At 67.1% G+C, this 65,334-nt stretch overlaps 7 protein-coding genes across 11 annotated transcripts in view; 3 read left to right on the top strand and 4 right to left on the bottom strand.

Annotated features, from left to right (window-relative positions):
• Nucleotides 1–2,342, bottom strand: part of SGCA (sarcoglycan alpha) — a 6,397-nt gene extending 4,055 nt beyond the window's left edge. For both annotated transcript variants that reach the window (XM_071451055.1, XM_071451054.1), the window contains exons 1-3: nt 961–2,342; nt 300–449; nt 1–27 (exon numbers count right to left, since the gene is read on the bottom strand). The exon at nt 1–27 is cut by the window's left edge and continues 113 nt beyond it. In XM_071451055.1, coding sequence (XP_071307156.1) covers nt 1–27; nt 300–449; nt 961–1,000 — 217 coding nt within the window. In that variant the 5' untranslated portion in view covers nt 1,001–2,342. The remainder of the gene's footprint in view (nt 28–299; nt 450–960) is intronic.
• Nucleotides 2,343–2,719: 377 nt separating this feature from the next.
• PPP1R9B (protein phosphatase 1 regulatory subunit 9B) lies at nt 2,720–11,600 on the top strand. Of its 2 annotated transcripts, XM_071451050.1 has the most exons (10): nt 2,724–4,190; nt 6,769–6,901; nt 6,981–7,101; nt 7,183–7,287; nt 7,729–7,864; nt 7,958–8,110; nt 8,192–8,245; nt 8,686–8,915; nt 9,760–9,856; nt 11,464–11,600. In XM_071451050.1, exons 1-10 carry the CDS (start codon nt 2,919–2,921, stop codon nt 11,515–11,517), a joined length of 2,355 nt encoding a protein of 784 aa, XP_071307151.1. In that variant the 5' UTR covers nt 2,724–2,918; the 3' UTR covers nt 11,518–11,600. The 2 variants fall into 2 exon arrangements, with proteins under 2 accessions (XP_071307150.1, XP_071307151.1); XM_071451049.1 differs by having other exon boundaries at nt 2,720–4,190; nt 7,729–8,110.
• A 1,587-nt stretch (nt 11,601–13,187) lies between these two features.
• Nucleotides 13,188–19,501, top strand: SAMD14 (sterile alpha motif domain containing 14). Of its 2 annotated transcripts, none has more exons than XM_071451051.1 (10): nt 13,188–13,594; nt 14,385–14,436; nt 15,963–16,120; nt 16,571–16,829; nt 16,901–16,988; nt 17,291–17,365; nt 17,450–17,600; nt 18,058–18,165; nt 18,255–18,410; nt 19,035–19,501. In XM_071451051.1, the coding sequence occupies exons 2-10, from the start codon at nt 14,397–14,399 to the stop codon at nt 19,188–19,190; spliced, it is 1,191 nt and encodes a 396-aa protein (XP_071307152.1). In that variant the 5' UTR covers nt 13,188–13,594; nt 14,385–14,396; the 3' UTR covers nt 19,191–19,501. The 2 variants fall into 2 exon arrangements, with proteins under 2 accessions (XP_071307152.1, XP_071307154.1); XM_071451053.1 differs by having other exon boundaries at nt 13,190–13,594; nt 15,984–16,120.
• A 150-nt stretch (nt 19,502–19,651) lies between these two features.
• Nucleotides 19,652–26,047, bottom strand: PDK2 (pyruvate dehydrogenase kinase 2). Its single transcript, XM_071450538.1, has 11 exons — nt 25,865–26,047; nt 24,732–24,873; nt 23,818–23,889; nt 23,418–23,602; nt 22,788–22,877; nt 22,442–22,519; nt 21,805–21,881; nt 21,627–21,725; nt 21,133–21,240; nt 20,367–20,480; nt 19,652–20,294 (listed from the first exon to the last, which is right to left on the bottom strand). Exons 1-11 carry the CDS (start codon nt 25,980–25,982, stop codon nt 20,154–20,156), a joined length of 1,224 nt encoding a protein of 407 aa, XP_071306639.1. The 5' UTR covers nt 25,983–26,047; the 3' UTR covers nt 19,652–20,153.
• Nucleotides 26,048–26,890: 843 nt separating this feature from the next.
• ITGA3 (integrin subunit alpha 3) lies at nt 26,891–43,080 on the bottom strand. 2 transcript variants are annotated; one of them, XM_071450537.1, is made up of 26 exons: nt 42,914–43,080; nt 37,307–37,428; nt 37,135–37,217; nt 35,997–36,246; nt 35,567–35,650; nt 34,739–34,946; nt 33,950–34,143; nt 33,567–33,655; nt 33,281–33,417; nt 33,102–33,188; nt 32,963–33,030; nt 32,743–32,879; nt 32,316–32,462; nt 32,136–32,233; nt 31,863–32,028; nt 31,719–31,787; nt 31,545–31,624; nt 31,378–31,455; nt 31,052–31,154; nt 30,565–30,735; nt 29,864–29,977; nt 29,647–29,760; nt 29,240–29,338; nt 29,019–29,144; nt 28,308–28,464; nt 27,963–28,087 (listed from the first exon to the last, which is right to left on the bottom strand). In XM_071450537.1, the coding sequence occupies exons 1-25, from the start codon at nt 43,078–43,080 to the stop codon at nt 28,354–28,356; spliced, it is 3,102 nt and encodes a 1,033-aa protein (XP_071306638.1). In that variant the 3' UTR covers nt 27,963–28,087; nt 28,308–28,353. The 2 variants fall into 2 exon arrangements, with proteins under 2 accessions (XP_071306637.1, XP_071306638.1); XM_071450536.1 differs by lacking the exon at nt 28,308–28,464 and having other exon boundaries at nt 26,891–28,087.
• Nucleotides 43,081–46,604: 3,524 nt separating this feature from the next.
• DLX3 (distal-less homeobox 3) lies at nt 46,605–51,794 on the top strand. Its single transcript, XM_071450539.1, has 3 exons — nt 46,605–46,923; nt 47,962–48,152; nt 50,484–51,794. Exons 1-3 carry the CDS (start codon nt 46,605–46,607, stop codon nt 50,805–50,807), a joined length of 834 nt encoding a protein of 277 aa, XP_071306640.1. The 3' UTR covers nt 50,808–51,794.
• Nucleotides 51,795–55,972: 4,178 nt separating this feature from the next.
• On the bottom strand, nt 55,973–58,340 carry DLX4 (distal-less homeobox 4). Its single transcript, XM_071450853.1, is given in 4 exon segments — nt 55,973–56,230; nt 56,935–57,128; nt 58,078–58,241; nt 58,243–58,340. Coding segments are annotated over 4 exon segments (714 nt in total).
• Nucleotides 58,341–65,334: the final 6,994 nt, after the last annotated feature.

Raw genomic sequence — 65,334 nt, 5'->3', positions numbered from 1 at the left:
ACAGGTGGGCACGGAAGGTCACTGGGGCTGTGGGGACACGGGCAGTGGGTATGGGCACTGCCAGCTGTGCCCCCTGCCCCACCCAGCTGCTCCCCACAAAGGGATCGTCCCTGGGGGTGCTGCTCCCATTTCTGAGCTGTGACCCCAAACAGACACCCCAAGGCACTGGGGTGGTGCTGGGGGAGCCCCAAACGGGATGGACGGACAGACAGACAGCCCAGCTGGGGTGATCCTGGACAGGACCATTGGCCAGTGCCCCACCCCTTTTACCATCCCCAGCCCCCCAGCATGGCCCTCACCATCATCATCCTCGCTGCCACTGAAGGCCTCCAGGAAGGGCTCCCTCTCCAGCTCGTGCACAAAGATGACTCCGGTCTCGGCAGGGACGTGGAGGTCGGGGAGGACGTGGTGGTCGGGGACAGTGGCCAGGGACACCCCCAGGGCCAGGGCTGCAGCCACACGTGGGGCTGGAGCCAAGGCTGGGACCATGGTCCCTCCCTGCCTCAGTTTCCCCAGTGCCCACAGACCCCTGGGGCTCTCAGAGGGGTGGGAACGTGTCCCTGCAATGCCAGGTGTCCCTGCAATGCCAGGTGTGCCCAGGGCACAGCAGGAGGATGTTTGGGGAGGGGATGGGGACAGGGACAGGATGGGGTCAGGGCTGGGACAGGGCAGGGGACAGAATGGGGACAAGGACAGGATGGGGACAAGGACAGGATGGGCCCAGCGCCTTCCCCAGCCCTGGCTGTCACACAGAGGTCCCACTCATTGTCCCCTGCCGTGTCCCACACCCCGCTGGCACCGGGACATGGTGGCTTTTTTTAGCTCTGGCACGTCCCAGCCCCGTCCCCCCCTGTCCTCCCCCTTGCACCCCCCGTGTCCCCCCCAACTTTGGGGTTCCCCGTCCCCTCGGTCCCCCCGGCCCGGCCGTGTCCCCCAGAGGGTGACAGGGCTGTCACTCGCCTGCCAGCGCCCAGAGCCGGAGCAGCTCGGGGCCCTCCATGTTCCCGCACCGGGAGCGGGGCCAGCGCTGATTGACGGAGCCAGCGGGGCCGGGGGGGCCCTCGGGGGGGTCCCACAGGGGACACCCCTCCAGTGCCACCTCCTGTCACCGAGGCAGGCGCTCCAGGGCTGCCCGGCGGCTCCCGTGTGCCCCGGAGGGGCCCCGAGGTGTCCCAGGGCGGGCTTGTCCCGGTGCCACCACTCGGGGGTGGCAGGGCGGCAGCGGGGGGGACACTTGGGGACACCTGGGGACAGGCGAGACCCCCCCGGCATGGCCACAAGCGAGACAGGAACACGTGTGTGCGCTGAGTGGGGACGGTGACACGAGCGGAGGGCGCTGGGACAGCGGGGGTGGCAGTGACGGGGACATGGGGGTGACAGTGACAGGGACATGGGGGTGGCAGTGACAGGAACCTGGGGGTGGCAGTGACGGGGACCTGGGGCGGGGGGCGATGGCAGGGGGGGACAGGGGGGTCGTGGGGGGGAGCTCCCCCGTGTCGCGTCACGCACAAAGGGCTGGAGGTGCCCTGGTGACACAGGAGGGGACAGTCCCACATCTGCAGGGTCCTGCTGCCAGTGTCCCTCCCTCACTGGGGACCAGGGGTGTCCCCTGTGCCCCCCTCCGCCTGCAGCAGGGACCCCCCCCAACATGGCCATGGGGGCCGGGTCTGCCCCCCTCGCCCTCAGGAACGCAATGGGAAGAGAATAAAAAAGGCAAATAATCCCCCCAAAATGTCCCCCGGCCGTGCAGAAAGGGGGGGCGGCACTGTCCCCACCGCTCCGGGCCCTTGTCACAGTGTCCCCTCCTGTCGCCACTGCCAGGGGATGCGCTGCACACCCGGGGGGGTTCAGGGGGACATCAGGGTCCTTTGGGGACACCGGGGCCGGGGGGAGCTTTGGGCGTGGGGGGGGCCGGGGAGGGGGAGCAGGGGACATGTGGGGGTGACAGGGGACACAGGGGCACGGGGACAGAGCCGGAGGGGACACAGGGACAGGATGGGGGACGGGGGTACAAACTGGGGGGACACGGGGATAACGGGGGGGGGGGGTGTGGGTACAAACCTGGGGGGGGGGGGATATGGGGACATGGGGACAAACCCGGGGGGGTGATGTGGGGACAGGATGGGGGGACACAGGGGCAGAGCCGGGGGGCGGCTCCAAATCTGGGGGGTGCAGGGACGAGACTGAGGGGACACGGGGACAGAGCTGCGGGAGAGATGGGGACAGAACTGAGGCGGGCGAGGGGGGGGACGACGCAAGGGGGCAGAGCTGGGGGAACACACGGGGACAGATCTGGGGAGGGGGACACGGGGACAGAACCGGAGGGGAACACGCGGGGACGGAACCGGGGCGGGCGGGGGGACACGCGGGGACAGGAGCGGGTGGGGACACGCGGGGACAGAGCCGGGGGGTGGCAGCACGGCAGATCCGGCGGGGGGGGCCCCAGGCTGCACAGCGCGGTGCCGGGGGGGCCCCGCCGCAGGGAGGGGACCCCGGAGCGGGCGCGGGGAGCGGAGCGCAGCGTCCCCATGGCCGGGCTGCGGCGGCGGCGGCGGCGCTGAGGCCGAAGCGCGGCTGAGGAAGAGGAAGAGCGAGCGCTGCTCAGACCCAGAGGGCTCTGCGGGCAGCGGGGCGGGCAGAGCGCGGCGGCGGCGGCGGCGGCGGCGGCGGCTCCATCACCGGCGCGCAGAAAAGGGGAAGAGGAGGAGGAGGAGGAGCGGGGAGGAAGGAAGGAAGGCAGGAAGGAAGAAGCGGCGCGGCGGAGGGGCCCGCGGGATGGCCATGGCCTGACCGGGCCGGGGCAGCGCTGCCCCCCGGCACAGCCCCCCCGGCACAGCCCCCCGCCCATGGCGCGGTAGCGGGCGCGGGGCCCGGGGGCAGCGGCGGCGGTGGCGGCGAGCGATGCGGGCGCCGGGACCATGCTGAGGACCGAGGCCGGCGGGGCCGGGGGGGCCCCCTCGGCCGGGGGCGCGGCGGGGGCCGGGGGGCTGCGCAGCGCGTCCCCGCACCGGAACGCCTACGAGGCCAGCATCCAGGCCCTGGCGCCCACAAAGGAGGCCGACGGCGAGGACGGCAAGAAGAGCCGCGGGAAGAAGTATGGCTCCAACGTGCATCGGATCAAGAACATGTTCCTGCAGATGGGGACGGCGCCCGGCCCCGAGGGCGCCTGCGACCTGGCCAAGGCCAAGGAGAAGCCGGTGCGCCTGTCCCTGCCCCGCGCCGGCAGCCTGGGCGATGGTGTGGACCAGGGCAGCCTCCTCAAGCTGGGCACCAGCGTCTCGGAGCGCGTCAGCCGCTTCGACTCCAAGCCCGACAAACCCTTCTCCAAGCTGCAGGAGACCCGCAAGATCTTCGAGAGGAGCCCGCAGGAGAAGGCCACCAGCACCAAGCTGCTGCTGCGCAAGGAGCGCGCCGGCTTCCAGGACCGCAAGCTGGACGTGGTGGTGAGGTTCAACGGCAGCACCGAGTCCTTGGACAAGCTGGACGCCGACGCCGTGTCGCCCACCGTGAGCCAGCTCAGCGCCGTCTTCGAGAAGGCCGACCTGAGGAACAACCTGCACAAGGCGCAGGGCCGGGCGGCCGCGCCGCTGGGCGCCAAGGCGGTGGCCAAGAGGCCCAGGGTGTTCACGCCTGGCACGCGCGGCGATGGCACCGGCGACGGGCACAGCACCCCGGCCCGCGCCCGGCCGCCCGAGGAGGAGAAGGCAGCGGCGAAGAGCGGGCGGCCGGCGGAGAAGGAGGCGGCCGCGCCAAGGGTGCAGGAGGTGTGCAAGATCAAGCCCGTGGAGGTGGAGGAGAGCGGAGAGGGCGAGGAGGAGGAGGAGGAGGCGGTGGCGGGTGAAGCGGTGCCCGCGCCCCAGCCGGCCAAAGGGGATGAAGGCCCAGCGGCGCCCCGGGCGGACGGGGCCTCGGGGGCGGCCGCGGGCAACGAGGGCGTCAAGGGCGAGCGGGCGGAGGAGGGCGATGGCTCCGAGGAGGCCAAGAAGGAGGACTTCTCCGAGGCCGACCTGGTGGACATAAGTGCCTACAGCGGGCTCGGGGAGGACTCGGGGGGCAGCGGGCTGGAGGAGGAGGAGGAGGCCGAAGGGCTGTACGAGCCCGAGTCGGGCTGCGTGGAGATCCCGGGGCTGTCCGAGGAAGAGGAGCCCGTGCCCAACCGCAAGATCCAGTTCAGCACGGCCCCCATCCAGGTGAGCCTGGCTGGGCAGGGAGGGAGGGCAGCCAGGGTGAGGGGTGCCAGGGTGAGTGGTGCCAGGGTGATGGATACCCCAGGGTGAGGGGTATCCCAGGGTGAGGGGTACCAGGGTGATGGGTACCCCAAGGTGAGGGGTACCAGGGTGATGGATACCCCAAGGTGAGGGGTACACCAGGGTGATGGGCAGCCCAGACTGGGCTGTGTGACCCCCACAAAATCACCCCTTTAGCAGGGATAGAAAAAAGGGCTGGGGGTCTGTGTCTCCATGCTCTGTGCCCCCCATGGGACAGGGCTCCCTGTCCCTGTCCCTGTCCCTGTCCCTGTCCCTGTCCCTGTCCCTGTCCCTGTCCCTGTGCTGGGGGAAGCAGGGCCTGGGCCTGGTTAATTATCTGGTTAATGAAGGGCCATGCCTGGACCCCCAGGCCCAGCGTGACAGGGACAGGTGGCCCTGGGACCCAGCACAGCACCCAGTGCCACCCCCGTGTCATGCCCAGGCTGGGCCCAAACTGCTCCATATTTTGGGTGGGGATGCCTGAAATGCCCCGGAGTGGGGCTGGGGCATCCCTTGGGCTCCTCCCTGCCCGGGGGTCCCTGGGGACAAGGTGGCCATGGGGGGGATGTGCCCCCCCGTGTGCCCAACCCGGTGCCCAGGACGGTTTCGGGAAGTGGAGGCAGAGGAGGAAGGGGAGGAAGGGAGGAAGGGAGGAAGGGAGGAAGGGGAAGTGCCTCGGCAGCGTGGCCGGGTGGGCGGCATCACCCCCCCCTCCCGCTCCCGACAGGGATCCTGCGGGGTTCGGGGGTCCCCAGCCGGGATGGGGAGGGGATAAAGGGGCCGTGCAGCTATTTCGGGGTGTCCCCTCCCTCCCGCCCGGATCCCCCCGGCCGCAGGAGCAGCGGGTGCTTTGTGCCGGAGCCGGGTTATTTTTAGAGCCCGGCCTATATTCTGGCTCTGAGTCAGAGCGGGTGGGTGGCCCCACCTGGGACGGGGACAGGGGACAGGGGACAGCCGCTGCCATGGCCCGGCTGGCTGGGGACAGCGGTGGCCGTGACCCGGGGCGCTGCAGCCTGAGGGTGGCCTTGGTCCCGTGGGATGTGCCAGCCCAGCCCCGGGAAGGTGCCCCGGCTGTGGATGGGGATTTTGGGATGCTCTGCTCACCCCATGGATGGGGATTTTGGGATAGAGGAGGTTTTGGGATGCTCTGCTCACCCCATGGATGTGGTTTTTGGGATAGAGCAGGTTTTGGGATGCTCTGCTCACCCCATGGATGGGGATTTTGGGATGCTCTGCTCACCCCATGGATGGGAATTTGGGATGCTCTGCTCACCCCATGGATGTGGTTTTTGGGATGCTCTGCTCACCCCATGGATGGGGATTTTGGGATGCTCTGCTCACCCCATGGATGCAGTTTTTGGGATGCTCTGTTCAATCCCATGGATGGGGATTTTGGGATGCTCTGCTCACCCCATGGATGTGGTTTTTGGGATGCTCTGCTCACCCCATGGATGGGGATTTTGGGATGCTCTGCTCACCCCATGGATGCAGTTTTTGGGATGCTCTGTTCAATCCCATGGATGGGGATTTTGGGATGCTCTGCTCACCCCATGGATGCGGTTTTTGGGATGTTCTGCTCGCCCCATGGATGGGGATTTTGTGGTGCTCTGCTCACCCCATGGATGGGAATTTGGGATGCTCTGCTCACCCCACAGATTAAGGTTTTGAGGTGCTCTGCTCACCCCATGGATGGGGTTTTTGGGGTGCTCTGCTCACCCCATGGATGGGGTTTTTGGGATGCTCTGCTCACCCCATGGATGGGGATTTTGGGGTGCAAAGCCTCTCAGCTGGGGGGGGGGCACATGTAGGGGTGGGTGGGGTGCACACCCAGGTGTTAGAGCACCCCAAACCCCTGCCTGGGTGATGCTGAGCCCCCCCAAACCCACTGGAGGGAGGGTGGGTGACATTGGGGACCCCCACGCATCCCAGCACTGGAGTCACATTGCAGCCCCTTCCCCACATCCCAAATCTCCCAGGACCCCGGGGGATGGGGGGGACAGGATGGGGGGCACAGCAGAGGACCCCCCCAGGGATTTCCTGTGGCCAGGGGGACATCGTTCTGTGTCCCCTGCCCTGCTCCTCCCTGTCACCCCTGGGTGCCACACCGTGGGTCCTCCCTGTCCGTGGGTGTCACCAGCCTTTGTCCCCTGACACTGGGCCCTAATTCCCTTTGTGGCCAGGCTTTATCCCGTGCTGTGTGATCCCTAATCCCCTCGCACCAAGGGGCTGGGGCCCCTCCAGGGACATCTGCCAGGCCTGGCCAGCCCCTCCCCACAGCCCCCAGGGAGCAGGGCATGGTTCCAGCCTGGGCACAGCAGCCTGGTGCCCATCCCAGCTCAGCCAGGGAGGCTCTGGGGTGTCCAGGCACCGTCCCCTGTCGCCGAGCCACCCTCACTCCCTTTGTCCTTCCCAGCTCCCCCTGTCACCATTTGGGGCCGGGGTTCTCCAGGGGCTCGGTTCAATCCTGGGGGGCACCTGTGGGGCGTTTCCCCCCTGGCTGAGCCCTCCCTCGTGCCCCCAGGTGTTCAGCACTTACTCCAACGAGGATTACGACCGCCGCAATGAGGACGTGGATCCCATGGCGGCCTCGGCCGAGTACGAGCTGGAGAAGAGGGTGGAGAGGCTCGACCTGTTCCCCGTGGAGCTGGAGAAAGGTGGGTGCTGCCCCCAGAGCTGTCTCCAGGGCAGCCTGGAGGTGCCAGCCCGGCAGGACACGGCTCTGTGTGCCCGCAGACTCGGAAGGGCTCGGCATCAGCATCATCGGGATGGGCGCGGGGGCCGACATGGGCCTGGAGAAGTTGGGAATCTTCGTCAAGACGGTGACAGAAGGGGGGGCAGCGCACCGGGACGGCAGGTACGGCTGGGGACAGCGGGGCAGGGCTGCCAGGGCTGCCCTGGGGCTGGGCAGGGGCTGTGAGCCTGCCCTTGTCCCCAGGATCCAGGTGAACGACCTGATCGTGGAGGTGGACGGCACCAGCCTGGTGGGGGTCACGCAGAGCTTCGCCGCCTCCGTGCTCAGGAACACCAAGGGCCGAGTCAGGTACGAGCTGGGCCTTGGGGAGTGGGCAGCCCTGAGACCCCCCCCCCAGGCCCTGCTGAACCCAGGCATCCCTGCCCCACAGCCTGGCCCCACAGCCTGGCCCCATCTGCCCCCAGAGCGCCACCCTGGTGCCCCCCAAAGTGCTCCCAACTCATCCTCACCCCTTGAATGGAGACCTGCAGGGCTGTCCCCTGGCTGTGCCCTGGGTGTCCCCTGGCTGTGCCCCCCCTAGATGTCCCCTGGCTGTGCCTCCCCCAGGTGTCCCCTGGCTGTGCCCTGGGTGTCCCCTGGCTGTGCCCCCCCCGGGTGTCCCCTGGCTGTGCCCTGGGTGTCCCCTGGCTGTGCCCCCCCTAGATGTCCCCTGGCTGTGCCCTGGGTGTCCCCTGGCTGTGCCCCTGGCTGTGTCCCCTGCCTCCCCCCCTGACCCGTGGTGCCCCCCAGGTTCCTGATCGGGCGGGAGAAGCCAGGGGAGCAGAGCGAGGTGGCGCAGCTGATCCAGCAGACGCTGGAGCAGGAGCGGTGGCAGCGCGAGATGATGGAGCAGCGCTACACCCAATACACCGAGGATGACGAGGAGGTGAGGGGACAGCGCTGCCCTGCAGGGACACAGGCTGGGGGTGGCACGGTGGGGACCCTCCAGGTGCCAACCCTGCCCCTGTGCCCCCCACAGACCGGGGAGTACGCCACGGACGAGGAGGAGGAGATGAGCCCCATGTTCCCCAGCGGGGAGATGGCCATCGAGGTGTTCGAGCTGGCCGAGAACGAGGATGCGCTGTCCCCCGTGGAGATGGACCCCGAGAAGCTGGTGCACAAGTTCAAGGAGGTGAGGAGGGGCTGGGAGAGGGCAGGGGGTGCCCACCCAGGGGGCTGTGCCCACCCTGTGCCCACCTTGGCTCTCCCACAGCTCCAGATCAAACACGCCGTGACTGAGGCTGAGATCCAGCAGCTCAAGAGGAAGGTGAGGGGGGGTCCTGCCTGCCCAGGGGTGGGGGGACACCCTGACAGCTGCCCTGGCACCCTGAATGTCCTTCTCCACCTGCCCTGCATGAGCCATTCCACGTCCTGCCATGTCCTGCCATGTCCTGCCTGTCACCTGGCTGTGCCATGCCATGCTGTGCCATGTCCCATCCCCATGGCTCCCATGGCTGTGCCATGTCCCATCCCTGGCTGTGCCATGTCCCATCCCCTGGCTGTGCCACATCCTGCCTGTCACCTGGCTGTGCCATGTCATGCCACACTGTGCCGTGTCCCATCCCCATGGCTGTGCCACGTCCCATCCCCTGGCTATGCCATGTCCCACCCCATTCCCTGGCTGTGCCGTGTCCCACCCCTGGCTGTGCCATGTCCCACCCCACCCCCTGGCTGTGCCACACCCCGTGGTGACACCGCTGTCCCCAGCTGCAGTGCCTGGAGCAGGAGAAGGCGCGCTGGAGGGCCGAGAAGGCCCAGCTGGAGCAGAGCGTGGAGGAGAACAAGGAGCGCATGGAGAAGCTGGAGGGCTACTGGATGGAGGCACAGAACCTGTGCCAGGCCGTGGACGAGCACCTCAAGGAGACCCAGGCCCAGTACCAGACCCTGGAGCGCAAGTACAGCAAGGCCAAGCGGCTCATCAAGGAGTACCAGCAGAAGTGAGGGCAGCTCCCAGAGTCCCCTCGGGAAGGGACCTGTCCCCAGGGTGTCCCACCCCTCCCAGGCACCCCTGTCCCTGGGCACAGACTGTGCCACTGGCCTGAGCCATCCCCTGGCCGTGGGTCCCTCCCTGGCTGTGGGTCCATCCCCTGGCTGTGGGTCCATCCTTGGCCGTGGGTCCATCCTTGACTGTGGGTCCATCCTATGGCCATGGGTCCATCCCTGGCCGTGGGTCCATCCCCTGGCTGTGGGTCCATCCCCTGGCTGTGGGTCCATCCTTGGCTGTGGGTCCATCCCCTGCACACCAGACCCTCCCTGGGCAGCCCCTGTCCCTGTGCCCTTGGTGTGGAGCCCTTGAAGGGTTCTGACCCCTCTGTGGCACCCCCTGTCCCTGGGCACAGCCCGTCCTTTGGGCAGGGACAGATCCCTGAGGTGCCAAACCCTCCCTGGGCACCCTCTGGCTCCAGGCATGGACCTTCCCTGGGCATGGGCTCACCCCTGGGGAACCAACTCCTTCCCCTTGACTCAGACCCATCCCTGGGGTGCCAAATCCTTCTGGACCCCCTTTGTCCATGGGCAAGGACCTTCCCTTGGCACGGATCCATTTGGGCAGGGCCTGGAGCACCCTGGGACAAAGGATGAGCTTTGAGTTCCCTTCTGAGCCCAACCCTTCCAGAATCCCACGATCCATGGGGCACCAGCTCCTTCCTGAGCATCCCTGGGCATGGCCCATCCTCTGGGGGATCCCTGGGCACCCCAACCCAGCAGGGTCCTGCCCTGGCACCCAAACCCCTGGGACGTGCCCTGGCTGGGGACGGGCACCCATGGCGCGGGTCCCCACAGGGAGATCGAGTTCCTGAAGAAGGAGACGGCGCAGCGGCGGGTGCTGGAGGAGTCGGAGCTGGCGCACAAGGAGGAGATGGAGAAGCTGCAGGAGAAGGTGGGCACGGGGCGCCGGGACGCGGGATGTCCCTGACCCCCTGCCTGGCCCTGCCCAGCCCCGCCGTGCCAGCGATGGATCCCGGGATCTGCTCGGGATCGGCCGCCAGATCCCACCGGGCGGCCCCGGAGCTCCGGACTGAGCCACGGATCCCGCACCGGACCGTGGGGGATCTGCTCCCACCGGACCCTGCTGCTCCTGCTGCCGGATCGCCCGGGATCTGCTCGGGATCTGCCTGGGATCTGCTCCCCGAGCCTCCTCCCGGGCCTGGATCCCGCTCTGGATCGCAGCGGATCTGCCCGGCCTCCAGCTCTGGGGCCTGACGTGCCCTGAGGGGCGAGAGGGATCTCCTGGGGCAGTGGATCCCAGCTGTGCATGGGGGATCCACGGGGTCCCGGTGACCAGAACTGAGTGAGGGGAATCCCAAAAGATCCTGGTGACCAGAACCGAGCCTGGAGGATCTGTGGGATCCCAGTGACTGGCACCGAGCGCAGGGGATCCCAAAGGATCCTGGTGACCAGAACCGAGTGCAGGGGATCCCAAAGGATCCCGGTGACCAGAACTGAGTGAGGGGGATCCCAAAGGATCCCAGTGACCAGAACTGAGCCTGGAGGATCTGTGGGATCCCAGTGACCGGCACCAAGCGCAGGGGATCCCAAAGGATCCCAGTGACCAGAACTGAGTGAGGGGGATCCCAAAGGATCCCGGTGACCAACACCGAGTGCGGGGGATCCCAAAGGATCCCAGTGACCGGCACCGAGCCTGGGAGGATCTGTGGGATCCCGGTGACTGGCACCAAGCACAGGGGATCCCAAAGGATCCCGGTGACCGGAACCAAGCCCAGGGGATCTACGGGATCCCGGTGACTGGCGCCGAGCGCGGGGCCCGGCGCTCCCGTTGGGATCCCATGCTGGTCATGCTGGATCCCCCACGGGTCCTGCGGGGCAGAGCGGATCCCAGAGGATCCCAAAGGGTCCCGCCGGGGGGGTCACCGGGGAGGGGCCGGCCCTGCCCGGCCGGGGGGCACCAGGGCACAGCGGGGAGGTCCCCAACACCCAGCAGAGCCCCCCCCCCCACTCAGCCACCTCCATCACCCCTAAAATGTCCCCTGGCATATCACAGAGACTCACCCAGCACCTGCCTGCAGCCCCCTGCCCATCCCAACCCATCCCTGTGCCCCCCATGTGTCCCCAGTCACCCCCACGTGTCTCCAGTCACCCCCACGTGTCCCCCAATCGCCCCAGTGTGTCCCCCAGTCACCTCTGCGTGTCCCCCAGTCACCCCAGCGTGTCCCCCAGTCACCCCAGTGTCCCCCAGTCACCCCAGTGTGTCCCTCAGTCATCCCTGTGTCCCCAGTCTGCCCCCCACGTGTCCCTCATTCTCCCCCTTGTCCCCCACTTCCCATCTCTGTGCCCCATCCCCGTGTTCCCTGTCCCCCCTGTGCCACCCCCCATGTTCTGCCCCCCTTTTCCCCTCTCCCTGTCCCCATGGCTGTGTCCTCCCGCCGTGTCCCCTGTCCCCATGCGTGTCCCCGTGTCCCCCCCACCCCGGTGTGTGGCCCCCCCCGGCCCCCCCCGCTGAGACCTGTCCCCTTTGCTGTTTTTCAGATCTCCGAACTGGAGGCCAAGCTGCAGACTTTGAAAAATTCCAACCCGACCTAAACCACCCTCAAAAACCGCAGCGATCCTGGGGGGGGGGCGGCCCCCTCACCCCCCCCGCCCCACCCCGGCCCTGCCCCCTCCCCTTCCCAGCCCTTCCCCGGGGGGAGGGGGGGGGGGTGAGACCCCGCCAAGGCCTCCTGGTGCCCCCCACCCCCCTCAGGGGGCACAGACGGGGAGGGGTCGGGGGGGACACCCCGCGTTCGTGTCTGTGTCCAGTGTGAGTCTCGTGGTGACGTGATGGACCCGCGGGGGGGGCGCGGCCCCCCCCAGGCCTCCCCCCTCCCCTCGACGTGACCCCCCCCCCCCCCACGCCCCCCCGGACACAGCTGGCACCACCCCAGATGTGAGCCATGCTGGGGGGGACGCTGGGAGCCCCCCCAGACCCAGCTCCTTCTCTTGGGACTCACCGGAGCACGGCCGGGGGGGGGCCTTTACCCCCCCCCCCCCCCACCCACGGACTCACCCCCAGCCCCACATCGAGGTGACCCCGGGACCATCGCCATGGGGGGGGACCCCGAATGTCCCCCCCCCGACCCCCTCAGTGCCACCATCGCCGGGCAGGGGGGACCCCCGAGCCTTTGCCAAGCCCGCAGGGGATGGGGGGGGGCACCAGCCCCACTGCCGCCCCCCCCCCGGGAAGGGGGCGCTGCCTGGCACCCCCCTCTGGGGACACCCCGCTGCCCCCCGACCCCGGGGCTTTCGCCTTCCCCGGGGAGGGGGGGTCCCCTCTGGGGTGGGGGCGATGCTCCCACCCCCTCACCTGTAAATAACCCCCCCCCCCAAAATCACAGCATTTCTCTGGGGCTGGGACACCCCCCAACCTCCGGCCGCCCCCAGCCGGGCCGGGGGGGGGTCCCGCCCTTTGATTTTCATTTCTATTTCGCCCCCCGCCCCCCGCCCCCGAGTCTCCGACAGTAACTGGATGTGGGGGCAACTGGGAGCCAGAGCTGGTTATACTGGGAAGGGGAGGCGGGGGGAGCGCGCGGGGCGGGGGCGGGGCGGGGCTGGGGGGTCCGACTGGATTGGAGCCACTTTGGGGAGGGGGGTGGGGGCTATTTAAAAAGGGGGGGGGGGCGGGAGGGGGCGTGTCCGGGGAGCGCGAGCCCCGGGGGGGGGGCCGGGGTTATTTAATCTCACACGTGTACCTGTGGGTGTATATACTATATATAATGTACCTATGTACCACCGCTCCCGCTCTCCGCGCCCGCCGAGACCCCCGCCCCATAAACGCGACCCCCGCCCCATAAACGCGGGCTCGGCCTCGCCCCCCGCCTCCTCCTGCCGGTGGATGGGGCTGGCGCACCGGGGAGGGTGGAGGGGATGCGGGGAATCATTTGGGGTCACGGCAAGGAGTGGGAAGGGGTTGGGGGGCACTGGGGCGGGTGAGAAGAACTGGGGACATTGAGGGGGGACTGGGAAGGATGGGGGAACTGGGAGTGGTTTGGGGTGGTGGGAAGAACTGGGGGCGTAGAGGGGAGTGGGCAGGGTGGGGGATATTGGGAGGACTGGGAGTGGTTTGGGGTAGGGGGGCAGAGGGGAGTGGGCAGGGCGGGGGACACTGGGAGGGACTGGATGGCCCTAGGGGACACTGGGAAGAACTGGGGGGCACTGGGGGAGATGGGCACGGTGCGGGGGTGCACGGGGAGGATCCCCTGAGCCGGGGGACCCTCGGGGACGATGGGGACCCTGCGGCGGGCGGTGCCAGCGCTGCAGCCGTGCCCGTGTCCTGCCGGTCGCTGTCCCTTCAGCACCGCCGCGTGTCCCTCCGTGCCCGGTGTCGCCGTGCCCTCGGTGCCCCCCGGCGCTGTCCGTTCAGCACCGGGCTCGTGTTCGCTGTCCCTCGGGTCCCGTCCCCCCGCCCCCGGTGTCCGTTCAGCCCCGGGCTCGTTCCGGGCGGGGCAGACCCCGCCCCCGCCGCCCCCGCCGTTTCCGGGTTCCTGTGCCCCCCCCGCGGCCCCCGGCCCGGCGGGGCCGCTCGGCAGCGCCCTCCGCTCCCACCGGCCCCGACACCGGCCCGGCCCCGAGCCCGGCCCGGCGGGAGGCGAGCGGGGCCGAGCAGGATGCCCGAGGAGCGCGGGTGAGTGGGGAGGGGGGGATCGGGCAGGGCGTCACCCCTGGGCAGCGGCCCCGGTACGGCCCCGGTACAGCCTCGGTACAGCCCCAGCCTCCGGTACAGCCCCGGTACAGCCCCAGCCTCCGGTACAGCCCCGGTACAGGCTCGGTACCGTCCCGGTAATGCCCCGGTATAACCCCAGTCCCAGTACAGCCCCGGTACGTTCCCGGTAGCTCCCCTCCCCCGGGACAGCCCCATCGCCTCAGTTCGATATTCCCGGTCCAGACTCATCCCCTCGGTTCGATATTCCCGGTCCAGACTCATTCCCGGTCCGGCATTCCCGGTCCAGCCCCACCCAGGGACACCATTCCCGGTCCAGCCCCCCCCGCCGGTACCGGCCCCTCCCGGGGCTCGTTCCCCGCCCCCCCCGATGCAGCCGAGGCCCGAGGAGCCCCCGCCCCCCCCGAGACTCCCCGAGCACCGGGGGCGGGGGGGTTTAACCCCTTCCCGGCCGCTCTGCAGCGGGGGTCCCCAGCCCCCCGTCCCAAGGGAGGCACAGAGGGGCTGGTCCCTCCCCCGATGTCCCCTCTGTCCCCAGCCCTGTCCCACCGTGTCGGTCTGTCCCTCCCCCTGATGTCCCCTCTGTCCCCAGCCCTGTCCCACCATGTCGGTCTGTCCCTCCCCCTGATGTCCCCTCTGTCCCCAGCCCTGTCCCACCGTGTCGGTCTGTCCCTCCCCCTGATGTCCCCTCTGTCCCCAGCCCTGTCCCACCGTGTCGGTCTGTCCCTCCCCCTGATGTCCCCTCTGTCCCCAGCCCTGTCCCACCATGTCGGTCTCCAAGCTGCAGGACACGGACGAGGTTTTTGGTGAGTTCCTGTGGGGGGGCCTGGGGTGCAGAACCCCCCCTTGGGGTGCAGAGCCACCCGTGGGTCCCCACCCACCCTCAGTGTCCTCCTGTGTCCAAGCTTGGGGACAATGTGTGCTTGGGGACACGGGGATGTGCGTGGGGAAGGGGACATGGGGACACACACGGGGGATGTGAGGGTGACAAGGACATGGGGACACGTCCAGGGCACACAGGAATGGGGGACAGGGGTGTGCAGGGGGTGACAGGGACCTGGGGACACAGAGCCACCCCTCGGGTGGGGTTGGGGTGCAGGGCTCAGAGCAGGGCGGGGATATTGGGGGGAGCCTGGTGGGACTTGGGCAAAGCGTGTCCCCCATGGGTGACGGGGACACTCTGTCCTCAGGGTCACCCACTCCTCTGTCCCCATGCTGGGCCATGTCTTTGAACACTTCTCTCTGTCCCCCTGTCCCCTGTCCCGCCCCCCCGGGGTGCCCCATCCATGTCCCCAATGCTCCCCTCTTCTCGTGCCCCCTCCTGTCTTCCTGGGACTGCCCACCTGCCCTTTGGCTCTCCTGCCCTGCCCCTGTCCCTCTGTCCCCCTCTGTCCCTCTGTCCCCTCTCCGCTGGGCTGGCCTTCCCTGTCTGTCCACCTGCCTCCAATGCTTCCCTGTCCCTTTCTCCCTGCTCATCCCTCCCTCCATCCATCCATGGATCCACGGATCCATCATCCATCCATCCATCCATCATCCATCATCCATCCATCATCCATCCATCCATCCATCATCCATCCATCCATCCATCATCCATCCATCATCCATCCATCATCCATCCATCCATGGATCCATCCATCATCCATCCATCATCCATCCATCCATCCATCCATCCATCCATCATCCATCCATCCATCCATCCATCTATTCCTTCATCCATCCATCCATCCATCATCCATCCATCCATCATCCATCCATCCATCCATCCATCATCCATCCATCATCCATCCATCCATCCATCTATTCCTTCATCCATCCATCCATCCATCCATCCATCCATCCATCCATCCATCTGTCCGTCCATCCATCCATCCATCCATGGATCCATGGATCCATCCATCCATGGATCCATCCATGGATCCATCCATCCATCCATCATCCATCCATCCATCCATCATCCATCCATCCATCATCCATCCCTCCATCCATCATCCATCCCTCCATCCATCCATCATCCATCCATCCATCCATCACCCATCCATCCGTCATCCCTCCATCCATCCATCATCCATCCATCCATCCATCCATCCATCATCCATCATCCATCCATCCATCCATCCATCCATCCATGGGTCCATCCATCTATCCCTTCATCCATCATCCATCCATCCATCCATCCATCCATCCATCCATCCATCCATCCCTCCATCCATCCACGTCCATCCCTCCGTCCGCCCCCACGTTCCCGCTCTCTCCCACCCCGCGCCATCCCGCTGTCCATGTGTCTGTCCTGTCCGTCCGTCTCTCTCTGCCCCGGTGTCTCTGTCACGGGCAGATTTTACCGCTGTGGTTCCAGAGACGCCGCGTTTGGACAGCAGCCTGCACAAGGCCCGCGCCCGGCTCCTGGCCCGCGGCCGCCGCCAGCGGCCCTCGCGCTCCCGCCTGCGCGACAGCGCCAGCTCCACCGAGGGTGACGAGGGGCCCGAGGCCGCGGTGAGACGGGACAGGGGCTGGGGGGCACGGGGATTGGGGACACCAGGGATGGACTCAAGGGACACCAGGCCTGGAGGTCACAGAGATTAGGAACCTCAGGGACAGAGTCAGAGGACACCGGGGCTGGGGGTCACAGGGATTGGGGACTTCAGGGATGGCCCTTGGGGGATGCCAGGGCAGGGGGTGTTACAGGGACTGGGGACACCAGGGATGGACTTGGAGGATGTCAGGACTGGGGGTGTCACAGGGATTGCCTTGGGGATGGCCTTGAGGGACAGCGGGGCTGGGGGTGTCACAGGGGTAGGGGACTCCAGGGACCCCAGGGACAGGCTGGGGGCACCATGCACACCAAGGATGGGTTGGGGGATGCCGTGTTTGGGGGCAGGGAAGGTGGCTGAGGGGGCAGCCCGAGGGGCTGCAGGGCTCTGACCCCTGCCCATGCCCCCGCAGGGCACCGAGGGCGAGGGCAGCCCCCTGGACCCCTCGCCCTTCTCCCGCACCGACGGCTTCTCCTTCGAGCCGGGGGTGGCACGGCCGGGCCTGGGGGACCCCCTGGCCCCCACACCCCCCCTCAGCCGCTACCGGCCCCTCACCAACACCCCGTCCCAGGAAGGGCTCTCGGGGCCCCCCGCGCCCCAGTCCTGCCCCAGCTCCGACAGCTCCCCCGGCTTTGTCCGCCGCCACCCCCGGCCCCGGCAGCACAGCGAAGGTGAGACCCCCCCCAGACCCTGGGGACACCTGGAGGGGACAGAGGGTGACAGCCCAGTGCCACCCCTGCAGATGACAGCCGGGACATGAGCCCCCCCTCGCCCGCCAGCCCGACCGTGGGGCTTGACAAGAAAACGAGGAGGAAATTCTTGGATTTGGGGTGAGAGCTCAGCCTGGGCAGGGGGGAGGGACGGGGAGGGACAGAAGGGACAGGGGGAGGGACAGAGGGCTGGGGGAATGGAAGGGGATGGATGAAAGGATGGAGAAGGGCAATGGAAAGATGGAAAAATAGAAGGAGAGTTGGGGGAAGGTGGAGGGATGGATGGATGGATGATGGATGGATGGATGATGGATGGATGATGGATGGATGGATGGATGGATGGATGGATGGATGGATGGACAGATGGACAGACAGAGGGAGTCCTGCTGCCCCAGCCTTCAGGTCACCACCCCTGTCCCCAGGGTGACCCTGCGCCGGGCGTCCTCTGGGAAGAGCCGCAAGGAGAAGAGCAGCAACCGCCTGTCCATGGGCAGCAGGTGAGGGGCTGCCCTGGGGCAGGGGCACACCTGGGGACACCTGGGGACAGCCTGGGGACAGCCCTGACACTGCTGTGTCCCCAGGGATGTGTCAGAGGGGCCCGGCCGCCCCTCGGGGTCCCCGTTCCTGCCCTTCTCCTGGTTCTCGGACAGCGCCCGGGGCTCGCCCGGCCCCGCGTCCCCCGCGGGCTCCCCCCGGCACGAGGGGCTCAGCCCCCCCAAATCCGCCTCACAGGTGAGCCCCAGACATGGGCACAGGCCTGGGGACCCCATGGGCTCTGAGAGAGGAGGTGACACCAGCTCTGGGGACAGGGCACAAAGCCCCATAGGGTCAGGAAACAACAGGGAGAGGACTCAAAGCCCCACCGGGTCAGGGGGGCTTTGTGGGGGTGTCAGAGCCCTGTAGGGTCAGGACAGGAATTGGGGGGTGTCCAAAACCCTTTAGGATCGGGGTGGCTTTAGGGGAATCAACACTCTGAGGGGGCTGGCAGCCAACTGGGGGGCTGCAGAGGGTCACTGGGGGCTGTGGGGTGGCTCTGGGGGTCACTGGGGTGGCTCGGGGGGTCTCTGGGGGCAGTGAGGTGGCTCTGGGGGCAGTGAGGTGGCTCTGGGGGCAGTCAGGTGGCTCTGGGGGTCTCTGAGGTGGCTCTGGAGGTCGCTGTGTGTCCAGCCCCGTCCCTCCCTCTGCCCAGGACTCGGAGCTGAGCGAGGATTCGCCACCATCCAGCGCCAGCCCCCGCCTGCCCGGCGCCCCCAAGTGCTCGTACCCCTACCACACCCTGTCCCAGTCCTCGGACGAGGTGAGAGCGGCGCGGGGGGCGCGGGGCCGGGGCTGTGTCCCCCCCATCCCGAGGTGGCCCGGGGAGCCCCGGCTGACCCCCGTGCGCAGCTGCTGGAGGAGCCGGCGGGCGCGGCCGCGGGCTGGACGTGCGGCCAGGTGGGGCAGTGGCTGCAGAGCCTGGGCCTGGAGCGCTACGTGCGGGAATTCGCCGAGCGCGGCGTGGACGGGCCCCGCCTGCTGCTCCTCGACGGCGCCAAGCTCAAGGTGCGGGGCCGGGGGGTGTGGGGGTTCCAGGGACCCCCAAAAGATGGAGGGAGAGAGGTTCTGGGTGCTCCGGGGGGGGATTCTGTGGGGCAGGAAGGGCTGGGAGGGTTCGGGGTTGCTCCAATTCCATGGGGTAGGAAGGGTTGGGAGGGTTCGGGGTGCTCCAATTCCCTTGGACAGGAAGGGCTGGAAGGGTTTGGGATGCCCCAATTCCATGGGGCAGGAAGATTTGGGATGGTTCAGGGCACCCCAATTTCATAGGGTAGGAAGGGCTGTGAGGGTTCAGGGCACCCCAATTCCATGGGGCAGGAAGGTCTGGGAGGGTTCGGGGTGCCCCAAAGGGGGGATTCTGTGGGGCAGGAAGGGCTGGGAGGGTTTAGGGCACCCCAAAGTGGGGTTCCATGGGGCAGGAAGGTCTGGGATGGCTCAGGGAACCCCAAACTGGGTTTCCATGGATATCCAAACCCCATTGTCCGAGCTGGCCGCTCCATGGGCTGGGATGCCCGGGTACCCCAAGGGACGATCCCCAGGGAGGGCCGGGCGGTTCTGGGGGACCCCAAGGAGCCGCTGTGCGGGGAGGGTCCCGTCCCGGGGGGTGTCCGTGCCCAGCCCGCGGTGCCGCAGGCGCTGGGCGTGGGCAGCTCCCAGGACCGCGCGGTGCTCAAGCGGCGGCTGAAGGAGCTGAGCCTGGCGGCCGAGCGGGAGCGCAAGGCCCGCGACAAGGCGGACAAGCAGCGCGACAAGCACAAGAAAAAGGACCAGGAGCAGCGGAGGAGCTGAAAACCTGCGGGGGTCCCGCACCCCATGCCCACCCACAGCCCCCCGGGACACGCCCCGGGGACACGGGGCACGGCCAAGGGCACCTGGGACACCCCCAGCCCGTCCTGCCACCCCCACCTGGCACCACTCCCAGCCCCCTCCCCACCCCGCACCCCCGGCACAGGAGGGGACGGGACACGGCCCGACCCCCTCCTCACACACGGGCACCCCCAAATCGGGGGCAGGGAGGGAATCCCGCCCCCACCACAGCCCCAAACGCGGCCCCCCGAGGCCACCCCAGGAAATAAAAGGGTATCAAGGGCCAGTGCAAACTGGAGTGACCAGTGTCACCTGACTGGGGGGCACAGAGCAGCGCCCCAGGCCCCCTGTCCCCAAGTGCCACCCCGGGACTGAAGCCTCAGCCCCCTCCCAAGGCTGGAGGAGGTAAACTGAGGCACCAGGACCCCAAACCACCACAGGGGTTCAGTCAACATTGAATTTATTGACAGTGGGGAGGGGTCTGGGGGGAATTTGGGGAATGGGAGGGGGGCCTTGAACAGGTCACAGCAAGTGGGGGGGCTGGGGACAGCTCAGTAGTGCAATAACAGAGGGGGAGCAGGGACAGGAACGTGGGGAGGGAGGGAGGGAGGGGGGCTCAGGTCCCCCCACCCCATCAGGGCTGTGGGTGCAGGGAAGTGCTGCTGGTCCTACTGGGACAGGACCAGTCCCTTGCTGGGATGGGGGCACCCCTGGGGCGGGTGGGAGCTTTTGGGGGGGGCAACGAGGGAACAACAGGCACTGCTCCAACCCCCCCAGCTCCGTCCCTAAGTGCCACCAAGGCGGGGACACCAGGACACGCCCACGTCCCACACTTCCCGAGAAGAGCCCAAAGAGCCGGGATCCCAATCACCCCCGGGGGGCGCTCGGGGACCCCTCGTGGGTGCGGCTGAGGGGTCCCGGTGGCCGGGGGGAACCCGGGGGGGCTCAGGGCACGCGGTAGGTGGAGGTGTTCTTGGGCTCGGTGCTGGGCACGCACCAGTCCCCGGCCTCCTGGCTGGCCTGGTAGTGCCGCCACGCCGACTTGTTGTACACGGGCAGCCGCTCCACCGAGTCCGTGGACAGCGCCTGGGGGGCACGGGGGGGCTCAGCGAGGGTCCCCAGCCCCTCCCCGGGGTCAATCTGGGGACAGGCACCCACCTTTAGGTAGATGACGGCGTCGGTGCCAAAGCCCTCCATGGAGAAGAGCTGCAGGTCCCCCTGGAAGTACTTGGCGTAGAGGCGGGAGATGGGCAGCCCGTAGCCAAAGCCGGCCTGGGGGGACAGGGAATTGGGGTGGGGGGTCCCCAGGGCTGGGGGAGCACCCCCAGGGCACCCCAGCCTCCCCGGGAAATGCCAGGAGTGTCCCTGGCACTGCCAGCCGGAATGGTGGCACTGCCAAAGGGGTCCAGAATGGCCACAGGGGGACCCTGCCACCCCCATGCCGCCATAAAGGGTCCCCATGCCACCCCAAAGTGTCCCCATGCCATCCCAAAGTGTCCCCATGACACTCCAAAGGATCCCACTGCCACCCCTAAGTGTCCCCATACCACCCCAAAGTGTCCCCATGACACTCCAAAGGATCCTACTGCCACCCTAAAGTGTCCCCATGCCACCCTAAAGGGGGCCCCTGCCACCCTAAAGTGTCCCCATGCTACCCCTAAGGTTCCCCACATCACATCCAAGCCAACTGAAGCGTCCCCACGACACTTCCAAGCCATCCACCAAATGTCCCCATGCCAGCCTAAACGTCCCCAAAAGGTGCCAGGCCAAACCCAAACTCCCAGTGCCACCCCAGCCTACCCCAATCACCCCCAAAACACTCCCAGGCCACTCCAGCCCCCCTCAAACGCCCCCAACCCCCCTGAGCTGCAGCCTCCCCCCCCCTCCCCACGAAGCCCCCAGCCCCTGGGGGGGGGTCACGTACCAGGGGGGCCCCCCCAGAGCCCAGCTGGGGGGTGGGGGCTGTCGAGTACATGTAGCTGAAGAGCCGCTCGATCTTCCTCAGGGGCACCCCCATGCCCCTGTCACTCATCTGGGGACACCACAGCGGGTGACAACCCCGTCCCTGCGCCCCCTCCCCACACCCCGCAGCCCCCAGGGTGGGCTGGGGTCCCTCCCCAGGGTGGACAGGTCCCCAAACCCCTCAGGACAGGGCTGGGGTCCCTCCCCAGGGTGGACAGGTCCCCAAACCCCTCAGGACAGGACTGGGGTCCCTCACCCGGATGGACAGGTCCTCAAACCCCTCAGGACAGGGCTGGGGTCCCTCACTTGCATGGACAGGTCCCCAAACCCCTCAGGACAGGGTTGGGGTCCCTCACCCGGATGGACAGGTCCCCAAACCCCTCAGGACAGGGCTGGGGTCCCTCACTTGCATGGACAGGTCCCCAAACCCTTCAGGACAGGGCTGGGGTCCCTCACCCTGATGGACAGGTCCTCCTGGCCCAGGGCCACCATCACCCTGATGGCTGGCAGCCGGGGGCTGTTCTCGTGGCTCTCCACCGTGGCTCTCATGGCATTCTGGGGACACAGAGCCCCGGGGAGGGGGTCAGGGGGTCCCCCAGAGCCCCCCCCAGACCCCCCCAAAGGGCTGGGCTACCTTGAAGAGCTCGAAGAGCATGTGGTACAGGTGGGACGGGACGTAGACGATGCTCACGGGCTGCTCCGCGTTGCAGGCTGGGCAGGGGGGACACTGGGATTGGTGGGGACAATCCTGACCCCAAAGCTGCCCCAGCACTAAATGGGTCACCCAAGAACCCCCCACCACAGGGACCCCCAAACCTAGAGAAGCCAAGGATGCCCCAACCCTAAAGGAGCTGAGAACCCCCTGGAATTGGGACCCTCAACCCAGAACAAGCCACACAGAAACCCCCTGCCCCAGGGTCCCCAGCCCTAAAGGAGGCACCTGAGAACCCCCAACCCCAAAGGAGGCACCTGAGAACCCCCAACCCCAAAGGAGGCACCTGAGAACCCCTAACCCCAAAGGAGCCACCTGAGAACCCCCAACACCAAAGGAGGCACCTGAGAACCCCCAACCCCAAAGGAGGCACCTGAGAACCCCCAACCCCAAAGGAGGCACCTGAGAACCCCTAACCCCAAAGGAGCCACCTGAGAATCCCCAACACCAAAGGAGCCACCTGAGAACCCCCAACCCTTAAGGAGCCACCCATGATCCCCCTGCCCAGGCCCCCATTGTCCCTTCAGGCCCTGTCACCTCACTGTCACTGTCCCCTCACCGTTGACCTCCTCGATCTCCAGCTCGGGTGAGGCCATGTAGTATTTGTCACACAGCAGCTTGGCCATGTTGTAGGCATCTGGCAAAGATGGGGACAGAGGGCTCAGCACCTCCAGGACCAACAGGGGCAGCCTTTGGGGTCCCCCCACCCCCAAACATTCCCCATTCCCGGGACATTCTTGGGGTCTCCTACAGCGACTGCACAGCTCAGGGGACAGTGTGGCTGAGGTCACCCCAAACCTGTGACATGAGTGGTGCCAGGGGGGGCGTTGAAGCAGCCCCCACCCCCCAAACTGCCCCCAGATGCTGCGGGGTGGGACCCCAGACCCCCCCCAGACCCCACCAACCTCTCACCACGTTGGCCACGTTGCAGTGGGGGTCGATGCTCCCGATGTGTTTGGGGTGCGCGGGGTTGGTGCTGCCATCGAAGAGCAGGGCTGGGGAGGGGACAACGAGCTGGGGACACCCCAGGGACACCCCCAGGGCACCCCGGGGCTGTGGGGGGAAACATTTGACACCAGGGAGATGCCCAAGACAGGATCCCTGGGGTTGGTGGGGACATTTTGGGGACACCCAGTGATGATGGGGACCCTCAGGACAGATCCCTGGGGTTGGTGGGGACCCTGAGGACAGACCCCTGGGGTTGGAAGGACACCTGGGACAGAGCGCTGGGGTTGGTGGGGACCTTCAGGATGGACCCCTGGGGTTGGTGGGGACCCTCAGGACAGGCCCCTGGGGATGGGGGGACACTCTGGGGACACCCAGTGATGATGGGGACCCTCAGGATGGACCCCTGGGGCGGGGAGGACCCTCAGGACAGACCCCTGGGGTTGATAGGGACCCTCAGGACAGACCCCTGGGGTTGGTGGGGACCCTCAGGACAGACCCCTGGGGACACTCTGGGGAGTCCTGGGGACACCCCAGTTTTGGGGACCAGCCAGGACCCCCCCAGGGCGAGCAGGCCCCCAGCCCCTCACTGTGCTGGTTGATGAGCATGCGGATGGAGATGCGGCTCAGGTAGAAGCGGTCCAGGAAGTACTGGATGTTCTGGTTGGACACGGGGTCATCCCCGTACGTCTCCTTGTACTCGATCACCCCCTGTGCCATGGTGGGGACAACGTCGTTGTGCCGGTTCCGGATTGTCACCAGCGCGTTGGTGAACCTGGGGACGGGGACAGGGCCGGCGCTGGGGACACCCGCTCCGGGCACAGCCCCGATCCAGGCCGGGATTCCCCGAGAGCCGGGGGTGCTGGAAAACCCGGAGTGGCTCCAGTGGCACCGGACTGGGGGCGCTTCGGGGTGGCCCTGGGTGACACCAGCGCGGCTCTGGGAGGAGGTGACACCCCGGGAATGGGGACAAGGACACTCCTGACTCACTGTCCCAGCGTGGCTTGGTCCTCGGGGTCCCTGTCGTGGAATTCCATGATGTCCAGCAGGCTCTGCACATACCTGGGGGGACACCCACAGCTGGTACCCCCAAACTGAGAGGACAGCCCAGGTGACACCACACAGGGCCAGGGGCCAGCACCCCTCAGCTGCACCAGGGGTCACTGTCCCACCATACTGCTGGCACCTGGGGACAGCTGGGGACACGGCCCCTTTGAGGGCCCTTTGGGGTTGGGGCTGTGATGGGGGTGGCACGGCCGGACCCCCTGGCACGGCCTGACCCCTTGGCACGGCCAGATCCCGCTGGCAGCGGCCCAGGACACCAGACAAACAACGTGTCACGTGGTGGCCAAGAGAAGTGTCACGCTGCTGGCACTGCCACGAGGACATGGCACTTAAAGGGACACTCAGAGCACCCAGGACAGGGACATCCTGTGGCCCCTTCAGGGACCAGGTGACACTGGTGTCCCCCCCGCTGGCTGGGGACAGCCCGCTGGCACAGGAGTGTCCCTAAAGGACCTGCAGCCCGTGTCACCCAAGGGGTGGCACCAGCTGGGGAGTGCCCTGCCTGTCACCCCTCCCTGTGTGCCCCCCGTGCCAGCAGGGGAGGAGAGCTGGTGACAGCTGTGGGACACAAGGCGAGGTGACAGCAGAACTCCCTGGGCGGTGACAGGAGCCACGGTGGCAACAGGAGCTGTGCAGGGGACCCAGGAGGGTGACAATAAAGGGACTCCAGTGGCAGTGAGACCCCAGGTGAGTGGAGGGACCTGTGGCAGTGGGACCCCAGGTGAGTGGCAGTGGTGGCACCCCCAGCAGCAGGTCCCAGTGCCAGCTGCCCAGGAGCAGGGGTGGCAGTGCCATCAGCCCCGTGGCACTGTCCCCGTGTCCCCAGGGGCCACACTGACCAGCTCTGCACCAGCTGCACGGAGGGCGTGCGCAGCACCCGGTCCGGGAGCAGGTTGATCTCCTTCATGATGTTGGAGAGGCGCACGGGCAGCTCCTGGCGCAGGAAGGCAAATGAGGTCTTCTCACAGGCATTGCTGGAGCCTGGGGACACACAGGGACATGGAGGGACACGGCTGAGCCCCCCAGAGCCACCCCTCTGGCAGCAGGGACAGGGGACAGCAGCAGGTCCTGCTTGGCTGGGGAGGGCGTGAGGGCTGGGGGACGCTGGGGGACAGGGAGGGCTGAGGGGGGGACAGAGCTCAGCCCACTGGGTGGGCCACCCAGAACAGCCCAAACCGGGGCTGGGAGACCCCCGAGAGCAGCTGGGAGGGGAGAAGGAGCTGGGCCAGCAGCAGAACCCAGAGCAGGCCCAGGGGTCCCCAGCCAGGAGCTGTGCAGGGGGGGCACAGCTGACCCCAAAGGCCTGGAGGAGCAGATCCCTGGGGACAAGGGACACTGGGATGGGGCTGGGGGGACCCAGGGTGCAGCCCCCAGCCCCTGTCTGGGGAGCAGGGGACAAGAGAGGGCCAGGCTGGGTGGCAGCCATGGGGGGACATCCCCATCCCTGGGGACATTGGGGGGTCCCAGCTGCCCACCTGGGGGGGGCCAGGCTGGTGCAGGGCCGGGGGTCCCTCACAGGGGGGTGTCAGGATGTGCCCCCAATGAGGGGGTCTGGGGGGCCGAGGGGACACCCCCAAAAGTGGCCTATGAGGAAACCATGTTCCGACCCCACTTATTCAGCCGGGGGGTGCTGTTAAATCCCCTCACCCCAACAACAACGGGGTATCTGGGGGGTCAGGGTTACCCACAGACCCACTGAGGGGGCAGAGCCCCAGATTTACGGGGTGGGGAGGGGAAAAACTTCCTGGGGAGGGGGGGCAGGAATTCCCGAGGGAGATGTGGGAAGGAATTCCCGGGAGGGAGGGCAGGAATTCCCAGGGGAAGGGGGGCAGGAATTCCCGGGAAGGGGTCGGGAATTGCCGGGGGTGTGCGCGGAGCTCCCTCCCCCGAGGACCGCCCCCACACCGGGGGTCCCCGTGCCGGAGCAGGGTGGGGGTCCCGGGGCTGGGCCGGGGGGGTTTCCTTTATTTACCGAAGTCGAGAAACTGCTTCATGGAGAGCGGCGACGGCGAGAACTTGCTGAAGTGCTCGATGTAGGTGGGGACGCCGGCCAGCGCCGCGCGCTTCCCGAGGCACCGCAGCAGCCGCATGGCCCCGCTGTCCCCTCGGTGTCCCCTCGGTGTCCCCTCGGTGCCCCCTCAGGGTCCCCTCAGGGTCCCCTCAGCGCCCCCCGAGCCCCCGGGCCCGGCCGCGGCCCCGCCCCCGCCGCGCCGCGCGCAAACAACACACCCGCCGTCAATCAACCAACCTCGGCCAATCATCGCTCGTTCTACAGCAAACCCCGCCCCTCCCCGTGCCAATCCGGCTTCACCGCTGGGCAAGCCCCGCTGTCAATCACCACGAGCCGCGCCTCTCGCGGAAGTTATGCTGCCCGCCCCTCTGTCAATCACCTTGAGCCACGCCCCTTAGTTGCTTAATGATGCCCGCCCCTCTGTCAATCACCGCGAGTCACGCCCCTCAGTGGAGTTAATGATGCCCGCTCCGCTGTCAATCACCTCGAGCCACTCCCCTCAGTGGAGTTAATGATGCCCGCTCCGCTGTCAATCACCGATAGCCACGCCCCTCAGTGGAGCTAATGCTGCCCGCCCCGCTGTCAATCACCACGAGCCACGCCCCCAGTGGAGTTAATGCTGCCCGCCCCGCTGTCAATCACAGCGCGCCTCGGGGCCAATCAGCGCCCGCTCTTTCAGCCCCGCCCCTCCCGGGCTAACCCCGCCCCTCGTGACGCACAGGCGCTAATTTGCATAACCGGGGTTCCCATCAGCCCCTCGGCGGTCCCAGACCCCTTCCCGGGGTGTTTTGAGCCTTTCACGAAGGTTTCGGGGGGCTCTGAGCCCACCCCAATCCCAGCATTACCCCCCCCATCACCCCCTGCACTCCAGGTACATCATCCCCCATCATCCCCCCCACCATCCTCTTTTGCCCCAAAAGCCCCAAAATCCCAGCCCACCCCCCATCCTCCCGGCAGCCACGGCACGGAGGGGACACGAGGTTACAAATCCCAGAGCGAGCCTTTATTGGGCCCCGGCGAGGAAGGGAGGGGGGGTTTGGGGGCCGGCTGGGGGCTGGGGGTGCGGGACCCCCTCCCCAGCCGCCCCCGGTACCGACCGGACGCCGGGACTCGACACCGAAACACCGAAACACGGAATAATTTAACCCCGCGGGGCGGGACAGCGACCGCCGGGGCGGGGATGGGATGGGGGGGACACGGCCTGAAGCGCTGCACCCCCCTCCCAAAGGCAAAGCTGCGACAACAGCAGGAGGGGTCTGGGGTCGGGAGGGAAGGGAGACCCCCATAGGTTTTGAAGGGGGAGACCCCCATGGGGTTTGGGGTGATGGGGGGGTACAGGAGGCAATGAGCTCCCCCTGTCCCCCCGGGGAAAGCAGAGGGGTCCCGCACCCATTGCTGAGGGGAAGGGGGCGAGCGTGTCCCGGTCTGTAGGGACGTGTCCCCAGGGGCCGGGAGGTGTCCCAGGGAGGCTGGGGACAAAGGAACAGGCACAGGGACAGGGAGGTGGCGAGCGGAGTGTCTGCGAGGCGGGGGGAAGGCACTCGGTGAGGCCAGCAGCACTTCGGGAAGAGCGGGGGAGGGGGGGGCACATTTGGGGGGGTCAGCCCCACAAGCGTGCAAGGCACGAGCGTGCAAGAACCCCCCGGGAGAACCGGGAGAGGCTGCGGGAGCCGCCCGGAAGAACCGGAGCCCCCCGGGAGAACCGGGAGAGGCTGCGGGAACCCCCGGGAGAACCGAGGGGGGCTGTGGGAGGCACCCAGGAGAACAGGGAGAGGCTGCGGGAGCCGCCCGGGAGAACCGGGAGAGGCTGCGGGAGCCACCCGGGAGAACCGGAGCCCCCCGGGAGAACCGGGAGAGGCTGCGGGAGCCCCCCGGGAGAGCCGGGAAGGGCTGCGGGAGCCCCCCGGGAGGGACTGCGGGAGCCAAGGGCAGCGGCGGCCGCGTCCGAGGGTCGGGGCAGGGAGGGATGCGCTTGTGCAAAGTGAGAGCCCCCCTGGCGGGGGCCCGGGCGGGGACAGGGGGTCAGTAGTACTTGTCCGGCTCCTGCCACTTGGTCACCCAGAGCTTCTTGCGGCGGCGGCGGGGCAGGAGCCCCCCGGGCTGGTAGCGCTGCTCCTGCCGGATCCGCACCGCGTGGTACTTGGGCATGATCCGGTAGTAGCGGGTCCGCTGGAAAAAGTCGCACTGCGAGGGGGACACAGAGGGGACAGCGCGTCAGTGAGGGGCTGGAGAGGGACGGCGACAGAGACCCCCGAGGCGGCGAAGAGCAGAGCAAAGGGAGCAGCGATCCTGGAGCCGCTGGGAGCGCCCGCGGAGCCCTGAGGGACCCTGCGGGACAGAGGAAGAGGAGAGGAGGCTGAAGAGGAGGAAGGTGCCGCTGCAGCCCGGCCCCACGGGGCATTACCAGGCGGGGCCCGCGGCGCCCGGGGGGGCACGGGGGGTGCCCCCCGTTAGTAGTCATCCGTGAGCCGCTCGGTTTCCGACGGCTGGATCCTCATCTCCGCCTTCTGCCCCTTGGCCTCGTACATGGCCCGGGTGTTGGCCCGCCGGAAGAACCCGCACTGCAGGGAAGGGGACAGGGTCAGGGGGTCGGGACAGCGGCTGGGGGGGTCCCGGGCATCCCCCCGCTGGTGGGGGGAGCAGGGCAGGGAGATGCCCCACAAGGATGCCCCACAAGGATGATGTGGGGTGGAGGGTCCTGCAGACCCAGCGACCCCTCCTGGGTAAAAGAGGGGGTTCACGAAGCTGGGGGTGCCCCCAGGGGGCTGTGGGGGTCCCCCAGTCCCTGCAGCACAGACTCAGGGAAGGAGGTCCAGCCCTGCTTTGGGTGCACACCCAAAATGTTTTGCACCCCAAACACGTTGGGGATGTCTCTGCTCCTCTTCCTCATCCCTCTCCAGCCAGGAATCTTCCTCCCAGGAGGGCACCACCCACCTGGGGGACACCTGCCACCCTCGGGGGGCACCTTCCAGCCGAGGGGACAATCCGGCTGCGTGTCCCTTGCACCCCTCGCCAGGCAGGGAGGAGGCGGCCACAGGTGACATGAGCCCGTCGGGTCTCAGCACGGCTCCTGCACCCCCTCCGCCCTGGGAAGGGGATTTGGGACCCCCCTCACCTTCCAGAGGAGGAGGATGATGAGCCCCAGCAGCAGCAGCCCGGCTGCCACCGACACCAGCACCAGCCAGAGCGCGATCTCGGCCGGCTGCTCCTCCTGCAGCTCCGAGTCCACGTCCACGGAGAACTGGGAGGGGTGGGAAGGGGCTCGTTGGGGCTGGGGGCTCCAGCCAACCCCAGTCCCGCCCAGTCTGCCCCAGTGAGGGCTCTGGTGAGGCTCACCCGCACCGTGTGGTTCCTCATGGTGATGGTGGGCACCTGCGAGCGCAGGAACAGCGTGGCCGTGCCCGCCACCTTCACCCGGTCAAAGTCACGGAACTCCTGGGGACATGGACAGGGACGGGCATGGGACACACAGAGGACAACATGGGGATGAGGGAGGGGACATGGATGATGAGGACATGGATGATGGGGACACGGGTGATGATGGAGACATGGATGATGGGTGACACGGATGATGATGGAGATACGGATGATGGGTGACACGGATGATGGGTGACACGCAGATGGAGGCGGGACACAGGTGACAGCAGGGACACACAGGGGTGGCTGCCAGCTCCTGGCAGACTCAGAGCCCTGTTTAACACCCCCCAGGGCTCTGAGCCCTGCAGCCCCTCGGTGGCACTGACCTCGATGAAGGTGCTGTTCCAGACGCGGGCGCGGAGGCTGAAGCTGGAGGGGAGCTGCGTGTGCAGCAGGGGACACTCGAACCACACGCAACGCGCCGTGCCCGCCGAGCAGCTCTGGGGACACACAGGGGTCAGGGGGCCCAAAGCACCGCCCCGGTACCGGGAGCAGCGGGGACAGTGAGCCGGGAGCGGGGATGCTCCACCCGACCCCACTCACCAGCACCGCCTCGGAGCGCGGGCGCCGGCCCGTGGCCAAGGTCACCGGGGGCTCCCCCGGCTCGGGGGGCTCCAGCTCCCGCCGCCGCCGGGATGGAGCCTGGTCCTGCAGGAGCTGAGGGGGGAAGAGACCCCTGAGACCATCAGAGCCATGCCGGGGGGCTGCAGGATATCCCAGGGGAGACCCCCACCCTCAGGAGCTGCAGGATATCCCAGGTGAGACCCCCACCCTCAGGAGTTGCAGGATATCCCAGGTGAGACCCCCCACCCTCAGGAGCTTCAGGATATCCCAGGTGAGACCCCCACCCTCAGGAGCTGCAGGGTGTCCCAGGTGAGACCCCCACCCTCAGGAGCTGCAGGATATGCCAGGTGAGACCCCCCACCCTCAGGAGCTTCAGGATATCCCAGGTGAGCCCCACCCCTGGGGGCTGCAGGATATCCCAGATGAGACCCCCACCCTCAGGAGCTGCAGGGTGTCCCAGGTCAGACCCCCACCCTGAGGAGCTGCAGGGTGTCCCAGGTGAGACCCCCACCCTCAGGAGCTGCAGGATATCCCAGGTGAGCCCCACCCCTGGGGGCTGCAGGGTATCCCAGGTCCTGCAGGAGCTGAGGGGGGACACGATCCCATCAGAGCCATGCCGGGGGCCTGAAGGACCCCCGAGGTGGGACAGGGACACGGCCCTGAGGGCAGCGGTGACTCACGGTGAGGTTGAGGGGGTTGATGAGCCCCCCGGGGGGGTGGCACGTGTCATTGCCGTTCACCAGGATCTCGGTGGGGTACAGGAGCCATTTGCCATTGGGGATCTCATAGGGCCACTCAAAGCCCAGCAGGATGGTGCCCAGCGTGCCCAGGGACTCGCCTTTGGTGGTCACCTGCGGGCAGGGTGGGAGCTGGAGCCTGGCGTTCCCAAATCCACTTCTCTCCCGTGTTCCCAAATCCACTTCCCTCCTACATTCCCAAATTCGCTTCCCTCTGACATTCCCAAATTCGCTTCCCTCCAGCGTTCCCAAATCCTCCTTCCTCCGGCATTCCCAAATCTGCCTCCCTCTGGCATTCCCAAATTCGCTTCCCTCCGGCATTCCCAAATCCTCCTTCCTCTGACATTCCAAAATCCACTTTTCTCCCGCGTTCCCAAATCCTCCTTCCTCCGGCATTCCCAAATCCGCTTCTCTCCCATGCCCAGCTCACCTGGAAGTCGAAGGTGAGGGGGCTGCCCACGTCCTGCTCCTGTTTCATGGCCGACTCGCCCACCACGGTCCCGCTGAAGTAGGACTGGATGTGGGACGAGGCTCTGGGAATGGGATAGGGGATGGGAATGGCGTGAGGGGCACAGGGGAACATCCCATTGTCCCCTGTCCCCTCCTGGGACACAGAGGCCACAGCCATACTCAGGTGGGGGCAATGGAGGGGACACAGGGAGGGTGCAGGGGACACAGAGAGGGTGCAGGGGACATAGAGGGTGCAGGGGACACAGGGTGGAGGGGACATAAAGAGGGCGTGCAGGGGACACTCACATGCTCAGCGAGGACTGGATGCTGTAATCCACCAGCAGCTTGGCCAGCACGGGCTGCAGATCCCCCTGGGTGCTCTGCCTGCCGGGGCACCGGGATGGGGCACCGCGATCGGCATCTCCCGGTCCCACCGGGACCGTCCCCGCCCCCGTCCTGCCCCTCCCACTCACGTGGACAGGTCCAGCCACACCTCCACCTCCCGCGTGTCCAGCATGATCCCGATGGCCTCGAAGGTGATGGTCAGCTCTGCCTGCACGGAGGGGGACACGGGGAGCAGCTCAGCCCTGCTGAGCCCCCCAGGAAGGGCCGGGGGGCAGCTGGGGGCGGCTGGGGGCGGCTCTCACCCTCTGGTTCCTCTTGAAGGGGTTTCCCAGCTCGCACAGCACCGTGTCCCCAAAGGTGCAGGCTCCGCTCTGGGGGGGACAGGAGGGTCAGGAACCCCCTCAGGAACACCTGGTGTGACCCAGGGCCCTGGGGTGCCCCCGTACCGGGCGGACAGAGGAGGGCAGCAGGCTGGGGGGCACGGTGACGTTCAGCAGGGCCTCGTGGGCGTCCTCGCCGTTCCAGGGCGCCGAGGGCACGTTGGTGATGTTGATGCTCAGGTGCAGCTTGCGCACGTCCCGGCTGTACTGCAGCACCTGGGTGCCGTTCACCCTGCGCGGGCACAGCGGGGTCAGTGCCACCGTGGTATGGGGACAGCTCTGGGGGACATGGGGACACCCCTGAGGGACAAGGGGACACCCCCAGGGCCCCACTGTCACCTGGGCAGAGGCTGGTTCTGCTCGGTGACGAAGCTGCTGCGCAGCTGGAGGTTGCTGTAGCACTGGTTGTCGGAGCCACATTCCTTCTGGAACTCGATCTGCAGGGACAGGGATGTCCCCTGAGTCCCTGCCACGCTGGTGGCACCCCAGAGTGTCCCCCACCCCCCCTGCCCGGCACACCTTGGTCTCGTTCTCGTGGGACTGGTCCTGGTTGAGCACGGGGAAGGCGTCCAGGGAGTGGGGGCCCAGCTGGAAGGTTCTGGGCCTCTCCAGCAGGGAGTAGTTCATGGAGAGCACGATGGGGTGCAGCTTGTCCCGGACATTGTCCTGCAGGGGTGGGATATGTGTGGCCCCAAAGTCAGCTCCAGCCATGGCTGGGGACCCCCTCTGCTGCTGGCAGGCCAGTGAGAGACCCCAGAGATGATCACAGGGATGGATGGATGGATGATGGATGGATGGATGGATGGATGGATGGATGGATGGATGGATGGATGGATGATGGATGGATGGATGGATGATGGATGGATGATGGATGGATGGATGGATGGATGGATGATGGATGGATGGAGGCACGGATGGAGGGAAGGATGGAGGCAAGGACACTCACCAGCAGCAGGAGCTCCTGGGACTGGCAGCGGGTGTCGGGCATGGAGAAGTCCCCGGTGTAGGTGGCAGATTGGGACCCTGAGAACCTGACCCTGGGCGGGTGCCGGTCCTTGTCGGCCTCCAGCGTGTACTGCAGGGCTGGGGGACAGCACGAGTTGTCCAACAAAGACCCCCACAATGTGTCCCCATGTCCCCATGTCCCCCCAGCACCCCCCACTCACTGATCCTCTCGCTGTAGTTGGGGTCCCCCGCGCTCTGGTTGTAGGAGAAGCACAGGGTCACCGTCATGCTGGGGGGACAAAGGGGCTGTCAGCCGAGCCAGGGGTGCCACCAGCAGCCTTGGGGACACCGGGGACTCACCAGGACTTGGGTGTGCACTGGGCAGGGTCCACCTTGCTGGGCGTCACCGTGAAGGTCTTGTCCAGGATGTTGATCACGGGACGGGCTCTGGGCAGGGATTGGGGTCAGCTGAGCCCCCCAGCTCTGTGCCCACCCCAGGGGTGGCAGGGGGGACAGGACACCTGTCCCTATGGCTGTACCTGAGCAGGACGACTCGCTCGCTCAGGCTGCCCACCAGCAGGTCCGGGTAGGAATTCCCGTCCATGTCCAGTCCCCCGCTCAGCGAGTACCCGAAGGTTTTGATCCTGGTGGGGCCCAGCTCTGCCCCGCTGATCACCTGCGTTTGGGGGGCAGGGGGGGTCTCACCCAGTGCCCTGCAGGTCAGGGGGTCTCAGGGGGTGTCCAAAGGGCTGGTCCTGGGGAGGGGTCCAGGTCCTGGGGAGGGGTCCAGGTCCTGGCCCGCTCAGGGCTCCCCAGGGCCGTTACCTGCCGGGGCCGGTCCCGCAGCCCCTCGGCGCTGCTGTGGTAGATGTAAACCTTGCCAGGCCCCTCAAAAGGAGCCCCCACGGCGATATCTGGGGGGATAAGAGCAGGGTCAGCCCCCCCAGGGCCCTCCCTGGGACCCCAAACTCCAGCTCCAGCCCTGGCCACGTCTGGGGTCCCCCCTTCATGTGAGACCCCACAAACTCAGGAGGGAGGGAGGGAGGGATGGACAGAAGGAATAATGGGACAATCAGGATCTCCAGCCTCTCCCCCATCTCTTCCTCTTCACCCCAAACATCAAAGACCCCCCAGACCCCCTCCTCTCCTGAGCCCCCCCATGGCTCCCCAAAAAGCAGCTCCCCACAAAGGTGTCCCCGGCCGCTCACCCTGGAACCCGTCCTGGTTGATGTCCCCGATGCTGGCCAGGGCAAAGCCGAAGCCAGAGTAGCTGGGCCCGGTGAGGACCAGGCTGGGGAGCTGCTGGAAGCCCCCGGCCTCGTTCATGTACACGAACACTGCGCCCCCCACCTCCTGCTTCCGCTCAAAGTAGTAGGGGGCCCCCACCACCAGGTCCTGCCACCTGTGGGGACAGACAGTGGGGTGCTCGGGGCTGGGGCTGTCACACGGCCCTGACCCCATACACCTGGAGAGGGGGGGGACCCCCCAGAGGTGTGAAAATAGGACCCCCCCCAAAAAAAAACCTCCCCAACCCAGAGCTGGGACCCGCAGGAACCCCAGGGGAGCTGAGACCCTCACCCCTGGGAGCTGCAGGGTGTCCTAGGTGAGACCCCCACCCCTGGGAGCTGCTCCAGGTGAGATCCCCACCCCTGGGAGGTGCTTCAGGTGAGACTCTCACCCATGGGAACTTTGGGGTCCAAGCCCACCTGAGCTTCAGGACACCCTAAATAAGACCCCCCACCCTCAGGAGCTGCAGGGTGTCCGAGGTGAGACCCCCATCCTCAGGAGCTGTGGGATATTCCAGGTGAGACCCCCACCCTCAAGAGCTGCAGGGAGCCCCAGGTGAGACCCCCACCCCTGGGAACTTTGGGGTCCAAGCCCACCTGAGCTTCAGGACACCCTAAGTAGGACCCCCCACCCCCAGGAGCGGACAGACCCAGCCCAGGTGAGCCCCAGGTGAGCCCCGCCCCGCAGCCCCGGGGGTCGCAGCCCCTCACCCGTCGTTGTTGAGGTCGGCCAGGGCGAGGGCGCTGCCGAAGTAGGAGCCGACCTGCGGCCCGGGGAGCAGCAGGCTCCGGTTCAGCGTCTGCCGGGCGCCGCGGCTCAGCAGCAGCACGGCGCCGGTGTGCCGGTACCGCGGCGCGCCCGTCACCAGCGTCACCGCCTCCCGCTGCAGCACCGCGCTGCCCACCTCGGCCGTGTACCCTGCGGGGGCCGCGTCAGGCGGGGCACGGGACCCCCGAGATCCTCTCGTGTGCTCCCCGAGACCCCCGCACCCCGCAAACCCCGCCCCTGAGCCCCCCGCACCCCGCAAACCACGCCCCGAGACCCCCGCAAACCCCGCCCTGAGACCCCCGCAAACCCCGCCCGAGCCCCCCAAAAACCCCGAGATCTCGGGGGGAGCACTGGGAATGGCTCACGCCCTCCCTAAGTGTCCCCAAGTGTTCCCGAGTGTCCCTAAGTGTTCCTAAGTATCCCCCAGTGTCCCGAAGTCTTCCCGAGTGTCCCCAAGTCTCCCTAAGTGTCCCTGAGTGTCCCTGAACGCTCCCAAGTGCTCCCAAGTGTCCCCGAGTGTCCCAAAGTCTCCCTAAGTGTTCCCGAGTGTCCCCGAGTGTCCCCCGCGCCTTTAACATCCACACCCAAAACTCACAGCCCCCAAAGCTCCTCCTCTTCTCCCTCCATGTCACCCCAATGTCACCACTGCCTCCCCCAGTCTCACCACACCAGGGGGGTCTTCAAGCCTCCCTGAGCCCCCCCACCCCCTCCAAAGCTCCTCCTCCTCCTCCTCCTCGCCCCAAACCCCCCTGCCCCGGGGCCCCCCACACCTATGTAGGTGTTGCCGTTCCTGGTGTTGGGGTAGGAGAAGTCGTGCAGGTCCCACGTCTCCCTCTGCAGCATGTAATCGGTGCCTGGGGAGGGGAGGGGGCTCACCCTCAGCATTGGGGGGTCCCACAGGGGCATGGGCACCTCGGGGAGGGGCTGGGGTCCCACAGGGGCATGGGCACCTCGGGAGGGGCTGGAGGGTCCCACAGGGGCACCTCGGGAGGGGCTGGGGTCCCACGGGGGCATGGGCACCTCGGGAGGGGCTGGGGTCCCACAGTGCATGGGCACCTCAAGAACGGGGTCCCATGGGGGCACAGACCCCCTGGGGAAGGAATTGTCCCCAAAGGTAAGGGGAACCCCCATGAAAAGCAGTGCCCAGAGGGGTGACCCCAGGGGTGGCAGGTCCCCTGCTGTCCCCCCAAGGACCCTCACCCTGCCAGTTGTAGGCACCGGGTGCCCCGAAGTAGATGATGTTGGCGCTGAAGCCGGCGCTGGTGCCCATCTGGCACATGCCGGTCTCGTCGGTGTCGGTGTTGGCGTTGCACATCTCGTTGTGGTACGTCTGCCACTCATCCCCCAGGTCCAGGCGCAGGTCATTGCCACGGACATAGCAACGGCCGACCATGCGGCGCTGGGCCTCGGCCCCCGACCACAGCACCCGCGTGTAGCGGTGGGCACAGGCCTGGGGACAGTGACAGGGACAGGGACAGATCAGGGACAGCCCAGGGACAGCTCAGGGACAGACAGGGACAGCTCAGGGACTGACCACAGCACCCGCGTGTAGCAGTGGGCACAGGCCTGGGGACAGCGGGGACACACAGGGGACAGATCAGGGACAGGTCAGGGACAGATCAGGGACAGTTCAGGGACAGCCCAGGGACAGATAGGGGACAGATCAGGGAACAGTCACAGCACCCGTGTGTAGCAGTGGGCACAGGCCTGGGGACAGCGGGGACAGACAGGGAACAGATCAGGGAGACAGGTAAGGGACAGATCGGGACAGATCGGGACAGATCAAGGACAGCTCAGGGACAGATAGGGACAGTTCAGGGACAGCCCAGGGACAAATAGGGGACAGATCAGGGAACAGTCACAGCACCCGCATGTAGAGGTGGGCACAGGCCTGGGGACAGCAGGGACAATGAGGTTCAGGGGACACCCCAAAGGTGCAGGGACACCCCAAGGGTGTGCGTAAAGAACCAGGATCTGGGAGTGCAAGGGTCTGGGAGTGCAAGGGTCTGGGTGTGCAGGGATGTGGGATCTGGGTGTGCAAGGACCTGGGTATGCAGGGATGTGGGATCTGGGTGTGCAAGGATCGGGGTGTGCAGGGATGTGGGATCTGGGTGTGCAAGGACCTGGGTATGCAGGGATGTGGGATCTGGGTGTGCAAGGATCGGGGTGTGCAGGGATCTGGGATCTGGGTGTGCAAGGATCGGGGTGTGCAAGGATCTGGGATCTGGGTGTGCAAGGATCGGGGTGTGCAGGGATCTGGGATCTGGGTGTGCAAGGATCGGGGTGTGCAGGGATCTGGGATCTGGGTGTGCAAAGCCCCGCGGTGCCCCCCACTCACCAGGACCCTCCCCGGTGGCTGCCGCTGGCTGGCCACTGTCACCCCCAGCCACATGTCCTCGATGATGGCCTTGTCCGGCTCATCTGTGGGGGAACAGCCGGCCTGAGAGGGGGTCCCCCCTCCTGGTGGGGGGGGTTCTGGGGTGGTCACACACCCCGGGGGGGTCACCCACCCTTGAGCTCGATGGCCAGGCGCTGGCAGTCGCGGGTGGTGGCACTCAGGGGACAGGCGTACACGGCGCCCGTCCGGGTCCCGTTCACTGGCTCTGCGGCCTGGGGGGCCCCCACCAGCAGCCTGGGGGGCACAAAGGGGGCACGTGGGTGGCTGATGGGGGGGCAGGTGCGACCCCCCAAACCCCCCCTCCAATGAATTGTGGGGTGCCCTGGGGAGGGGACACTTGGGGGACACTGGAGCTGCTTTCCCCAAGTTTGTCACACCCTGACACATCCAAATAATGGGGCCAGCCCCATCTCCAGAGCTGGAGTGCGGCACAGGGACCCCGAATGGCCTCAGGGACAGACTGACAGAGTCATTGCCCCCCCACTCCTTCCCAGACCCCATCCCATGGCTGAGCCCCAATCTCCGTGCGTGGGGGTGGGAACAGGGGTCGCAGTGACCCCCCCAAACCTCAGTGATGCCCCCAAACCTGAGCTGGCAGGGAAAACAAGAGGGAGGGGTCGCTCGGCACCCCCAGGGCAGCCCCGGCTCTGTAAACACCCCCAGCCCTTCCCTGCCGGGCTTTGATCCCTCCGCAGCCCCGGCAGCTGCGGCGTGTCCGGCCCGACAGCGACAGCGCCGAGCGGCCGTGCCAGGGAATGAGGGACGGGAAATGAGGGACGGGGAATGAGGGATCGGGAATGAGGGACGGGGAATGAGAGACGGGGAATGAGGGGAATGAGGGACGGGGAATGAGGGACAGGGAATGAGGGGAATGAGGGATGGGGAATGAGGGATGGGGAATGAGGGACGGGGAATGAGGGATGGGGAATGAGGGATGGGGAATGAGGGATGGGGAATGAAGGATGGGGAATGCGGGACGGAAAACGCGGGACGGGGAATACGGGACAGGGACACAGCCCCGGGAGCGGGGATGGCAGCTGGGACAGACACCCCTCATGTGGGACAGACACTCCTCATCCCGGACAAACACCGCTCATACGGGACAGACAGCCCCCATCCCAGACAGACAGCCCTCACATGGGACAGACAGACAACCCCTCAGCCCAGAGGCGCTTGGGCAGCATGGGGCTGTCCCAGGACAGGCAGCACCTCGCAGGGGTGACCTCCTCTAGGGAGGGCAGTGCCGTGGGGGACAGTGGCATTCCAGCCCCTCCAGGTGATGCTGAAGGGACCCCCCACCCCAAAGGAAGATGCCGGGGACCCCAAGCAAGGCCCCGTGGGCCCGGCAGGGGCACTGGCATGGCCGCAGGGCTCCGGAAGGGCCAGCCTTTCCGCAGGGAAGTCCTCCGGGAGCGCCGGGACAATGAGTGGAGGTGGCCGGGCTCGGGGAGGAAGTGCCGCCCTCGGGCAGGCGGGACACGGGGGGGACACGGCACCCAGGACATGGAAGGGACACAGCACCCAGGAGATGGCACCCAGGACACAGGGGGGACACGGCACCCAGGACATGGAGGGGACATGGAATCCAGGACATGGTACATAGGACATGAGGTTGACACGGCCCCCAGGACACGGCACCCAGGACACGGCACACAGGACATGGAGGGGACACAGGAGGGACACGGCACCCAAGACACGGGGGGGACACGGCACCCAGGACACGGCACCCGGGACACGGCACCCAGAGCTGCTCACGGGGCACCTGTACCGAGCTGGCCCGTCCCCAGCAGGGCCACCAGCGAGGACAGGGCCGAGCGCGCTGTCCCCATCCCAGCGCCGGCGGACAGGGCCGAGCGGCGCCGTCCCCGCGGCAGCGCCCGCGGGCAGGGAGTGCCGGGAAGCTGAGCAGAAGCTGAGCAATGCGGGGCCGGCAGCGCGGGCACGTCCGGGCGGGCCGGGCGCTGACTCAAAGCCCAGGCGCAGGAGGAATGCGGGGCCCCGGGCAGCCCCCGCCCCGGCACGCCGGGACCCCCCCGGGGCGGCTGAGTCAGCCCGGGGCTGCAGGTGGGGGGGTTGGCACCGCTCGCCCCAAACGGGGGGTCCAGGGGGGCTGCTCCCCGCGGGAATGGCAGGATGGGGGTGCCGGAGAGCGGGGAAGGGAAGGGAATGAGGGGAGTGATGGCTCCTGGTGATGCCAGCTCGGCACAAAGGAATCTGCGCCCTCCCCAGCTGCAAGGGGGGCACAAGGGGCACCATTGTCCCCTCTCACCTGGGGGGGGAAGTGATTCAGGGCAGCTGCCGTGACTCAGAGCTGGGGGGGTCCTGCCCCCACAGCCCGAACCCCAGCGGGACCCCCCAGGCTCCCCCGGTGGTCCCGGCCCAGGCAGACCCCGCGGTCCCGGGGGGCGGGAGCCCACCCAAGCCAAGCAGCTCCGGCATGCCGCTGCCTCCGGCCAAGATTCCCGGCACGGCACGGCACGGCACGGCAGCCCACCCGCAGCTCTGTCTGCTCCTGGGAGAGGGGGAGTGCGGGACACCCAGGGGCTGCAGCCCCCGGGGGAGCGGAGCTGGGATTTGGGGGGCCGGGACCAGTTTGTGGCGCTGGTCCCACTGGGCCGGGGGGCCGCGGTTGTGCTGGAGATGGTCAAAGAGCGGCACGAGGGGGAGGCCGGGACGGGAGGGAAGCAGGAATGTGAGGCCGTGCTCCGTCCTAATCCGCCCTGGCAAGCGAGGGGGGGCTGGATAGGAGCGGGGAGGGGGGGCTCCCTGCCAGCGCTGGCTCAGCTGGGAGGGGGGGCTGTGGGAGGCTCCGGGCACCAGGACCCCAAAGTGCGGCCCCCCCGGGGTGGGAGAGGCGAGGGTGGCAGAAAATCCCACCCCGACACCCCAGCATGGAACAGGGGGGCCGTGCACCCCTCCAACCCCAGAGCCCCCTCCCCAGGGAGCAGCTGGGCAGCGAGGGGAGCTCCTCATCCGTCCCCAACCACGCTCCGGGGGTGACAGGAGGGGAGGAACCGGCCCGGCCCCGGTTCATTCCCAGCGCCGCTGGGTTCACCAGGGGGGTCCCCGGGCACGGAAATCCAGCGGGGCCCCTGTGGGAAGGAGCCGGGAGAGAGGGGAAATGGCTCCTGGATGGATGGATGGATGGATGGATGGATGGATGGATGGATGGATGGACGGACGGATGGACGGCCCCACACCCGTCCCCCTCCTCCTGCCGAGCAGCCGCAGCCCCGCCGGACCCCGGCGGACTCGGGCCAAGGCAGGGGGAGCTCAGCCAGCTCCAGCAATCCGCAAAAGCCCGGCCGGGGGGAGGGAAAGCCGGGAACGCAGCCAGCAGAGCGCTCTCCTCACCAGCCAGCTGGAATCAGGCGAGACCCCCGAGCAGAGCCTCAATTCCCACAGGGCTGCAGATGTGGGTGCTGCCTCCCCCTCCGGCTGCAGATTTTGGGTGGGTGGGGGTGCTTTTAGCTTTCCTGGAACAGATCTGCCGTGCCTCAGTTTGCCCGGGTCACCCAGGGAGCTCCAAACCCACCCGAGCCGGACCGAGCCCAAGCGGCTCCCGGTGGGAGCGGCCGGACGCGGGCGGCGCGGGGGGAGCTCGGTAATCTCGGCAGCGCTGATAAGAGCCCCGCTCGCTCCCAGCCGCGCTCACCTGGCCGGGGAGGGGCGAGCAAACAAACCAACCTCGCCATGGGCACAAACAAATCTTTGCGGGGCGCGCAGGGATCGGGGCGGGGGGGCTCCGCCATCGCCCCCGCCCCGGAATTCGGGAGTGCCGGCGCTGCCCCGGAGCATCCCTCCGGCCCCAACAGCCCCAGCTGGAGCCAGCCCCCCCAAAAAAGAGCCCGGGACACCCCTCCCGCGGCAGACGGGGGATGACGGTGGCAGGAAATGTCCCTTTCCTGTCCCCACCCTGCACCTGTGTGAGCAGCGGGCACCGCAGCCTTCACCCGGTACCGGGGCGCGGCTGCGACCCCCGGGGGGCTCCGGGCCCCCCCTCTGCGCCGGCCCCACCCCGGAGCGGCTCAGAGACCCCGAGCTGGGGCACCCCAAGGGCGGAGAGAGCCCCGCGCTGCTCCCGGCCCCGCCACGGGCACGGGCGGCGGAGGCTCCCGGGGCCCGGGAATGCCCGGGGGGGTTCTGGCTCCGGAGCCGCTCCCCCGCAGCCGGGATCGCGCTGGGACACGCTGGGACACGTGGCGCAGGTGTGGGGGTGGCGCGTCCCTGTCACAGCCCCCCCCAAACCCCCCCGGGGCCGTTCCCGGGCAGACACGAACGGATCCGGCCCGGAGCGGCCGCCACCCCCGCCCGGTGCCCCCCGGCGGCCGCTCCGGTGGTACCGGAGCGGGCAGGGCCCGGCCGCGGGTGGGGCCCAGGTGTCCCCCAGGGCACGGAGGGGGGTCCCGCACGCCCCGAGCTCCGCAGGGAACGGCTCCGCTCCTCCTGCACGGGAGCGGCCGCAGCTCCTCATCCCACGGCCCCAAATGCATCCCTGGAATGCGGAGCGGCACATGCCTGCACCGGCAGCTGCTGCCAGCCCCTCCCGGGAAAACCGGGAACCCCGAGGGGCTCCAAGGGATCCCCGGGGGGCTCCAAGGAACCCCCCCGGCAGTCGGGAGAGCCGCGGGAAGGTGATCCAGCAGAAAACCGTGCCCTTGAGCGGGACACCGCCAGCCCGGCCCCTGCGGCGGAGCCCGCTCCCGGCACGGACGGGAATTCCCGCCCGGGAGGGACCGGGAACGGAGCGGGAACGGGCACGGGGGGGACACAGCGGTGGGGCGGCACGGGGGCTGCTCCGGCTGAAAAGGGCTTTTGTTGGGGCTTTGCCAGGCCGGCAGCAGGAACCACAGCCCAACAGGTTCCCGGGCACGGGGCCCCGGCGGCGGCTCGGGGGGCACCGGGGGCTCCGCTGAGGGCAGGCGCCGGCCGGGACCGCTCGGCTGGGGAGGGATTCCCCTCCCGGAGGGGCTCCGAGCACACCTGGGGGGACACGGGGGTGTCCCCACGCTGCTGCCAGACCCCTCCCGGTGTCAGCGGGACCCCGCTGCGGGGAATGAGGAGGGGGCTCGGGGTGGGACCCCCAGCGATGGGACCCCCGCCAATAGCGGGGGGCGGAAACGCCACGAGCGGGGACCCCCCCCTCCCTCTGCTGGGTTCTGGGACCCCCCGCGCCCACCTCCCCATACGCGGAGCCCCGGGTGCGCCTCTCCGAGCCCCCCAACCCCCTCCAGGTGCGCCCCTGACACAGAACAGGGACCCCCCCCACATGGACCCCTCCCCACCCGGGGGACCCCCAACACCCCCGGGGGTCCCTCCGTGCCACAGGGACCCCACCCCACGTGGGACCCCCATCCCAAGGGGGGCTCCTCATCCCCCCGGGGGACCCTCCCCGCTCTGCCCGGGGGACCCGCACCCCACGGGGGACCCCGACCCTAACGGGGATCTTTCCCAGCTCCTCCGCCCCCCACGGGGGACCCCTCACTTTCCCAGGGACGCCCCCGCCCACAGGTAAAGCGCTGTCTCACTCTCCTCCGCCTCACGGGGGGGGTCCCAACCACCAGAGACGCCCCCCGATCCTCCCGGGGACCCCCGCACCCCCACGGGAGACCCCTTCCCGTCCTTCCCCGTCCCACCCCAAACCCCCCCGTTCAGGTGAATCTCTCCCCGCTGTCCCGCAGCGCTCGGGGCTCGCCCCCCGCCCCCCGGCCGCGCTCACAGGCTCCGCTCCCGCCGCTCCGTCTCCCGGTGCAGCGCTACCGAGAAGCCGAACAGGGCTCCGCCGGGGCCCTCCTTGAGCACCGGGAAGGTGCGGTCCAGGTTGAAGGCGGCGGCGGCGCCGAGCAGCACCGGGCCGAGCCCGAGCAGCAGCCCCGGCAGGGCCATGTCCCGCACCGGCCGCCGTACCCGCCCTGCGCCCCACCGGGACCGGTGCGCGGGGAGGGCGCGGAGCCGGGGCGGGGCGGGGCGGGGCCGCGCCGCTTCCGGACACGCCCCTTAAAGGGGCCGCGCACCCCTCTGCGCACCGCGGGTACCTGAGAGCGCAGGTGTGCAGGGAGGGCGCACCTGGGGCAGCTGTGGCACCCCCCCCACCCCCTCGGGGGAGGACCGCGACCCCCAGACCACGCCCCCTGCCGGGCCACGCCCCCCTGCCACACCCTCCGTGTGCCCCCCACCCCACTGATCCCTCCTACATCCCCCCGCGGGACAATTCCCCCGCTTCGTCCCGCCCGAATCCCCCCGGGGTAGGACCCACCCCTACCTGGCCCCGCTTTGGGATGGGAGCCCCCCCAGGAGAGAGGGGACCCCCAAGTTAGGACATTTATGGGATAAAACCCCCCCTCTCCCATGGCAGGAGGTCACACCGGGACCCCGAGTGCGGCACCGGGACAGGGAGGGGACGCCTCGGTGGCCGTGGGGACATGGCAGCATCGCCGCTTCCCCGCCGGGGGTGGCGGCCGTGGCTGTCACCGTCCCGACCCCGCCAAAGGTCACCGGGAGCCGCCGCGCCGCTCCCACCGTGCCGGGAAATCCGGCCTGGGGGGGCTGCAGGATGTCCTGTGTCCCCCGCCCCGTGTCCCCGCGCCCCTGAGCCGTGTCACCGGCCCTGGAAAGAGTGACGGCAGCAGGGACACCGCGGGCAGCGCTGCTGGCAGTGGCGGCCGGCCCTGGCACAGGGACCTCCCTGTGCCCATCCCCTGTCCCCATCCCCTGTCCCCATGCCTTGTCCCGTGTCCCCATGCCGTGTCCCCAGCCCCGCGTCCCCACCCCCTGCCCCGGCCCCGCCCCTCGCGCCCCCGGTGACACCGATGACGTCACCGCGCGCTGTCATTGCCCCCAAAGGCCACGAGGTGACGCCATTGACCCAAAGATGCTCGGTGGGGCTGGTGGAGAGCGGGGGGTGTTTGGGGGCGATCGGGGACCCCCCAAGCCCAAGCCCCGCGGCTGTGACAGGGCCGGGGGACACGCGGGGACTCCCGGGGACCCTGCCGTGCTCCGGGACCCCCCCCCCGCGAAGGAAACCCTTCAGCCTTGGGGGGGTCACAGGGGAGGCGTGGGGGGCACCCCAGCCCTGTGAGGGGCATTCGGGGGGTCCTGGCCGGACCCTGTGCCCAGCCCTGCCCGTGGGGCCCCCCCAGAGACCCCCAGAACAGCGATTCCTGCCCCCCCCCAGTGCCCCAGCTCCCCCAAACTGCCCCCCCAGCCCCTCCCCACCCCACAGCTCCCGCATTTGGGGTTGCACAGGAGCCAGCCCGGCCCGGCAGCCCCCGGCAGCTCCAGAGCTCCCAGTCCCAGACTGGTCGGGGACTGGCCGGACCCGCTCCCCCTCCAGCCCGGCTCCCCCGCTGCCCTCCCCGGCCTCCAGCTCCACAACCGGCTTTTCCTGCCGCGGATGCCGCTCCCGGCGGGGCCCAGCCCTGGCGACAGCCCGGCTGGAGGGCGACAGCCAGGCTGGGGACCTGCGGACGGCCCAGCGGCTCCTGGGGACCCTGGGAACCTCCCAGGGAATCCCGGCGCAGCTCCCAGGGCTGGGCTGGGCTGCTCCCAGACACTTCTGTCCCCTCGCAATGAATTCCTGGAATCCCCAGCCACAATTCCCACGTGGGGAGTGAGGCCGTGCTGTTCCCCCGGCTCCGGGGTCACTCTTGGCCTCCCGGTCCCCTTGGGTATTCATCCCTGCTCTCTTTATTTCTGCCGATCTGTTTCTATTATTTCCATTCCTTTCTCTTTCTATTATTTCTATTTCTGTCCTTTTCCTGTTCTCACTCTTATTCCTATTCCTTCATCTAATCCTATCCCTACTCATATTCCTGTTCTTCCTATGCATTCCTTTTCCTCTTCTTATGCATTCCTATTTCTATTTATTGGTGCCCCTAGTCTTATTCCTATTCCTATTTATTCTTATTTATTCCTATTTGTATACCTATCCTATTACTATTCTTATTACTGTTCCCATTCCTGTTTCCGTTCTCATTCCCGTTCCCATTCCTATTCCCATTCCCCTCTTCCCATTCCTGCTCCTTTCCCATTCCTGCTCCTTTTCCATTCCCCATTTTTCTCCCTCTTCCCCTGCGGTCCCCGTCGGTACCGGGACTCGAACCCTCGGCCCAGAGGTGCCGGGACTCGAACCTGCGGCCCGGGAGGTTCCGGCGGTGCCGGGACTCGAACCCGCGGCCCCCGGGGCGCGGCGCAGTTCCCGCTGTGGCCGCCAGGCGGAGCCGTTGGCCCGCGCGGCGGGACGGGCCGGGGGGACCCGGGGGGCACCGCGGGGACAATGGCGGGGGGGGGGACGGGGACGCCACACACGGGGACAGGAGGGGACATACGGGGGGCAGGAGGGGACAGCCCTGCCCGGGTCACGGACCCAGCACCCCCCCCCCCCCCCCAGCCCCCCGGTTCCTGTCAGGGGAAGTTCCTGCCCGCAGAAGCAGAGACCCCTCCCCAAAAACAAAAACCTCACTTGCAAAGCCCCCCCCTCTCCCGGTGCCCCCCGGACAGCCCTGCGGGTGGCCAGGGGGGGACCAGGGCTGGCCCGGGACCCCCGGCTGGGTCACGCTGCTGAGGGCCCTTGGGGCAGCAGAGGGGTCACGGCTCTGAGTGGGGGTGGGACAGGGGCACAGACCCCGGGGGTGTCCCCCCAAAATCAGCGCTTGTCACTGCCCCGAGGTGCCCCCAGCGTGGGGGAAGCGTGGCAGGGTTGGGGGTACGGGAGGATCCTCGCGGGGGCTCTGCCTGGGGGTGCTGTTGGACTGGGGGACGCTGCTGGGAGAAGGTGGGAGCAGGGGAGAAATGGGGGGGACCACAAACAAACCCCTAAAGCCCCCAGTCATAAGCACAGATCCATCCTAGTCCCAAACCCCAACCCCCCTTCCCTGCCCCACAACAAACACCCCCAAACACTCCTCCAAAAAATCCCCCCACAGCCCCAAAGTCCCCTTGTAAACAGCCCCATCCTGCCCCACACAGTGTCCCCTGTGCCCCCAGGACCCCCCTCCTGAGGACAGGACCCTGCACACTTTATTTATTCCCTCACCCTCCTTCACCCACTCTTTGTTGTTTCTTGAGAGACAGAAAGAAAAAAAAAAAAAAAAAAAGAAGAAGGGAGAGAGAAAAAAAAAAAAAAACCCACACAGGAGGAGGCAGGAGCCTATTTTGCCTCCCAGGCAATATTTCTGGAGCCAATCGGAATGCGCACCCACCCTGCCCTGCTCCCTAATTAAAGGCTTTAAGCAGGCGGCCGGGGCCGGAGGTTTGGGCACAGTCTCTTGGTGGCTCCTCTCGAAGCAGCAGCAGCAGCAGCAGCAGCAGCAGCCGCAGCCGCAGCGCGGATCCCGCTCGGGGCGCTCCAGGCCGCCAGGTTGGGGGGTCCCCGGCGCGGGCCGGCAGCCGCCCCCTCCCCGCTGCCCGCCATGAGCGGCTCTTTCGATAAGAAGCTCTCCAGCATCCTGACGGACCTCTCGGGCTCGCTGAGCTGCCATGCAGCCTCCAAGGACTCTCCCACCCTGCCGGAGTCCTCGGTCACAGACCTGGGCTACTACACGGGCCAGCACGACTACTACCCGGGCCAGTCGTACGGGCAGCCCGTGGGCCACTACCCCTACCCCCAGTTCAACCTCAACGGCATCGGAGCCGCCGGCACCTACTCGCCCAAATCCGAGTATTCCTACAGCCCCTCGTACCGCCAGTACGGGCACTTCAGGGAGCAGCAGCTCCCGGCGCAGGAGGCAGGTACGGACACACCGGGGGCACCGGGGGGACCGGGGCCGTGCCCGCCGCGCTGCTCCCGAGGGGCTCCGGAGGGGCCTCGGTGGGGTTTTAATCCTGGGCTTTGTGGGGTCCTACCCTGAGATTTGTGGGGTTTTACACCCCGGGTTCTGTGGGGTTCTACCCTGAGCTTTGTGGGGTTTTACCCCGAACTTTGTGGGGTTTACACCCCGGGCTCTGTGGGGTTTTACCCTGAGCTTTGTGGGGTTCTACCCTGAGCTTTGTGGGGTTCTACTCCGAACTTTGTGGGGCTTTACACCCCGGGCTCTGTGCAGTTCTACCCTGAGCTTTGTGGGGTTTTACACTCCGGGCTTTGTGGGGTTTTAACCCCGGGCTTTGTGGGGTTCTACCCTGAGCTTTGTGGGGTTTACACCCCGGGCTTTGTGGGGTTTTACCCTGAGCTTTGTGGGGTTTACACCCCTGTCTCTGTGGGGTTTTAACCCCCCGATCTTTGTGGGGTTTTAACCCCCCGAACTTTGTGGTGTTGTACACCCTGGGCTCTGTGGGGCTTTACACCCCGATCTTTGTGGGGTTTTACACCCCGGGCTTTGGGGGGTTTAAACCCCGGGCTTCGTGAGGTTTTATCCTGGGCTTTATGGGGTTTTAACCCTCGAGCTTTGCGGGGTTTTACCCCTCGGAGTGTCCCCAGTTTGTGGGGTTTTAACACCCCGGTTTTTGTGCGTTTTAACCGCCCGGTTCTTGTGGGGTTGTACCCCTCGGGGTGTCCCCGCGTTGGGGACAGGGCGCTGCTGGCGGCTCTCGGGGCTCAGCCGCTCGCGTGGGGACACAGCGGGACCGATCCGTGCTGGATGCAGAGTCCGGGACACGTCCCAGGGATGTCCCAGAGGCTGTGGCAGGGGACGGGGCGCTGCCAGCACCCCGGGCGAGGGGACACCGAGCTGGGGACGGGGGGACACCGAGCTGGGGACGGGGGGACGCCGAGCTGGGGACGGGGTGGCTGCCCCGGGAGCCCTTCGCGCCTCACCCCGCGCCCTCCCGCAGTGTCCGTGAAGGAGGAGCCGGAGCCCGAGGTGCGGATGGTCAACGGGAAGCCCAAGAAGATCCGCAAGCCCCGCACCATCTACTCCAGCTACCAGCTGGCCGCCCTGCAGCGCCGCTTCCAGAAGGCGCAGTACCTGGCACTGCCCGAGCGCGCCGAGCTGGCCGCGCAGCTGGGGCTCACCCAGACCCAGGTGAGGCTGAACCCCGCACCCCCGACACCCCAAATCCCTCCCCGACACCCCAAATCCCTCCCCGACACCCCAAATCTCCCCCTCGCAATTCCTGGATTTGGGGCGGGCTCGGCTCCCGGCGGGTCACAGGGATGGAGCTCCCCCCTTGCTGGGGGTTGTGGGGTCCCCCGGTGGGATTTAGGGAAAGGTGGAGAGGCAGCAGGGAGAGGGGACCCCAGGCGTGCCCTACTCGGCAGTTTTGGGGTTTATCCCGCTCCCTCTGGAGCCTGCCCCATCCCAGACCTCCCTGTTGGGTTTGGGGTTTGGGGCTGGGTCCTGCCCCAGCACCCGGGCCAGTCCCGGGTCAGGGCACGCCCGCTGTCCCAGGAATGTGGGGCACCGAGTCCTGCTCGGGACGGCGTTCTCGGGACATCCCATCCCCGCAGCAGCTCCTGACCCCAAACCCTGCCAGAACAGGGACCTGAGGCTCCCTGACCGCCCAGACTTCCCAAGGTTCCCCCTGGCCCTGGCTGCCCCATCCCGCTCGGTTCGTGCAGGGAGAAGGGATTTGGGGACCGGTTCCACGCCCGTGTCCCCAGCGCTGGGGTGGCCCTGCAGGCTGGACTGGAAGAGCCGGGACGTGAGGGAAGGGCTTCTCCTCCTCCTCCTCCCGCGAGCCGCCCGCGTTCGGGGCCAAACCCTCTTGGGGCTTTCGGGGTCCTGCGTGGCCGGGGACAAATGGTGCCCTTGGCTCTCGGGAGGGAGGGGAGGGCCCTGTCCCCGCTGTCCCCGCTGTCCCCGCAGCCCGTGACTCCCCCGCGCCCCATCGCGGTGCCCTCCCTGCCTCGGGGCCGGCGCCGGCGCCCTTGTGCCGCCCTTGGCCTTCCTCCTCCTCCCTTGGGCGATGAAGCAATCGGGGACACTCGGCAAAGGGCTGACGGAGCGCGTCACCCGCTCCCAGAGGGACATCCTGTTTGGGTGACAAGCAGCGCCACCCCCGCCCCTCGCCCAGGGCGTCCAGCGCCGCCTCGCCCAGCGCGGGGACGCTCCCGACGCCCGGCGAGTGGCGTGACGGGCTCCTCGTGACGCCCGTGTCCCCAGAGGGGGCTCCGTGACACCCGCTGGCACGTGGCTGCCGTCCCCAGAGCACGGGGTGTCCCTGTGCATGGAATGTCCCTGTCCCTGTCCATGGATGTCCATGGAATGTCCCTGTCCCTGTCCATGGATGTCCATGATGTGTCCATGTCCGTGGTGTGTCCAGGGAGTGTCCCTGTCCATGGAATGTCCGTGTCCCTGTCCATGGATGTCCATGGTGTGTCCGTGGTGTGTCCCTGTCCATGGAATGTCCCTGTCCCTGTCCATGGACGTCCATGGATGTCCATGGATGTCCATGGTGTGCCCATGTCCGTGGCGTGTCCATGTCTCCATGGCGTGTCCATGTTCTCCGTGACACTCACACCAAGGGTGACATCCCCTGTGTCCCACGACACCCCTGTCCCGAGGAGTTTCCTGCCATGCGCCGTGTGGGGTCCCCATGATGTCCCTTCCCGTGGCGCCTCATGTGCCACCTGTGTCCCTTGTCCCTCCCAACGTGCCAGAGCGTGTCCGGGGTCACTGTGACCTCCATGTCCCTTCCCATGCCTTTGGGATCACCCTGACCCCCATGTCCCTTGTCCCTTCCCGTGTCTCTAGGGTCACTGTGACCCCCATGTCCCTTCCCGTGCCTTTGGGATCACCCTGACCCCCATGTCCCTTGTCCCTTCCCGTGTCTCTGGGCTCACTGTGACCCCCATGTCCCAGGCTGGTTCCAGCACCCCTGTGAATCCCCTGTGACCCCAATACCCCTTCCTGTATTTCTGGGCTGTCCATCACCCCCTGTCCAGTGTCCCTATGATCCAAACTGCGCCATCCCTGTCCCCTCCCCTCTCCCCTATTCCTCCCACTCCTGTGCCAGGTCCTGACCCTTTTCCCTGTCCCCATCCCACCTTCCCATTCCCTTCCTGGGCCTTTTCCCTGTCCCCATCCCACCTTCCTGCTCCCTTCCCAGCTCTCTGACCCCATCCCACCCTCCCATTCCCTTCTCATTTCTCTGACCCTTTTCCCTGTCCCCATCTTTCCCATTCCCTTCCCATCCCTCTGACCCTTTTCCTTGTCCCCATCCCACCCTCCCGTTCCCTTCCCATCCCTCTGTCCCCATCCCACCCTCCTGCTCCCTTTTCATTTCTCTCACCCTTTTCCCTGTCCCCATTCCTCCCATTCCCTTCCCATCCCTCTGACCCTTTTCCTTGTCCCCATCCAACCCTCCTGCTCCCTTCCCATCCCTCTGACCCTTTTCCCTCCTCCCCCCCTCAGGTGAAGATCTGGTTCCAGAACCGGCGCTCCAAGTTCAAGAAGCTCTACAAGAACGGCGAGGTGCCTCTGGAGCACAGCCCCAACAACAGCGACTCCATGGCCTGCAACTCTCCCCCCTCGCCGGTGTGGGACAGTCCCGGCGCCGCCCGGACCCCGCTGCCGCAGCCGCTGCCCTACAGCTCCTCTCCCGGCTTTCTGGAGGAGCACAACCCCTGGTACCACCCCCAGAGCCTCAGCGGCCCCCACGGACCCCCCCAGGCCCAGGCGGCGCCCCCGATGCACCACCCGTCCCCCGGGCCCCCCAGCACGGGCGCCGTGTACTGACCGCGGGCACCGAGGGCTCAGAGACGCTGCAAAAATGCAAAAAAACTCCTCGGCCTCCTTTTTTTTTTTTTTTTGCTCACCCCCCACCTCCCCCCTTTCCCCGCCCCGTGGTTTGGTTTTTTGTCTCCTGATTTTTCCTAAAAAAAAAAAAAAGCAACAAACCAAAGGAAAGCACCCCTAGAAATCCTCGCTCCTCGCCCCGCTCATCTCAGGACCCAGAGGACTGCGAAGGCTGCAAACCCGGCGCGGGGAAAAGCTGGAAAATCCTTCTGAGCTTTTTAATTTCGGAATTTTTCCCGTCGCCTCCCCACCTCACCCCCTCGAGCCCGGAGATCCTCACCCCGACCCCTCGCCGGAGCTTTGCATGTCGGGGTGACCCCGCCGAGCTGCGGAGCTGTGTCAGCGCTGTCGCGACAGAGCGACAGGGGCGTGTCTGTCGCCAGCGGAGGGGGAGGCGCTTGGCCCTGGCTCCGCCATCGGGGGCGGTTTTGGGGCTCACGGACCCCTCACCCCAGCCGGAATCACCCGGGACGATGCTCAGACCAGAAGGTGGTGATTTAAAATGAAAATTAAAAAATCGGGTGGGTGGGTGTGGGTGGGGTGGGGGGGGTTGTGCGGAGGGAAATATTTTAATATTTAAGCAGTTCAGGAATGGTTTTTAAGTTATTGTTTGAAGAGAAAAAACTCGTGTTCATCTCCGTTTTCTGGCTGTGCCTCCAGCTGCGGGTAAAGGAACGGCGAAAATGCCTCTTTTTTAAGGAAATCGACGACTTATTTTAAAGGAAAAAAAAAATAACCGAGCTCTTTCCTATTTTTTAAGAGAATAACGCTATTTTTTTAAGCAGAAAGTGCCGTTTTAAGGAGTGTTCATAGTGTTGTACAGTCCCGGGGATTAATTTATGTTGCCTTCTATAAATAGGGGTGTTTTGGGGGGAAAAAAAGGGAGTGTACATAAGGTTCGTTTGTATAAAGTTGTTCCAAACCAAACTGGTTTCGGTCTGGTTTTTTTGGTTTTTTTTTTTGTCTATAATTTCTCTTTTTTCCTAAGGAAAATCCCCCCCCGGTTGATGGGAACCCCCCTCGGGTGTCCCTGAGTATCCTTTGCTCCTTCCCCAGGGACCCAAAGCCGGGCAGGAAATGTTCATTAATAAAAGTTCTGAATTTAAAGCTCCAAACTCCGCTTTTTCCCCGGTTCCTGGAGGGTTTTGGGGAGCAGGCTCTGGGCTTTTTCCACCCTGGGAAATGTGGATTTAAACCCCATTTTTGGGGGACAGCTGGGCACGGGGTGGCACCAGGTGATGTCGTCTTACCCCAAACCCCCTTTTTTTCCTGCTGAGAGAGAATTTAGGGCAGGAAAAGGAATTTTTTCCCTGGTTTTCAGAGCATTCCCCAAAACGCCCGCGGGATCCCGCTGCTCCTACTGGGACCAGTGAGCTCCCAGCCCTGCAGACTGGGAGGGCACCGGCCCTGCCCCGATGTCCCTTGTGGGGACACCGAGGTGGGGCCAGCCAAGCCCTCCCAGTATCCCAAAATCCCGCGGCATCCGCGCATTCCCTGCCAGAGGCGCCGTCCCCGCAGCGCTGCGGCCCTGGGGCGCTGCCCTGACCCCAAGAGCCCCCGCGGGGTGTCCGGGGCTGTGGTGGCCCTGTCACGCTGTCCCCAATGTCCCCCTCGCCGTGGTCAGGGCTGTGGGGTCCCCAAACCCTGTTCGGTTCCCCTGAGGAGGCTCCAGCGCTGCAGCTCCCGGCCCTCGGTGTCCCCAGATGTGTCCCCAGATGTGTCCCCAGATGTGTCCCCAGATGTGTCCCCAAACGTGTCCCCAGATGTGTCCCCAGACATGTCCCCAGACGTGTCCCCACGGTCCCACGCTGGGACAAGCTCCCACCTCGCCCCCAAATCCCCCCCACAAGCCACAGCCCCAAATCCCCGTTCCCAATCCCACGGGAGGAGGAGGAGGAGGAACCAGAGCTGGGAGCTCCAACCGTGAGCTGGCGCTTCGGAGGTTTCGGTTTAGATTTTGGATTTTTTGTTTAATTTCTTCTTTTTTTTTTTTTTTTTTTCATTTAGAGGAGGAAAAAAATCCCCAGGAAGGCGGCGGGTTACATATCCAGGGATTATGTAAATCCCGGGTGCTGCGCTGCCCAAGGCTGGGCACGAACGCCGCTCCCAGCGCTGCCTGCGCATCGCGCTGGCCCGGGAACGCCCGGGACAGACCTGGGGGGAACAGGGACAGACCTGGGAACGCCCGGGACCAACATGGGGGGAACAGGGACAGACCTGGGAATGCTCGGGACAAACCTTGGAACACCCGGGACAGACCTGGGAACACCCGGGACAGACCGGGGGGACCTGGGACAGACCTGGGAATGCTCGGAACAAACCTGGGAACACCCGGGACAGACCTGGGGGGATCCGGGACAGACCTGGGGGGACCTGGGACAGACCTGGGGGAACCGGGACAGACCTGGGGGGAACCGGGACAAACCTGGGAATGCTCGGGACAAACCTGGGAACACCCAGGACAAACCTGGGAATGCTCGGGACAGACCTGGGGGGAACTGGGACAGACCTGGGGGGATCCAGGACAAACCTGGGGGGAACAGGGACAGACCTGGAGGGAACAGGGACAAACCTGGGGGGATCCAGGACAAACCCGGGATGGCAGGGCCAGGCTTCTGTGGGTCCCAGGGGTGGCATTGCCAGGTGTGACAGTGACAGGGGTGGCAGTGCCGGGGGTGGCAGTGCCAGGTGTGACAGTGACAGAGGTGACAGTGCCGGGGTGGCAGTGCTGGGGTGGCAGTGCCGGGGTGGCAGTGCCGGTGGTGGCAGTGCCAGGTGTGACAGTGACAGAGGTGGCAGTGCCGGGGGTGACAGTGCCCAGTGTGACCGTGCCGGGGGTGGCAGTGCCGGGGATGGCAGAGCCGGGGGTGGCAGTGCCCCGCTGTCCCCCGCTGTCCCCCCGGGCCCAGCAGAGCCCTCCCAGCGCGCACTCGGCTCCTGCCCCGTTGCGACACCTGCGGCCCTTGCGTCACCCGGTGCCAGCCCCGGGAGCGGGGGCAGCGCCCGCCCACGGCCCGGCCCGGCCCGGCAGCCCCAGCCCTGGAGCCGGGCCCGGCCCGGCCTCCGCTCACCCGGAGTCACGGGGGCAGCCGGGGCTCCGGGAGGGTCCCGCAAACGGGACAGCACCGCCCCCTTGGGGGTCTGTCCCCATCGCCCCGGGATGTCCTGATGGGCACAGGGAGGTGACACCGCCACCCAAAGCCACCCCCTTCCCTAAATCCTCGGTGAGCTTCATCCTCCAGGAAAATCCCACTGGGAGCATCACCCACCACGGGCTGGCCATGGATCCCAGCCCTGGGCTCCACAGCCCTGTGGGGACAGCTGGGGACACCCATGCTCTGGGATCAGCACCTTGGGGACAGCTGGGGACACCCATGCTGTGGGATCAGCACCTTGGGGACACCCATGCTGTGGGATCAGCACCTTGGGGACAGCTGGGGACACCCATGCTGTGGGATCAGCACCCTGGGGACAGCTGGGGACACCCATGCTGTGGGATCAGCACCTTGGGGACACCCATCCCATGGGATCAGTACCTTGGGGACATCCCTCCCGTGGGATCAGCACCCCAGAGCCCTCGGCTGAGGGACCAGAGCTCCCATGGTGGCCGGGAATGGGGACAGGGGGGTCCCCAGTGCCACCAGCCCCAGACAGGCTCCGATGTCCACCCCAGCCCTGATCCCTGCCCTGGATCCCGACCCCTCGGGGGGGATCTGGGGATAACCCAGCCCTGAGAGGCTGCGAAAGGTGCAAAAAGCAGAGAAGATCCTGGAAGGGGGAAGGAAGGGGCCCTTGGGGATCAGGGAGTGGGAATATTGAGAACCAGGATCATGGAATGGCAATGTCAGGAACCGGCATGATGGAGTGGGAATATCAGGAATGAGGATCGTGGGATGGGAATACTGGGGGCCAGGATCACGGGATGGGAATATCAGGAACCAGGAGCACAGAGTGGGAATATCAGTGGTCAGGATCATGGAATGGGGATATCAGGAACCAGGAGCACAGGGTGGGAATATCATTGGTCGGGGTCATGGAATGGGGACATCAGGAACCAGGAGCACAGGGTGGGATCATGGAATGGGGATATCAGGAGCCAGGAGCACAGGGTGTTCGTGCCAGGGGGAGCAGGAGCTGCTGCCCCTCAGCTGGGGGAGCCCCAGTGGGGTCTTGCCCCCACCTCAGGGGCAAACACGGAGCAGGGTTGGGAAAAGGGGGAAATGACCACATGGAAAGGCAGGGAAACGACAAGGATGTATTTTCCAGCTGGGTCCTGGCCTCTGGAAGCACAAAGCCAAACCCGCAGAGGGAAATCCCCCCCTGCTCCCAAACACCCTCCTGGCTCCCAGGGCTGGGTGTCTGTGGGGACAGCGGGCAGGGACCTGGGCTCAGCCGGGGTCCCCAGCCTGGCCCGTGTCCCCTGGCCCTCCCACTGCCACCCCTGCTGGGGGAGATGCCTGTGACAGCTCCGAACTGCCCCAAATTCCCCACAGGAGGGGCCGGGAGTGCCTCATGAGCCCCCACCCCACAGTTCCCAAAACTGGGCTCCATTTCAGGCAGATGTTGGGGGGACACAGCCCCAGCCCCTCAGCCTGCACCCCCAGCCCCTCTGGCTGCGTTCCCAGGACTGGGAGAGCCTGAGGCTCTGGATGGAAGCGTCTCCCCCAAAGCAGGGGCACCCCAAAGTGCAGAGGGGCAGAACCGGCCAATGCTCAGCCTGTTTATAAACGGGGCCCCGCCAAGAACCCACAGAATTTATAAATAAAGCCAGGCCGGGGGGGCCGGGACTCCCCAGCCCCTCCTGGGGTCCCCCTGCTCCCTGTCCATGATTGGGGGGACCCTGGGCCGAGTCTTGTCCCACAGGGATGGCGCACAGGGCGCGGGGTCGCTGCAGTGTGACAGAGCAGGACGCCCCCGGGCTCCTGCCCGTCCTTGTCACCTTCTTCCTCCTCCTCCTCCTCTTCCTCCTCCTCCTCCATTCGGGCTTTGCTGGGCTCTCAGTCCCGCGGGGGGCAGCGGCAGAGCGTCCCCCCCGATGTCCCTCGGTGTCCCTCATTGTCCCTCCGCGTCTCTCCGGATGTGGCGGCGCTGGAGCGGCGGCGGTGTCACATCATGGGGGCCCTGGGGACGGCGTCCTGCGGCTGGGGCTGGTACCAGGCCCCGAAGGCGTTGATGTAGCCCCCGGCGGGCAGCGGGGGGCCCTTGCCGGGCCCGGGCAGGTCCCAGAGCGGGGGGAGGCCGCCGGGGGAGCAGGGGGACAGGGCGGGGACGCTGTGCGGGGTCTGCTCCCCCTCGGGGGCACCCGGGCCCTGCTTCATGATCTTCTTGTACTTGGAGCGCTTGTTCTGGAACCAGATCTTCACCTGGGGGCAGAGACAGGGGGGTCAGGGGGGAGGAAGAGGCCAACACCCCCTAAACCCCCCCCTTTAACCATCACAGACCCCTGGGCTCCCCTGACCCCATTCCCGCGGGGCTCTGGGGCACGGAGCGGGCTGGGAGCCCGACCCTTCACAAGGCACCTCTGTGGCGGGGGGAGACGGCGGCCAGAGGCCCCGGGAGCCCGGAGAGCGAGGCAGAGTCCCGGGGAGCGTCCCCAGGTCCCCCTGGCCGTGCCAGCCCCGCCGGGAGCCGGTGCCGGGGCTGGGCCGGGCCCTGCTCATTCCTCCCCGCGGTCCCCCCCGCGCTGCCGGCAGGTTCCCACTTGTCTCCTCTTCCCCGGCTTTATGAGCTCGCTTCGCCCCTGGCTCCGGGGCTGCACCGCTGCCGCCTGCCTGTCTCTCCCCATCGCCTTCAAAAACCCACTCGCCCCGTCCCGCGGCCCGGGGCCGCCCAGCGCCGGGCACGGCCGGGCCGCCAGCCAGGCTCCGGGGCTGGGAAAGTCCCGCTGCCGCTGGGAGGTGCGGGCAGGGGCGCCCCAAACCCGAGCCCTGCGGGCCCACCGGCGCCAGCTCCCCCGCCGCGGCACGGCTCGGCTCGGCTCGCTTCCAGCAGGGCACGGAGCCGGCCCCGGTGGGCACACGGCGGCGTCCCGGGGCTGTCCCGGGCCGGTACCGGCTCCGGGCCGTACCTGGGTCTGGGTGAGCCCCAGCTGCGCCGCCAGCTCGGCGCGCTCGGGCAGCGCCAGGTACTGCGTCTGCTGGAAGCGCTGGTTCAGCGCCTGCAGCTGCACGCTCGAGTAGATGGTGCGGGGCTTGCGCAGCTTCTTGCCCTTCCCGTCGAGCCGCAGGTCCCCGTTGGACACGGCCGGAGGCTTCTCGGCCTCTAAGGAGCGGGGGGAGAGGAGCCACGGTCCATCAGACACACTGAGAGGCTAAAAAAACACCCCAAACCACCCCAAAATCACCCCCAAATCACCCCAAACCACCCCAAACCACCCAAAATCACCCCAAACCATCCCAAATCACCCCAAACCACCCAAAATCACCCCAAACCACCCCAAAATCACCCCAGACCACCCAAAATCACCCCTAAACTACCGCACACCACCCAAAATCACCCCTAAACTACCCCAAACCACCCCAAACCATCCCAGACCATCTCAAACCATTCCAGACCACCCCAAACCATCCCAGACCATCCCAAACCATCCCAGACCATCCCAAACCACCATAAACTACCCCAAATCATCCCCGTGGCTGCCGGGGGCTGTCTGTGGAAGGGAGGGGGGGATCAGTGCGGGGACCTGCTCCTCTCTGGTGTTTAAACCTCGAGGAGAGCAAAAGGAGAGGAGGAGGAAGAGGAGGATGGGAGCGCTCGGGCAGTGTCACCGTCCAGGTCCGGCAGCACGTGGGACAAAGGCCTCGGCCTGCATGCGGCTGGGGGGGCCGGGTGGGACCCCCCGGGGGATGGAGGGGCACCAGGAGGGACCCCCCAGGCCCGGGGGAGCCACCGGGGCGCTCTGGGGGTCCCTGGGGTCACCCACAGCACGGCCAGGGCCGGGCTCAGCCGGGCTCGGGGTCCCCGGGGGCAGGGTGGGGGTCCCAGGGGGCACTTGGGGGGCTCAGCTGCGAGGGGCGGATGCTCCCCGTGCCCGCGGCTCCTCCAAGCCACCAAATGTCCCCTGCGGGGGCTCTGGGAGCAAGGGGCGGGAACCACCCCCAGGACCCCCCAGCACCCCGCACCGAGCCCAGCCCGGCCCAGCCCCGGAGCGCTTCCGACGGCTCCATCCCGGCTCTCCCGGGCCCAGGCGCGCCCCCCGCGCCCCCCTTACCTGTGTCCTGCAGCCTGGCCCCGGGGGCCGGGCCGTGCGGGGCGCCGGGGGGCGGGTAGGGCACGTAGGGACCCCCGTGGGGCGGCGGGGGCGCCGCGCCGGGGTACGGGAAAGGCCCGGGCCGGCCGTAGGAGGGGAAGGGCGGGGGGTCGTGCTGGGGGGGGGCCGTGCAGGGGGTAGTGCTGGGGGGGCCCGAGCTCCAGGAACGCGGCTTTGGAGGGGTCGGAGCCCAGCAGGGTCTCGGCCATCGAGCTCATGGTCATGGTCCGGCCGGGCTGGGCTGGGCAGCGCCCGCAGCCCCCGCGGCAGAGCCGAGCCGGGCCGGGCCGAGCCGAGCCGAGCCGAGCCGAGCCGAGCCCGGCCGAGCCCAGCCGAGCCGAGCCGAGCCCCCGCCGCCCCCCGACGGCTCCGGCTGCCGCGGCCTCGGGGATGCCCCGAACGCCCCGCCCAGCCCCGCCCCCGCAGTGACGTCACGCCCGGGGGCACCCCCTTCACCCCGTGCCCACCCCCCCGTGTGTGGGACCCCCTTCGAGGTCACCCCCCCCCCGTTTGTGCCACCGCGACCCCTCCCAGGGCTGGGGGACACCCCGACCCCCCCCGTGTCCCGCCGGTGTCCCCGGGGCTGGGGGTGACCCCCGGGCAGGGTTTTGGGGTGTGGGGGGGGTCACCCTTTCTCAGGGCCCCCCGAGGGACACGGGGCAGCCCTGGGAGCATCGGGGGCCGCTCGGGGGACGGGGGGGACACGGCGGGGCCGGAGCCGCGCTCCGGGGATGCCAGGCGGGGGTGGCACCTCCCGAGCCACCCCCGGCAGCGCCGGGCCCCCTTCCCGGTGCCCGTGGGCCCGGATCCCTGCGGGTCACCCCGGCCCGGCCGCGCCCTCCGTGACCCCGGAGCGGCCTCGGCCCGGGGGGGCCCCAGCGGGGGCACAGCGGGGACAGAACGGGGACAAAACGGGGACAAAACCCCCGCTCGGGGCCCCGGAGCTGCTGTCACCGCCTTTGGTGGGGTGACAGCCTCTGAGAGGCTGCGATGGCTTTGGGGACAGCGGGGTGACACAGCGGGAAGGGAGCGCTGGCCCTGCTGCCAGCCGCGTTGCCGGGGCGGGAGGAGCGGCCCCGCGGGAGCGGTGACAGCGGCAGGGAGGGTCCCCTGTCCCCAGCCCTCCCTCAGGCCGGTCCCAGCCGTGTCCCCGTGCGGCCACCGGCTCTGAGTCAGCGCTCGGGTATAAATAACCCAGCTCCGTGCCCCGCGCTCGGGGACAGCCCGGCCTCACCCTCCGCTGCTGCCCTGTGTCCCCAGCCCAGCCCCGGTGGCACCTGGGGCCATGGCCAGGTCCCGGACTGTCCCCTGTCCCAGCACGGAGCTGTCCCCGCCATGACCCTCGGGGACAAGGCGGGCTCCAAATCCCACAACAGCCGCAAACTGGGGAGCGGGGCGAGGCCTCGGGTGGGGGCACAGAACTCCGGGGACCAGCAGGGGATGTCCCCGAGGCCAGCCAGGCCAAAGGAGGGGCGGAGAAGCCGCCGGAGGAGAATTCCAGAGGAGAATTCCAGAGGAGAATTCCAGATGTTTGCAGCCCTGGCCGCGCCGCGTGCCCGGGGAGCCGGCCCAGGCGGCACCGAGGGCGAGGAGCGGAGGGCAGAGAAGGGGAGGGAAGGGAAGGGAAGGGGAAGGAAAGGAAGGGAAGCTCCCCTGATCTGCTTTTATCCCGCTCCTCACTTTCCCCGGTGACTCAGCCCCACCGGCTGCGGGGCGGGTGCCGGCTTGCCGGGATCAGCTCCCGCCGGCCCCGCGCCCTCCCGGCTCCTCACCCGGTGCTGGGGGGCACAAAGGGGGGCCTGGGGTAGAGGCGGCATCCGCCCCCAACGTGGGGGATCCCATGAATGTCCCAGAGATGGATCCGAGGGGACGCAGGCCCCCTCCCCAGCCCCTCGTGCTTTCCCACCCCTCTGCTGAGAGGTGGATGGAGGAAACATCCATAATTAATAAAAGTACCCCAAAATGTCCAGCCTAAAGCAGGGAGCCGAGGCTCCTGGGCCGGGTGCTGCAGGACGGTGTCCCCAGGGCTGTTTGGGGACAAGATGGCAGGAGCAGGGGGGACACCCAGGGGTCAATTCCCCGCTGGGGTGAAGGGGCACAGCTGTGTTCCATCGGGGTGGAAGGAGGGACGAGACCCCTCCCCATCGCATCCCATCCCATCCCATCCCATCCCATCCCATCCCATCCCATCCCATCTGGGGATCTCCAGAGGGGACCCTCGAGAAGGGGCAGCCCAGGGGGAGCAACGGGACAGTGGTGACACCATCCTCATCCTCCTCGTCCTCCTCATCCTCTTCGTCCTCCTCATCCTCCTCATCCTCCTCATCCTCCTCATCCTCTGGGTCGGGGGTCTGAAGGTGCCAATCTCAGCCCTGTTCTGCGCCAAGGGTGGGCACGGGGACAGGGACAGGGACAGGGAAATGCCACCTGCTCCAAACCCCTTCAGGGGCGGGGATAAAACTCCTGCACCCACCCTCGGGCAGTGCAGAGCCCCCGCTCACACCGGGGCTGCTTTGGGGACGGTTCCAGCACAGCTGCAGGCACGGGGCACGGCCGGCTCGGGTGCCAGCCCGGTGGGTGTCAGCGGGGGCTGCCGGCGACAGGACGGGGCTGTCGGAGCGGAGTTTGGGCTCGGAGCTGCCAAGACAAACACATCGACTCAATCCGCGCCGAATTAAAAAAAATAAATCACGGCGGCGCTCGGAGCCAAGGCCGAGCCTCGGTGGCGGGGCTGGAAGGTGCCGGCACACGCCGGGCCCCGCGCGGTGGCCGGGACGCGCCGGGACACGCGGGGATAACGTCGCTGGCGGTCACCGGGCCGGGGATGCTCCTGCGAGCCGCGGGATGCGGATCCACCCGGGCAGAGCCGCGCTGCTCCCGTCCTGATGAAAGCAGCAAGGATTAAAGGGGAAAGCAGGGATGGGCGTGCGAGGAGCGGGGGGGGCGAGAACGCGTGTGCCAGGTAACCAACCCCAAAGATCCCCCGAGATAAAGGGAGATCCCAACAGCTGTAATTAGGCTGCAGATAGAGCGGCGCGGGGAAAGCCTGGAGCCAGGAGCAGGAATTCTGGGTTAATGGCAGCCCAAGGAGAAGTTAATAACAAGCCCAGCGGAGTGGGAGCAGACAGCCTGGCGTCTGCCCTCCCACACGCCCGCGCTGCCACCGCCGAGCAGCCGCGCTATCTCAGCCGGGAATGGTCCCGGGGCGGCCGGGGAGACGCTGCAGCACGAGCTGGGCTCCCCCCGGGCGGCCCCCCCGGCTTTTGGGGCGTCTCGGCACCGGGAAAAGCCGGGCCGGGAGAGCAGGGGGGTGAGGGGATGCTGGGGAGCACCCCTGAGAGCACGGGGGGACATCCAGGGAGGGCGGGCTGGTCCTGCCCCAGAGGGGAGCAGCGAGCCGGGTTTGTCCCCGGGATGGTGCCAGACACCCCCCGAGCAGCCTGGGGCTGCTCCCCCCGCCGTGAATCACGTCCGGAGGTGACCCGATGGCGCAGAGGTGGCCCCAGGGGACACAGGACACGTGGGAGGTGACAGCGATGTCACAGCGGGGGCTGGACACTCGCAGAGGGACACGAGGGAAAGCAAAGCTCGCGCTGATTCCCTCCCCACCCTTTATTTTAAAAGCTCCAACAAGCCCAGGTTTGAAATTTTCTGCCGAAAGAGGCTCCAAAAGCGGCTCCAGAACCTGGATGGGCTTGGGAAGGTGAACCCCAGTTTGCACTGGGAGATCCCGTCCCCACTCCCAGCGGGTCTGCAGCAGGTGTGGTGCCATAAATCCCCATCCAAGGGTGTAAATCAGTGTTTCCCCACCACCACAACCCCACAACTGCGGCCAGAACCCCACAACGCCCGGGCTCCCTCCCCTGCCCATCCCCACTCGGAGCTGGGATGGAGCCACAGAGATGTGACCAAAACCCTCAAACCCAGCGCTGCTCCCTGCCTCCCTCTTCCCCTCCCAGAGCCCGTATTTTGCTTCAGAACCTCCAAATATTTTCCAGGACGCTGATCTGGGTTTGATTTTCCTGGGGACGCTGGGCTGGAAAGCAAAGGCATCAAAGGGGCCTGGGGGAAACGGCGACGAGAAATGGCCAGGGGGGAAATGGCCCCTGGAATTCCAACCCTGCCGGGATGGGTGGATGGATGGATAATGGATGGATGGATGGATGATGGATGGATGATGGATGGATGGAGGGATGGATGGATGGATGGATGGATGATGGATGGATGGATGGATGGATGGATGGAGGATGGATGGATGGAGGGATGGATGGATGGATGGATGGATGGATGGATGGATGGATGATGGATGGATGGATGATGGATGGATGATGGATGGATGGATGGATGGATGGATGGATGGATGATGGATGGATGGATGGATGGATGGATGGATGATGGATGGATGATGGATGGATGGATGATGGATGGATGATGGATGGATGGATGGATGGATGGATGGATGGATGGATGGATGATGGATGGATGGATGATGGATGGATGGATGGATGGATGGATGGATGGATGGATGGATGGATAGAGGATGGATGATGGATGGATGGATGGATGGATGGATGATGGATGGATGGATGGATGGATGGATGGATGGATGGATGGATGGATGGAGGATGGGGAGAATTCCTAAATTCCTGTTTGGAGAGAAGCAAACCGGCTCCGGCTTTGCCGCCCCATAGAGGCAGAGGTGACAATTCCGTCATTCCCGGCCATTCCCGGCCGGTGGAGCTGAGACCCAGCCCCGCGAGGGAATCTCCCCATCCCGGCCAAATCTCCTCCAAATCTCAATTCCCCAGTCCCAAATCCCAAATCTCAGTTTCCCAAGCCGAAATTTCAATTCCCCAATGCCAAATCTCAATTCCCCAATCCCAAATCGCAACTCCCCAATGCCCAATCTCAATTCCTCAATCCCAAATCTCAACTCCCCAACCCTAAATCTCAACTCCCAAATCCCAAATTTCAGTTGCCCAATCCCAAATCTCAACTCCCAAATCCCAAATTTCAGTTGCCCAATCCCAAATCTCAACTCCCCAGTCCCAAACCTCAACCCCCAAACCTGAAATTTCAATTCCCCAATCCCAAATCTCAATTCCCAATCCCAGGACCCCCTCCTGCCCCCCGGGCCCTGGCCAGGCTCAGCCCCGTGTGGTCACCGCTGTCCCCAGCCAGGACCTGTGGCTTTGGGGAGATCCTAATCAGCGCCCCCACACTCTCGTTAATTAACAGAGGGACAATTAGCGGTGGAGGAAATTGTTCCTCTCCTCGTGCCGTTTCTGGTTTTTTGGCTGGGTTGTTTTTTTTTTTTTTTTTTTGTGTGCCGGGCACGAGGAATTCTCGGAGCCTCTGGGGCCGAATTCCGGAGCTCCAGTGGAGATCCCCGGGTGGGGTTTGCCCCGGAGAGGAGCGGGGAGGGGACAGGGGACAGTCCCCACATCCCGGGGGTGGCAGCGCCCTGGGGAACGTCCCAGGCTGTCCCCACTGCAGAGGGGGAACAGGGACAGGGACAGGGACGGGGACGGGGATGGGGACGGGGATGAGGACAGGGACGGGGATGGGGACAGGGATAGGGACAGGGACAGGGACAGGGACAGGGATGGGGATGGGGATGGGGACAGGGCCGAGGACAGGGATGGGGATGGGGACAGGGACGGGGACAGGGACAGGGACAGGGATAGGGATAGGGACGGGGACAGGGACAGGGACGGGGACAGGGATGGGGATGGGGACAGGGAGGAGTGCTTGGTCCCTGCAGATCCAACACGGGACAAGCCCCGGAAAGCCCCTGGCCTGCGTGGTGACACTGCCAGGTCCGGCATGGTGACCCTGGCATGGCTGGCACGGTGGCACTGCCCAGGCTGGCACAGTGACACTGGCAGGGCTGGCACGGTGACACTGCCAGGTCCGGCACGGTGACCCTGGCATGGCTGGCACGGTGGCACTGCCCAGGCTGGCACGATGACACTGCCAGGTCCGGCACAGTGACATCAGGAGCCCGCAGCCAGCACAGGGAGGACACCCCACACCGTGGTCGCTCCCCCTCTCTCCCGGCCGGTGACAGCCGTGTCCCCAAAGGCCGCAGCCACCGAGCAGAGCCGGGGGCAGAGCCGGGCCCCGGGGCCAGCCCGGGCCGGTCGGGGCAGTGTCACCTGCCGTGTCCCCACGCCGCCGCGCTCCGCCCCGGCTCGCAGGGGGTCATTAGCGGCGGTGACAATCCCGGCAGCACGCGCCGGGCATTTCCATCCCGGGGGAGCTCGGCAGGGAGGAGGGAAGCGGAGGGAGGGACGGACGGGGACGGTGGAGGTGTAATTAAGGTGCCATTAAGAGGCGCCCAGGAGTCTCCCGGGGACCAGCGCGGGCGCAGGCGCTGCCACCCCGACGGCTCCTGGGTGCCCAAGTGCCCCCGGGCACGGCCGGGAGGGCTCAGGGGACTCGCCCCGAGGGATGCGACATCATCGGGGCGCTGCGGCACCGGGACGCCCCTCCCAAAGCCGGGCACGACAGGCCGGTCCCGTCCCATCCCCAGCAGCGCCTGATGGTTTTTCCTGTCCCTGGGAGCACAGGGGACACACGAACTCCCCGCTGCCACCCCGCCACCCTCACCCAGGCCAAAACTCCCGGGTCGAGGCCAAGAATCCCAGGTTTGAAGGCAAATCCCACCGCTCCTCACCGCCCCCGAATTCCAGCCGCCCGGCAGGTGCGGCTTCCATTGAACACCGCCCGCCCCTCCCGCGCTTTGCAGCTCCCGAATTATTTGTGCTTCAGCGGGCGCTGAATGGGGCTGGAATTCCTTAATCCACCCGCGGAGGAGCTTTCCTCGTAACCCAACCCCGCCGGGCACAAAGCCGGGGAGCGCCCGGGAGCGGGGCCGGGTCCCGGCTCCCCCCGACCGGAGCAGGGGGGGCCCCGCGGCCGCGGCTCCCTTTGAACGTCCCGGGCCGAGCTTTTGTCTCCCGTGCTTTGGGAACCGCACCTGGACGCGGCCGGGCTCTCCGGGGCTCCCGTTTCATCCCGCTTTGTTCCCACCATGGGGGTTTGGGTCCATCCCGGGCGCGGTGACCCGGGGGAGTTGGGAGGGTTGGGGTTTCTGACAGGGGTGACCCCACAATAGATCCAGAGCATTCCCCAGTGGAGCCAGAGCCCCCCTGTGTGTCCCTGTCACCCAGGGCGGGACGTGCCCTGTCCCTGTCCCTGTCCCTGTCCCTGTCC

The sequence above is a fragment of the Agelaius tricolor genome, unplaced genomic scaffold (genome assembly GCF_023055355.1).
Source record: "Agelaius tricolor isolate 1412-34295 unplaced genomic scaffold, bAgeTri1.0.p SCAF_31, whole genome shotgun sequence".
Lineage (NCBI taxonomy): Eukaryota > Metazoa > Chordata > Aves > Passeriformes > Icteridae > Agelaius > Agelaius tricolor.
Note: the sequence above shows the minus strand (reverse complement) of the source record. Positions and strands in the feature narration are given on the sequence as shown.

Coding starts and splice junctions, on each gene's coding strand:
- PDK2 (XM_071450538.1), bottom strand. CDS start 25,982: ATGCGGCTGCTGCGGTGCCTCGGGAAGCGCGCGGCGCTGGCCGGCGTC. Junction 20,481..21,132: donor GCTCTGGGGGGGCCCCCCTG/GTACGTGACCCC, acceptor CTGTCCCCCCAG/GCCGGCTTTGGCTACGGGCT. Junction 20,295..20,366: donor ACGCCGTCATCTACCTAAAG/GTGGGTGCCTGT, acceptor CGTGCCCCCCAG/GCGCTGTCCACGGACTCGGT.
- SAMD14 (XM_071451051.1), top strand. CDS start 14,397: ATGTCGGTCTCCAAGCTGCAGGACACGGACGAGGTTTTTG. Junction 16,989..17,290: donor AGGAAATTCTTGGATTTGGG/GTGAGAGCTCAG, acceptor CCCTGTCCCCAG/GGTGACCCTGCGCCGGGCGT. Junction 17,601..18,057: donor CCCCCAAATCCGCCTCACAG/GTGAGCCCCAGA, acceptor CCCTCTGCCCAG/GACTCGGAGCTGAGCGAGGA.
- ITGA3 (XM_071450536.1), bottom strand. CDS start 43,080: ATGGCCCTGCCGGGGCTGCTGCTCGGGCTCGGCCCGGTGCTGCTCGGC. Junction 36,247..37,134: donor AGCCACCGGGGAGGGTCCTG/GTGAGTGGGGGG, acceptor CACTGTCCCCAG/GCCTGTGCCCACCGCTACAC. Junction 34,947..35,566: donor GAACGGCAACACCTACATAG/GTGTGGGGGGCC, acceptor CGGCCCCCGCAG/GGTACACGGCCGAGGTGGGC.
- DLX3 (XM_071450539.1), top strand. CDS start 46,605: ATGAGCGGCTCTTTCGATAAGAAGCTCTCCAGCATCCTGACGGACCTC. Junction 46,924..47,961: donor GCTCCCGGCGCAGGAGGCAG/GTACGGACACAC, acceptor GCCCTCCCGCAG/TGTCCGTGAAGGAGGAGCCG. Junction 48,153..50,483: donor TGGGGCTCACCCAGACCCAG/GTGAGGCTGAAC, acceptor TCCCCCCCTCAG/GTGAAGATCTGGTTCCAGAA.
- PPP1R9B (XM_071451049.1), top strand. CDS start 2,919: ATGCTGAGGACCGAGGCCGGCGGGGCCGGGGGGGCCCCCTCGGCCGGG. Junction 6,902..6,980: donor CCCCGTGGAGCTGGAGAAAG/GTGGGTGCTGCC, acceptor GTGTGCCCGCAG/ACTCGGAAGGGCTCGGCATC. Junction 7,102..7,182: donor GCAGCGCACCGGGACGGCAG/GTACGGCTGGGG, acceptor CCTTGTCCCCAG/GATCCAGGTGAACGACCTGA.